At 35.4% G+C, this 67,024-nt stretch overlaps 9 pseudogenes; all 9 read left to right on the top strand.

Moving 5' to 3' along the window:
• Positions 1-4,259: 4,259 nt before the first annotated feature.
• On the top strand, positions 4,260-4,396 carry LOC125819847 (U6atac minor spliceosomal RNA; annotated as a pseudogene).
• Positions 4,397-8,948: 4,552 nt separating this feature from the next.
• LOC125819823 (uncharacterized) lies at positions 8,949-29,902 on the top strand (annotated as a pseudogene).
• Positions 25,656-25,715, top strand: LOC125819861 (U6atac minor spliceosomal RNA; annotated as a pseudogene).
• On the top strand, positions 27,843-27,902 carry LOC125819859 (U6atac minor spliceosomal RNA; annotated as a pseudogene).
• Positions 29,903-30,028: 126 nt separating the features above from the next.
• LOC125819858 (U6atac minor spliceosomal RNA) lies at positions 30,029-30,088 on the top strand (annotated as a pseudogene).
• Positions 30,089-32,383: 2,295 nt separating this feature from the next.
• On the top strand, positions 32,384-57,541 carry LOC125819824 (uncharacterized; annotated as a pseudogene).
• Positions 49,475-49,535, top strand: LOC125819854 (U6atac minor spliceosomal RNA; annotated as a pseudogene).
• Positions 57,542-57,667: 126 nt separating the features above from the next.
• On the top strand, positions 57,668-57,728 carry LOC125819856 (U6atac minor spliceosomal RNA; annotated as a pseudogene).
• A 7,322-nt stretch (positions 57,729-65,050) lies between these two features.
• LOC125819825 (uncharacterized) lies at positions 65,051-66,153 on the top strand (annotated as a pseudogene).
• Positions 66,154-67,024: the final 871 nt, after the last annotated feature.

Consider the following 67,024-nt stretch of genomic DNA (forward strand, 5'->3'; position numbering starts at 1 on the left):
GATCATTCCTATATACTTTGTGTCATGTACCAGGACCAGGTTCTTCTTTATCAAGCTTTGTTGTTGTTGCAATTGGAGTGTTATTCGTCTTTGCTTCATTCATGTTGAACATCTTTAGTAGTGCCTTTATGTACTTCTACTAATGAGTTGAACTGACAGATGATGACTGTTTGATTTGAAGCCCCAAGAAGAAGTTGAGCTCTCCCATCATGCTCATTTAAAATTTGTTGCTCATCAGTTGTGCAATGTTAGCCCCATGTTTTGCATATTTTCCTCCAAAGATAATGTCATCTAGATACACCTTAAGTATGAGGATATTGGAGCACTGATTTCGAAGAACAGTGTATCGTCAATCTTGCCTCTTATATACCAGTGTGCAAGCAAGAAGCTTGATAGGTGATCGCACCATGCTTTTGGGGATTGTTTTAATCCATACAAGGCTTGTCCTATTTGTACACGTAGTCAGGATGGTCATAATTTTCAAATCTGGGGGGTTGTTCGACAAATTAAAGAAACTTTGACCACCTAAACAAGAACTTGATTCTTGTTGAATTTTCATAGACAAAAATGCAATACAACAAAATAGAGATTTTATCATGGAAAACCTCCTTACTCAAGGAAAAAAAACAATGATCTACCCTCGTAGCATTTCAAACAAAACTTCCCTAACATCAAATAACAACTCTATAATCAAAAAGACTAACTCTAGTAAATCACCTAAATATTTCACTGTAACTGTTTAACAATTAACTATAATAGTATACTATACTCTCCAAGAAGCCAAACTCATTTTTTTTTACAAATTCTCTTTCACTCTTAGTACAATTATCTCTAAAGAATAATTCTAGGATGAACAAATCCAAACTAAGCCTATAAAAAGCAAAACGTAACTGTAGTTCTTCTTTTTCTGTCGTATACTCTTTAGTGTTGCACTGCTCTCGTCACTAAATTCTCTCAATATATGAATTTCAAAACCTATTTTTCTGTTTGTCAAAGATCCCCTTATAAGGGCGGATTAAACCTTAATTAAATCCTACAAGGAAAGTAATTCTTCTCCTAATTTATTTTCCTTTCCGTATATTGACTCTTCTTCACTATTTTGCCTTTATTAGGAGTGTTTGTCTTCGACGCGTTATTTCTTCTTTCCCACTCTTTTATCTTAGTTCTGGTACAAGCTTGTGAACCAGGTTCAATTTGTCATTGTCAAAACTTTACTCGGAATATTATCATGTCATCATTAATTTATTTCTCCTCTGAGGACTAAATTTCTTGACTATATATCAACATATATATAGATTAGTTAGAGAACTCGATATCTTGACCATGGTTCTTTTTTAAAGCAATGTCGTAAAATATCAATTATATAGTTATTAGGCTAAATCAATAGAAATTATTTGCATAATGGAAATCAAGTACTATTAATTGCAACTCCTATAAAATAAGAATGGAATGTGGAGACGTGAATAGCATCTCATTTAACATAAAGTTGTCGTCATAATGATGCAAGTGACTTTTGTGACTTTTGGGAAATGTTGTGATTATTCTGAAGGATTGTGGCTTTTCCAAGGGGTTGTGACTTTTCAAATGAAGCACAATAAGCACATGTTTATGCAATTGTTTGTTGTTTATAAATATATGTGTTTGCTCTTATGTTTTAACAACATAATTTCTGAAATTCTTCTTATTCTTCACAAACAAATTCTGGTGTACTTTTTCCCATTGAGCGGTTAGCTGACGTTGTGATTTCAGGTTGCAATAGTAATACAATTTGAACGACATGAGCAACCAAGACAAATTTTCTGGCTCCTCTAAAAGTCTTCTTATTGGATACTTACCTCAGAAAAACTGAAAAATTGAGACAGAATGTGAAGAAATTGATAGGATTAGTAATCTACCTTATGCTCTTATTGTCCAAATTCCTTATTTCTTGTCCATAACAGACACGTTAAGAACATCTACTCTCTCTAAAGATTGGGAATACTTTTGGACTTCGATCAACAACGTTGTTTATAACACCGAGTAGTATGGTCATTTAGATGGCTCAACAGTGCACATTCATTTCCTTCACGGATAATGTATTACCTCTCCTTAGCCATGAAAATGTGCAGTCTAAGATTTGTGTTAATATATGATGATGTTCTATCATATTTTCCCGTAATTGACAAGTGTCTTTAATTTTCTGTAAATAAGAAAGTGGAGGATTTACGCCTGAATATATGTTATAGACTTGTTTATACGACTGGGCATGACCAATCTATAGCTTGCCAGAAGTTCTCTATAGAAGTTCATCGATCATAACACTTAAGTGCAAAAATTGCAGAATATGAGAAGATTCCGTACTAAATTAAACCTCTATGAAGAGTTTAACGCTGAAAATTTTGTTTATTTGGGATGAACACATTAAACGAATAATGTCAAATTCTCCTCAATTGGAATCACTGAATCTATATGGATTTTGTGGGTTTAATCGTTTGCACAAAATCCATAGATTAAAACTACAAAATCCATATAGATTCAAAGATTCCAATTAAGGACAATTTGACATTATTTGTTTAATGTGTTCATCGCTGATTAACAAACATTCCAGCGTTAAACTCTTCAGAGATGTCCAATTTAGTATGCATTCTTCTAATGTTCTGCAATTATTGCAGCTGAATTTTATAATCGATGAACTACTACAGAGAACTTTTGGCATGCTATAGGGTTGGTCATAATGCCAGTCAGATAAACAATTCTATAACATAAATTTAGGCGTAAATCCTCCACTGTCATATTCACAACAAATTCAATCCACTTATCAATTACAGGAAAATAACAAAAACTGTCATCACATCTAAACATAAAATTTAGACTAAACTTTTTAATGGTAGAGCAACTAAGGAGAGGCGGTGCATTATCCATTAAGGAAATGAATTTGTGAACTGTCAAGATTAATAATGTCTACAATTGATCCATCACGATCATCCTGACGGGGATCAGTATTCACTCGAAGGTGATACATGCTTCTTTGAAATTGTTGCTTCATATGTTGAACATTTAATTATTTCTGGAGGTTTTAATCATATGAAAACTAAGTTCAGTGACTTGTCATCTTTGAACCACGCAAATCTTGATCTCTAATGTGATGAATTAGATGAAATGAATGAAAACATCTTTGGCAAACGTTCGTTGTGGTAATGAGCTAATATTGTCATCCTGGTTTACAAAGTTTAGTTATGTGTCCCAAATGTCTCCAGTCTTTATATGTTGATCGTGAATTGAGCTCTTGTTTTCTACCTATCAACTTGATTGTACGATGAGGGTAATGATTTTTTCAATTAACCTGATTAATTACCTATTTATTCTCTTCCTTTTAATTCACTCATACAATTTTAATTTAGTACGTGAGGTCAAATATTAGTTGCTTTTATTGGTCTAAGATATAAGGTGTTACAAGAATGGGAAATCACTATTGGTTTAGTTTGTAAGCCTTGTAAATCAATGTACTTACTTTTATTCTGCCTCATTCTTCTATTCAGGTGATTTCCAATTTGATGTTGGAAGAGGAAGACATCTCCTTACTATTGCTGGAATGTAGATGGTTGACAAGAAGTTCTTGTATTTCAAAACATTCCTTCCCCTAGACAACCTCTTAAGGTTATATTTCTTGATATGCCAGTATGTTTTCAATTCACAATATCTTTATGTCAAATGTATATTGATCCCTTAATGCCTCAACGATTTCAATTTTATTACTATAGTTGTTAAGCTCACCACCTAACCCGATTTGTCCTTGTTCTTTATTTGTAGTACCATACTTTTTTTAGGGCGAAGATATTGATTTGCTGGAATACAAGTACCTCTCGTTTGAACAAAACATATTCAAAGTTTCCTTACAGAATTTGAAAAAATGTCAAGGTTATGTCATTTTGTAGTCGTACGCGTAGTTTTAATGTAATAAAGCTCCATCAATTCTTGAAGTTCTTACTTGAGCATGCAATAAATCCCGAGAAACTTGTTATAGTACTAGAGAATAAGGATTGCAATAGTTGTTCTACTAATACCACAAATCTAATAAAGCATTTATTAAGTTTTCCAACAAGTGCATTTTTTTTTTTACGGACCAATTAGACATAATGTTTTCTATTCCTTGTTTGTTTCTCTTATTTTTGTTGATATTTTTTTTTGTTTTAATGAGGATAACTTGATATGAAATTTAAATTATGTGCCAGCCATTAATTAGAACAAATAACAGTTGATCGTCCCTTAACCTTTGGTTTGTGTTCATAAAAAGGAGAGATAGTTAGCATCTCCCTCTACAAGGGTGGAATCAACCTTCTTGGGAGTGGACTAGCTGGCTGGGAAGCATAGATTAATTATCACTCTAGCTAGCTGGGCTAGAAGTTGACTGGATTACCAGATATTGTTGTTACTTGGGTTGGGAGCCTGACTTTTGTTTCTTGGGTTTGGATTTGTGATGCCTTTTTCTATTTTAGACTTAGTTACTCTTTATTCCTGTCGGGCTTACGGGGGTCTGTTTGAGTTTCATTTTAACATGTGCATGAGTGTACATTCTAGGCTTATAAGGGTCTTTTAGGTTTAGCCTAGATGTACTTAGATTAACTTTGAATATGCTCGTATGCTTTCTTTCATATTCATTTTGACTTCCGATGTGTTACTATAGGTTTGGTTCATTCTCGGGCGACTTGGGATTAGGTCTATTCAAGTTGGATAATTTTTATGATTCCTTGTGAGGGGATATAGATCCACGGTGGCTTAGTATTGATTGATCCCAAATCCGACATATTTTTGGAAGTAAACACCACTAGAGATACTATTTCTAGTTCGATGGCTTTGAAGTGGTCTGTCTAAATAGGCGACTTTGATATTTTGAGAACCTCTTTGGAGTCAACACGCCCCCATGTCTGTTTTGCTAATTGGGTTGGGAGTGGGCTAGTTGGTTAGGCGACCTAGATTGATTATCACTCTTGCTAGCTGGGCTTGAAGTTGATTGGATTAATTGATATTGTGGTCACTTGGGTTGGGAACCTTAATTTTGTTTCTTGGGTTTGGATTTGTGGTGCCTTTCTCTCTTCTAGATGTAGTTACTCTTTATACATGTCGGGCTTACAGGGTTGACCTCTACTGCCGGCAAGGAGAGCAACACTAACTCTGAAGAGAGAGAGGTATAGAGCCAATACCTGACCCTCTAGTAGCTTAAGTTACATTTCAATCAGTGGGGTCGGGGCATTCTTAGCCGTCATCTGGACCTTTTATGGCTCCGTACCTTCAGGCAACCATTGTACACTTTCTGATTGTGCTTGGGGCATGTAACAGACTAGAGTTGTAGCTGCACTAGCACCACAAGATCAGCCTACAACAGAGGCACCTCAGGTCCAGGTACCACCTAGAGGTGCCTAACCCGTGAATGTGGCTGAAGCCATGCCTTTAAAAAGAATATGCTTGGAGTGTTTCTCATACTCTAACCTGTAAGGTTTTTTGGGGTTGTGGTTAGGGATACCCACAAGTTTCTTACAAGTTGTCATTAGCGATATCATATTCTAGGTCTAGTTGAGTCGAGAGGAGCCGAATTCACAGCGTATCTGTTAGATAGGTGAGCTAGTAAGTGGTGACGTACCTTCATTTAGACCAGTTCAATTAGGTCTTCTCTTTTAACTTGGACCAAGTTTTCTGAGGTTTTTTTTAGCTTGGCACATCCCTCGCACATTCAATGACCGTTTCAAGATCAGTTCTATAGGTTAGAGCAATGCTCCCATGAGTGTGTCCGAGTATTCGGCAAGGTTCCACAAGTTGTTTGGCCATACTACTATGATTCTACCTACTAACAAGAAAAGAGTTTAATGCTTTGTCTGTGGGTTATGGCTTCAGCAGATTGAGACTTACTCTATAGTTTTTATGGGTCATTATTTCTCGATTTTGTTGATCATGACCACACTATTAAGTAGCTTAGTTATGAGTCCCAAGGCGGTATTGAAAAAAGGTCTGCAATGATGCCAATTTTTTGAAGTTGTTGCTTGATTCAGAGAAGTTGGGCATAACACGAGGCAACAACAACGTATTCTACTTCAACCATAGACAAGGTGACTGAATTATGTTTCCTAGTTCCTCATAATACAAAGCATGGCCCTATGAAATGAGCCATTTTAGATGTGCTTTTTCTTCCTACCATGTAGACTACGTAGTATGCAAATGCCAATCCAACCAAATCAAATGAATCATCTGTAGGACACCAGAGAATCAGGCTCAATGTTTGTTTGAGATATCACAAAATTCTTTTGATAGACTTCGGATGGGATTTCTTTAGACATGATTGGAAGCATGCACAGGGTCCAACACTAAATACAATGTTAGGTCTGTTAGCCAATACGTACAATAGAGATCTGATCATTCCTATATACTTTGTGTCATGTACCAGGACCAGGTTCATCTTTATGAAGCTTCGTTGTTGTTGCAATTGGAGTGTTATTGATCTTTGCTTCATTCATGTTGAACTTCTTTAGTAGCGTCTTTATGTAATTCTACTGGTGAGTTGAACTACCAGATGGGGACTATTTGATTTGAAGCCTCAAGAAGAAGTTGAGCTCTCCCATCATGCTCATTTAAAATTCATTGCTCATCAGTTGTGCAAAGTCTGCCTCATGTTTTGCATATTTTCCTCCAAAGATAATGCAATCTAGATACACCTGAACTATGAGCATATTGGAGCCCTGATTTCGAAGAACACTTTATTGTAAATCTTGCATCTTGAATACCCGTGTGCAAGAAAGAAGCTCGGTAGGTGATCGCACCATGCTCTTGGGGATTGTTTTAATCAATTCAAGGCTTGTCCTATTTGTACACATAGTCAGGATGGTCATAATTTTCAAATCCGGGGGGTTGTTTGACATATTAAAGAAACTTTGACCACAATAACAAGAACTGGGTTCTTGTTGAATTTTCAGAGACACAAATGCAATAAAATAAAATAGAGATTTTATCGTGGAAAACCTCCTTACGCAAGGGAAAAGAAACAACGATCTACCCTCGTAGTATTTTAAACCAAACTTCCCTAACTTCAAAGAGCAACTTTACATTACAACTCTGTAATAAAAAAGACTAACTTTAGTAAATCACCTAAATAGCTCATTTTAACTGTTCAATAATTAATTGTTTATAAATTTCAAATGCTCTTTTTCTCTTTGTCAAAGATCCTTTTATAAGGGAGAATTAAACCCTAATGGAATCGTACAATGAAAGTAATTCGTTTCCTAATTGTTTTTTCCTTTCCGTGCAAGGAGTCTTCTTCACTATTTTTCCTTAGTTAGGAGTATTTATGTTCGACGCGTTATTTCTTCTTTCCCGCTCTTTTATCCTAGTTTTGGTACAAGCTTGTGAACCTGATTCACTTTGTCATTGTCAAAACTTTCGTCATTAATTTATTTCTCCTTTGAGGACTCAATTTGTCGAGTAACTATCAACATATCTAGAGATTAGTTAGAGAACTAGATATCTTGACCACGATTCTGTTTTAATACATTGTTGTAAAATATCAATCATATAGTCATTAAGCTAAATCGATAGAAATTATTTGCATAATGGAAATCAAGTCCTATTAATTGCGACTCCTATAAAATATAATTGTAATGTGGAGACGTGAATAACATCTCATTTAACATAAAGTTGTTGTCATGATGATGCATGTAAGTTCGTTACGTCTCTCCTTATATTTTATCGATTCAAATATAATTAAAAGGAAAATAATAATTTTAAACGGATTAAAAGGGAAAATAGGTGTTAAAAATTGAACAAGGGACTATATCTTTTTCAAATGTGTAAAATTATTACGTCAATGATGATTTTAGCATGACATCAGAAAATTATTTAGGATAAATAATCAACTTAGAACAATTAATGACATAATTATCTTGATTGTCTAGATCTCATTAATTAATTAATTAATATATATTCTTTCTATGCTTTGACCAAAAATAGAAATCAATTAAATGGTCAACTCCATGGCCACTATATAAGTAGTGTGACATTAGCCCTTTCATGAAAATATAGATATATTCAACAACATCAAAGAAAAAAAAATCAAAATTTTGAAAGGCCAACCAAAGATTACATTGTTTATGTATCCTTTATCCTAATTTCATTTCTTACGTTTTGTGTTTGAAGTTTGATGAATAATTTTGTTTACTAAAATACAGGACTTGTAAACTGTAAGTTTAAAAGTCTTATTGCTCTTTTTTATGGTTTAAAATCGCTGTAAATTGTAATTATATAGTATTACATGGGATAATCATAGTAGAATTGACTACTAATTTTCACTTTTTTAGTGAGATCATTCAATTCCTCACCTTAACTGTAATCTCCTCAATTTTTCCCTTTCCCGAATCCTAATTTTTTTAAAAATAATACATTAATGAATATAATATATTATCACATTAAAAAAAGAGTGTCATGTGATATAACTTTGTTAGTTGGACATTAAAGAAAGAATAAACAAAAAAAAAAGAAACAAAAATTGTCTATAGCAATTATAGTTACAAGTAAACTTATTCTTGGTATTGATGTATGATAATTTCCACCGCCTCTTAGACCTTCCTTGTTTCTCAACAAAAGAGAAGTAGAATGACTTTTTGGGTTTTAAAAGGTCTGAAAGGCGAATGAAGAGTTGTGACTTTTCCGAAAGATGGTGACTTTTGTGAATTTTTGGAAAGGTTGTGATTAATCTGAAGGATTGTGGTTTTCCAAGGGGTTGTGACTTTTCCAATAAAGCCCAATAAGCACATGTTTATGCTATTGTTTTTTGTTTATAAATATATGTATTTTCTCTTAATTTTTAACAATAGAATTTCTGAAATTCTTCTTTTTCTTCACAAAGAAATTCTAGTGTACTTTTTTTCCGTTTAGTGGTTAGCTGACGTTGTGATTTTAGGTAGAAATACTAAAATAATTTGAACAACATGAGCAACCAAGACCAATTCTCTAGCACCTCTGAAAGTCTGCATATTGAAACCTTACCTCACAAAAAAACCAAAAATTGAGACAGAATGTGAAGAAATTGATAAGATTAGTTAGCTACCTTATGCTCTTATTGTCCAAATTCTTTCTTTATTGTCCATAACAGACACATTCAGAACATCTACTCTATCTAAAGATTGGCAATACTTCTGCACTTCCATCAACAACGTTGTTTATGTCACCAAGGAGTATGATCGTTTCGATCGCTAAGTAGTGCACAAATTCATTTCCTTCACGGATAATATACTACCTCTCCTTACCCATTAGAGTGTTCAGTCTAAACTTTGTGTTTAGATATGATGATGGTCTGTCATATTTTCCCATAATTATCAAGTGGCTTGAATTTTTCGTGAATAAGAAAGTGGAGGATTTACGCCTAAATATACGTTATAGAATTGTTTATCAGACTGCGCATGACCAACCCTATAGCTTGCCAGTATTTCTCTGTAGTAGTTCATCGATTATAAAACTTACGTGCAATATTTGCAAAATATGAGAAGATAGCATCCTAGATTAAATATCTCTGAAGAGTTTAAACCTGAAAAGTTTGTTTATCCGAGATGAACACATTAAACAAATAATGTAAAATTGTCCTCAATTGGAATCATTGAATCCATATGGATTTTGTGGTTTTAATCGTTTGCACAAAATCCATAGATTAGAATGACAAAATCCATATAGATTCAAAGGTTTCAATTAAGGACAATTAGGCATTATTTGTTTAATGTGTTCATCCAGGATTAACAAACTTTCCAGCGTTAAACTCTTCAGAGATGTCCATTTTAGTACGCATTCTTCTAATGTTCTGCAATTATTGCAGTTGAGTTTTATAATCGATGAACTACTACAAATAACTTCTGCCAAGCTATAGGGCTGGAAGTTTACTAGATTACTAGATATTGTGGTTACTTGTGTTGGTAGCCTGAATTTTGTTTCTTGGGTTTGGATTTGTGGTGCCTTTCTCTCTTATAGACTTAGTTACTCTTTATACTTGTCGGGCTTACATAATCTATTTTATTTTCATTTAAACATATGCATGAGTGTATGTTCTAGGCTTATAGGTGTCAGTTAGGTTTAGCTTAGGTGTACATAGATTTACTTACGGTATGCTCATATGGTTTCTTTCATATCCGCTTTAACCTCTGTCTGTTTCTAGATTCGATCTTTTCCTATTGTTTTTACCTTTCTTTCTCAGTCGACACGTGATGTCTACAAAGTACATAGATTTTATACTCATGCTAGAGTCTTGATTTGTTTCGTCATGCATGTGCGGTGATTATTCGTGGAAGATTCAGGGATTTGGAGATGAGTGTGAGCAGTTGGAGTCTTGTATTAGCTCATCTCGTTCCCTACTTATTTAGCTAGTCTTTTTCCTTTTTGAACAAGAATTGTTTCTGTCCACTTTTGCGATTTTTACTCTCATTTTTAGACAACTGTGTACTTCTGATTTCTAGGTTATGGGAGGGAACTTTTGTATATAGTTTTTTGTTTGCTCCCGCTTTTGTTTTGTTTGGTGGTTTAGTTTGATTTCTATTTAGTTGTACCCTTATACTTATTGCTTGCTATTCTAGGTTACACATTATTTTCCCTACTTGAGGGTTATAATACATGACCTCATGACTCGAGGGATCGGGTCATGAAAACTTAGTATCAGAGCCCTAGATTTTCATATCTCACTTGTACAGAGCTAATACAAATTAGAGATTTTTGGATCTGTGTGGAGACATTTGTATCCTATCTTTAAAAGGCTATAGGGTGTCTTTAGGAATTTATCCTCTTTTTTATCGCTTTCATGCAGACTGTGTGTAGTTGGTTTATTGAAATCTCACTTGTTTCATTCTTTTCAGAAAATGACTCATACATGCCATACAACATCTCGAGAAAGGGATCAATCTCTACCGGCCAGGAGTGCAACACTAGCCCTGAAGAGAGAGTGGTTTGGCGCCATCAGCTGATTCTCTAGTAGTTTAAGTTCTAGTTCAATCAGCGGGGTCAGGGCCATATCAGCCGTTACCTAGACCCTGTATCGCTCTGTACCTTCAGGCAACCATTGTAGAACATATTATTATGCTTGGGGCATGCAACATGATAGAGCTGCATCTGCACTAGCTCCATAGGATCAGCCTAAAATAGAGGCACCTCAGTCCAGGTACCACCTACAGGTGCCCAACCCGTGAATGTAGCTGAAGCCATACCTTTAAAAAAGAAGATGCTTGGAGTGTTCTCATACTCTAACCTCTATGTTTTTTTGGGGCTGTGGGTTAGGATACCCAAAAGCTTCTTACACTTTGCCATTAGCGACATCACATTCTAGGTCTTTTGGAGTAGAGAGGAGCCGAATCCACGACGTATTTATTAGATGGGTCAGCTAGTAAATCGTGGCGTACCTTCTTTTAAACTAGTTCAGTTAGGTCTTCTCTTTTTACTTTGACCAAGTTTTCTGATTTATTTTTTAGCTTGGCACATCCCTCGCAACTTCAATGATCGCCTCAAGATCAGTTCTACAGGTTAGAGAAGTGCTCCCAAGAGTGAGTTAGAGTGTGAGGCGAGTTTCCACAACTTGTTAGGCCACACTTCTATGATTCTACCTACTAAAAAGAAAATATGTTAATGCTCTGTCTGTGGGTTATGACTTCAGCGGATAGAGACTTAGTCGAGAGTTTCTATGGGTCATTTATTTCTTGATATTGTTGATAACGGCAACACTGTTGAGTAGATTAGTAATGAGCCCCAAGGTGACATGAAAAAATGTCAACTATGATGCCAAAATCTTGAAGTTGTTGATTAATTCAGAGAAGTTGGGCATAACACGAGGCAACAACAATGTATTCTGCTTCCGCCATAGACAAGGTGACTGAGTTATTTTTCCTAGTTACTCATAATACTAAGCATGGCCCCAAGAAGTGAGCTATTTTAGATGTGCTTTTTCTACCTACCAGGTAGACTACATAGTCTGCCAATGCAAATCCAACCACATCAAATGAATCATCTCTACTATACAAGAGAACTACACTCATTTTCGTTTGAGATATCACAAAATCCTTTGGAGAGCCTTCAGATGGGATTTCTTTGGACATGATTGGAAGCATGCACAGTCTAACACTAAATACAATGTTAGGTCCGTTATCTATTACGTACAATAGAGATCCGATCATTCCTATATACTTGATGTCATGTACCACGAACAGGTTCGTCTTTATCAAGCTTCGTTGTTGTTGAAATTGGAGTGTTATTAATCTTTTCTTCATTCATGATGAGTTGAACTGCCAGAGGAGGACTATTTGATTTGAGGTCCCAAGAAGAAGTTGAGCTCTCCCATCATGCTCATTTAAAATTTGTTGCCCATCAGTTGGTGCAAAGTCATCCCCATGTTTTGCATATTTTCCTCCAAAGATAATATCATCTAGATACACTTGACCTATGAGCACATTGGAGCCCTGATTTCGAAGAACAGTGTATAGTCAATCTGGCCTCTTAAATACCCGTGTGCAAGCAAAAAGCTTGATAGGTGATCGCACCATGCTCTTGGGGATTGTTTTAATCCATACAAGGTTTGACCTGTTTGTACACATAGTCAGGATGGTCCTTATTTTCAAATCTGAGGGGTTGTTTGACAAATTAAAGAAACTTTGACAACCTCAATAAGAACTGGGTTCTTGTTGAATTTTCAGAGACAAAAAATGGAATAAAATAAAATAAAGATTTTGTCGTGGAAAACCTCCTTACTCAAGGGAAAAAACAATGATATTCCCTCGTAGCATTTTAAACCAAAATTACCTAACTTCAAAGAGAAACTCTAGATCGCAACTCTATAATAAAAAAAAGAATAACTCTAGTAAATCACCTAAATAGCTCACTCTAATTGTTCAACAATTAACTATAATCGTATACTCTACTCTCCAAGAAGCCAAACTCACTTTTTGTTACAAAACCTCACAAATTCTCTTTCAATCTTAGTACAATTATCTCTAAAAAATAATTCTAAGGTGAACCAATCCAAACTAAGCCTATAGAAAGAAAAACCTAGTTGTAGTTCTTCTTTCTTCTATTGTATACTCTTTAGTGTTGCACTTCTTTCACCACTAAATTCTCTCAATTTATGAATTTCAAAATATGTTTTTTCTTTGTCAAAGATCCTTTTATAAGGAGGGATTCAACCCTATTTGAATCCTACAAGGAAAGTAATTCTTTTCCTAATTTTTTTTTCTTTCCGTATAAGGAGTCTTCTTTACTATTTTGCCTTAATAAGGAGTGTTTGCCTTCGACGCGCTATTTCTTCTTTAATATCCCACTCTTTTATATTAGTTCTGGAACAAACTTGTGAACATGGTTCACTGTGTCATTGTCAAAACATTACTCAGAATATTGTCATGTCATCATTAATTTATTTCTCCTCTGAGGACTCAATTGTAACACCCCAGAAAATTTTTGAGCTAATACTCGAACCGTTCTTCATACTAAGTGAGATTTTTGCTACAAATTTAAGTTTTTTTTTAGTATTAAGTTCATTAGATGTAACACCTTGAGTTCTAAGAAGGACTGAAGAGAGTTCATTTAAGTCATTCCTAAGTTTTTCTTAAGTTTTGGGTCTACTTCAAACGACCATAACTCCATGTACAGGATGATTTAGGTGAGCTACAAGAGAGAAAATTAAGGCCCTTCGAATACTCTTTCCAATGCCACTGAGTTTGCTCAATTCCGAGTTTTGAGTAAGAAGTTATGACTGATTTACTAGCGTCGCGCAAACCTGGCAGCAGCTCCGCGACGCGCAACCAATACGGACCTCACTGCCTGGTGAAAAATCATTCCGACTCCCAGCTCATCTTATTTATTTCTTTAGGGGTATTTTAGTCCTAAAAACCCTTAGGAGGTCATCTAAATTGCCCTAAACGTGTAGAAAATTAGTTTTCTTAAATCAAAACCCTCTCATTCACTACAAAGATTCTGCGCTCAAGAAATTCAAGAAAAGCTAAGGCTAGGGTTCTTTCTTTCCAGATTTTCCTTCAAGTTCTTCAAGAAGATGATTCATTCAGGTATGTAAACTTCCATAATGTTGGGTTTGTTCACCCACAGGGCAATCATGTTAATTTCAGCTTTAAATTCGTTCTAGAAAGTTGAAACCTTGTTGTTCTTGTTATGTATTCATGAAATTGCTTTCGTTCTTGAATTGGGCTGAGATTTAGGAGTTCTTGAGGTTATTGTGTCGATTTATAGAGTTGTTAGAGTTAGATTCTTGTGTTCTTGTGCTGGGTATTAAAATCAGAAAAAGAATCGAAGTTAGGCGAATTGGGCTAAGGAAACGAAGAAGAAATTTCGTCAGTCGAAATTTGCAACCCCCTCCGTGTCGTGCAGCCACTTCTCAAATTTGGGATTTTCTGCTTCACGTCGCGGAGATGACAGGGAGTTTTCTGCCTCATAAGCCATTTTCGAAACCAAAATTTAAATTCTTCTCCGCGTCGCGTACCCACCTTCAGGTATTGACTTTCAGTCTTTTCTCATGTTTAGCTATCTAAAATCATTCCTAAATATCCTGAGACATTTCCTATCACAAATCACAACCTTGAATTCATAAATCACATTCAAAGTAGAGTTGAGAGTCAAGTCTTGAGAGTTCTTTCAAACATTTTTCAGAAAATCCCTTTTTGTCTTTTTGAGGAGTCTTCTACAAATTCTAATAACTTGTTTCAAGACTCGAGCAAGTGAGTATCAGATTGAGAATAATGCATTCATGAGTCTACCTTGTCATCATGAGATCTTTCTCATCATGAACTATAACTCTTGAATTCATAATTCACACTCAAGAGAGAGTTAAGAGTAGAGTTCAAGAAAGCCTTTGAGTTCAATTGTGAATCCTTTGAGATAAACTATCGAATTGAACTAAGTTTTGAAGAACTAAGTCAGAGAATAAGAAGAGTCGTATACATTAGTTCCATATAGTAATGTTGACCATCAAGTCGACTTGTTTCATGCCTATAATTTTGCATGAACATCGTAAGTTGAGTATCCTTCAGAGAAGTGGTATCTTCAAGATCTAAGCCTTTAAGTGTTGAGTTTCTAATCTCTTTCGAGAAGTATCTTTGAGTCCTTGAGTTGAATATTTCATACTCATAATTCCGCATGAACATTATAAGTCGAACAGTCTTGATAAGAGAAGTATCTTTGAGTCATTGAGTTGAGTACTTCATGCCCATAATTCCGCATGAACATTGAGTTGAACATTCTTGAAATGAGTAGTATCATTGAATCCAAGTATTTGAGTTCTATCTCTGGTTATTGAAAACCTTGCATTTAGTCGTTCATATCTATAATTCGACATGAACCATATTTTAAGAAGACTTTTATAGATGTTTTAACTTTGTTTTAAGACTTATGTTTTGAGTTTAGTAAAGAGTAAAGTTGAAGTTCGTTTCTTCAAAAGTATATGGGGACTATGTATTTCCAAAAGAGTTTAAAATGTTTTCACACTTAAATAAGAACGGAAACTGAGATTTCCAAAGAGCCTTCACGCTAGTTTTCACAAAAGAGTAATCACTTTCTAAATAAAGCAAGAGAGGAAACTGAGATTTCCAAGATAGCCTTTGAGCTAAGATTTTGACCACTTATCTAAAATAATGAAGAAGTATGTTTTTAAAAGATAAAGAGCTAGTATATTTTGGGTGTAGTATTGAGCACTGCTATGGGGAGAGTTCAAACAACTCACAGCCCCCATAAACGATATAGCCACTATGGGTAGAAAAGGGTCATACTTTTTAGATGAACCTTTTTCACAATAGACAAGTGGATCCATTAGGCAGTTCAGGTCCTATACCTTTGGCCGAGTATAGGATGCGCTGGCAGCGTGAGATAGATCGTTGTATCATTACTATAGCTCTTATGTGATGGTTGTCGGTTACAGAAAGTCCCACATAAGTTATTGTATTCTTATATACACAGTTATTTGTATTTTTACATACATTTCAGAGTTATGTTGTATCCTTGCATACACACAGAGTTGACAGCATGTTTTAAACAGTTTGTTTCTTTATATTGCACTTGTTTTAAATTACTTCATATTGAAATGAGTTCAGTTATGTTGAGTTGAGCCAGGTAAGTTCTTCAGTTTCTTTCAGATTCTTTCAAGCTTATGTTATGCTTTAGAATTCTCCTTACATGTTTGTACATTCCACGTACTGAGCCATTTGGCCTGCATCTTCTCATGATGCAGACACAAGTATTCAGGATCATCAACAGGAGCTTCATTGATACATCCGAAAGTTCGACTAAGCTATGGTGAGCCTCCTTGCTTCCAGAGGATTTCATTTACTTTTCAGTTAAGTCAGGATGTCGTGGGTCTTATCCCGACTTCCATTTTTATCAGTTAGAGGCTTCATAGATAGTCAGTATAGTTGAGAAGTCCGTATTATTCATTTATTTTATTAAATGTTTTAAAGACTTAAAGTTCCTATTTTATGGCGATTTGAATATATTATTTTATTCAGAGTTTTTCAATTGATTTAAAGCTTTGTATTTCAGTTTCATGAATTTTATTCAGTTTTAAAGCTTTGTATTTCAGTTTCATGAATTTTATTCAATTTTAAAGCTTTGTATGCTTGAATCAGTTGTCCGGTTGTAGTCAGCCAGGATAAGGGTTCGCTTGAGGACCATCAATGGTTCTTGATTGCCGGCCACGTCCAAGGTGTAGGCTACGGTCGTGATAAACTTGGTATTAGAGCACAAAGTTTAAGTGTCCTAGGGTGTCTATGAAGCCGTGTCAGTAGGTTCTCGTTTATGGTTGTGAGGGCCCCACTTCTATAAATGAGGGACTACAGATATTTAAGAAAAGTTTCCCTTCTTTCATACACTTAATCGTGCAATTGAGCTATGTCGTAGAGATTTATTCTAACTTGTGTGTTCTCCTATTCCTTCGACTACCCATTATGCTAGAGGTGGTTAAAAACCAGAGTCAGTTCTTTTTCGATGAGTTGTTCTTAGCAAGAGTTTTGAGGAAGTCATGAGACTTGAGAGGGGCTTAAGAGAAGTCCAAGAGTAAGTTAAGTGTAAAGATTCAGAGTAATGCCCTCATATTCATATGAATCGTGCATTTGAGCTAAAAGCAAGTTGTACTCTTTTCCTTATGCCTTGTTTCAGTTGAGATCTTTTTTAAGAGGTATGTTTAAAGCTTGGGTAGTATTTCCACCCTAAAAGGTAGAATGAGGTATGAGATCATGAGCAGTAGTAGTGAAAGAGCCCAGAGTTAGAACAAAGTATGTAGAGGTTTAGTAAACTAAGTAAGGGAGATGGTGTTGTGACAAGCTATGGTACTATAGTCATGTACCTAGTAAGTTAGTAATGAGGAGTTTTCCCTTATGGGTAGACTAAGAAGTGATGAGTTGTGAAGATTCCATCATAGGAGGTAAAGTGTGTTGTAGCTAGAAAGGAGTTGGTGATGAAGTGTCATTGTTTAGGAAATGACTAAGTGTAAGTGGTGAATAGAAGAGCAGGAGTATTCATGAGGTGATAGATCTAAGCTAGGCTTATGATTTTGAGGGAGAGCCCATAATATTCAAAGTGTAATAGAACTAATTAGGCATTGATATATAGTGAATGAGTGAATAGTACTTATGTTGCGAAGTCAAAGGTGATAGTAATTGTAAGCATGAAGACTAAGAGGTGACGATTGACGATTTATCATAAGGTCCTAGTGGAAGAGTGCTTCTGAATTTGTATCTAGTAGTTGTAAGTTAGTATAGTAAGAGAGCAATCATATTAATATTCGGGTTTAGTCATAAACATTAAGCTTGAATTTGAGATGAGTATCATGATAAAAGGAATGGCAACATGAGGGTGATGATGTTAGTCTTAAGATTTAATCTAGAAGACTTGAAGAAATCGAGGTGATTAGCTGCAATAGATAAGATTGGTACAAGTGAGAGACCCTAATGATTAGATAAGGGCAGTGAAATGTGGCTAAGTTACAAGAGTAACAAGAGCATTAAGAGGTGTGCCGATACGGTACGTTACCGGATACGGTTTTAATTAAGTTATAATTTTCCATGTGTGCCTAGATAGCATAATTGAGTTGTCAATGTGGAATAAGTCCATAGCTTTCAAGTATTAGCCTTAGACCTAAGGGAGAAATAATAAGATGAGAAATCAATTCAAGTGTTGAGAATTTCTGAAGGAGATTGTTAGTAAGAGTCCATGGAGCTGTTAGAGTACTAAGCTTGAATGTGGTGGAAAGGAGTAATAGTTTTGGGATGAGATTCCTTATTGAGAGTTATAATCCAAACTTAAGGATTTAGGTTAAGCTTGAACATAGTAAGAGCATATTATTAGAATTAGACCTTAGTAAGAGTAACCCCATTCTATACCCAGTCCAGTCGTCATTCTAGGACGAATGATCCCAAGGGGGAGATATTGTAACACCCGAGAATTTTTTTGAGCTAAGACTCGAACCGTTCTTCGTAGTAAGTGAGATTTTTGCTAGAAATTTAAATTTCTTGAGTAATAAGGTCATTGGATATAACACCTTGAGTTCCAAGAAGGACTGAAGAGAGTTTATTCGAATCATTCCTAAGTTTTTCTTAAGTTTTGGGTCAACTTAAAACGACCATAACTCTATGTACAAGATGAGTTAGGTGAGCTACAAGATAGAAAATTAAGGCCCTTCAAGTACTCTTTCCAACGCCACTGAGTTTGCTCAATTCCGAGTTCTGAGTAAAAGGTTTGACTGATTTACTAGCGTCGTGAAAACCTGGCGGCAGCTCCGCAACGCGGAGCTAATATAGACCTCATTGCCTGGTGAAAAATCATTCCGACTCCCAGCTCATCTTATTTATTTCTTTAGGGGTATTTTAGTCCTAAAAACCCTTAGGAGGTCATCTCAATTGCTCTAAACGTGTAGAAAATCAGTTTTCTTAAATCAAAACCCTTTCATTCACTCCCAAGATTCTACGCTCAAGAAATTCAAGAAAAGCTAAGGCTAGGGTTCTTCTTTCCAAATATTTCTTCAAGTTCTTCAAGAAGATGATTCATTCAGGTATGTAAGCTTCCATAGTGTTGGGTTTGTTCACCCACACGCCAGTCATGTTAATTTCAGTGTTAAATTCGTTCTAGAAAGTTGAAGCTTTGATGTCTTGTTATGTATTCATGAAATTGCTTTCGTTCTTCAATTGGGTTGAGATTTAGGAGTTCTTGAGGTTATTATGTCGATTTATGGAGTTTTTAGAGTTAGATTCTTGTGCTGGTTATTTAAATCTAAAGAGAGATTGAGAAAAAGAATAGGAGTTAGGAGAATTGGGGATTGGAAATGAAGAAGAAATTTCTTCAGCCGAAATTTGGAACCCTCTCCGCGTAGCACAACCACTTCTCAAATTTGGGAATTTCTGTTTCAGGTCGCGTAGCTGACACGGAGTGTTCTGCCTCAAAAGCCACTTTTGAAACCAAAATTTAAATGCTTCTCCACGTCGCGGATTCACCTTCAAATATTGACTTTCAGTCTTTTCTCATGTTTAGCTATCTAAAATCATTCCTAAACATCATGAGACCTTTCCTATCACAAATCACAACCTTGAATTCAGAAATCACATTCAAGGTAGAGTTGACAGTCAAGTCTTGACAGTTCTTTCGAACATTTTTCAGAAAATCCCTTTTTGTCTTTTCGAGGAGTCTTCTACAAATTCTAATAACTTGTTTCAAGACTCGAGTAACTGAGTATGAGATTGAGAATAATGTATTCATAAGTCTACCTTGTCATCATGAGATATTTCTTATCATGAACTATAACTCTTGAATTCATAATTCACATTCAAGAAAGAGTTCAGAGTAGAGTTCAAGAAAGACTTTCAGTTCAATTGTGAATCCTTTGAGATCAACTATCAAAATCATCTAAGTTTTGAGGAAGTAAGTCAGACAATAAGAAGAGTTGTATACATGAGTTCCATATAGTAATGTGGACCATCGAGTCGAGTTGTTTCATGCCCATAATTTTGCATGAACATCGTAAGTTGAGTATCCTTCAGAGAAGTGGTATCTTCAAGTTCTAAAGCTTTAAGTGTTGAGTTCCTAATCCTTTTTGAGAAGTATATTTGTGTCCTTGAGTTTAATATTTCATGCTCATAATTCCGCATGAAAAATATAAGTCGAACAGTCTTGAGATTAGAAGTATCTTTGAGTCATTGAGTTAAGTAGTTCATCCTCATAATTCCGCATGAACTCTGAGTTGAGCATTCTTGAAATGAGTAGTATCATTGAAGTTCTTGAGTTCCAAGTATTTGAGTTCTATCTATGGTTATTGAAAACCTAGCATTGAGTCGTTCATATCCATAATTGGGCATGAACCATATTTTAAGAAATCTTTTACGAATGTTTTAACTTTGTTTTAAGATTTAAGTTTTGAGTTCAGTAAAAAGTAATGTTGAAGTTCTTTTCTTGAAAAGTATATGCGGACTATGTATTCCCAAAAAAGTTTAAAATGTTTTCACATTTAAATAAGAACAGAAACTGATATTTCCAAAGAGCCTTCAGACTAGTTTTCAGAAAAGGGTAATCGCTTTCTAAATGAAGCAAGAGAGGAAACTGAGATTTCCATGATAGACTTTGAGCTAAGTTTTTGAGCACTAATCTCAAATCAGAAAAGAAGTATTTGTTTAAAAGATAAAGAGCTAGTATATTTTCGGAGTAGTATTGAGCATCGATATGGGGGAGAGTTCAAACAACTCACAGCCCCCATAAACCATTTAGCCACCATGGGTAGAAAAGGGTAATACTTTTTCGATGAACCCTTTTCACAATAGACTAGTGGATCCATTAGGCAGTTCAGGTCCTATACCTTTGGCCGGGTATAGGATGCGCTGGCAGCGTGAGGTAGATCGTTGTATCATCACTATAGCTCTTATATGATGGTTGTCAGTTAGAGAAACTCCCACATAAGTTATTGTATTCTTATATACACAATTATTTGTATTTTTACATACATTTCAGAGTTATGTTGTATCCTTGCATACACACGAAGTTGACATCATGTTTTAAACAGTTTGTTCTATTATATTGTACTTGTTTTAAATTGCTTTATATTGAAATGAGTTTAGTTATGTTGAGTTGAGTCGAGCCAGGTAAGTTCTTCAGTTTCTTCCAGATTCTTTCAAGATTATGTTATGCTTCAGAAATTCCCCTACATGCTCATACATTCCCAGTACTGAGCATTTGGCCTGCATCTTCTCTTGATGCAGACACAGGTATTTAGGATCATCAATAAGAGCTTCGTTGATACATCCGGAGGTTCGAGTTAGCTATGGTGAGCCTCCTTGCTTCCGAAGGATTTCATTTACTTTTCAGTTTAGTTAGGATGTCGTGGGTCTTATCCAACTTCTATCTTTATCAGTTAGAGGTTTCATAGGTAGTCAATATAGTTGAGAACTCTGGATTATTCATTTATTTTATTAAATTTTTTAAAGACTTGAAGTGCCTATTTTATGGCGTGTTGAATGTATTATTTTATTCTAAGTTTTTTATTTAAGTTAAAGCTTTGTATTTTTGTTTCATGAATTTTATTCAGTTTTAAGCTTTGTATGCTTGAATCAGTTTTCCGGTTGTAGTCAGCCAGAATGAGGGTTCGCTTGGGGACCAACAATGGTTCTTGAGTGCCAGCCACGTCCATGGTGTAGGCTCGGGTTGTGACATCAATTTCCCTAGTATCTATCAACATATATCGAGATTAGTTAGAGAATTCGATATCTTGTCCATGCTTCTTATTTAATGCAATGTTGTAAAATATTAATTATACAGTCATTAAGCTAAATACATAGAAATTATTTGCAAAATGGAAATCAAGTCCTATTAATTGCTACTCCTATAAAATAAAAATGCAATGTGGAGACGTGAATAACCTCTCATTTAACATAAACTGGTCGTCATGATGATGCAAGTGAGTTTGTCATGTCTCTCCTTATATTTTATCGATTCAAATATAATTAAAAGGAAAATAATAATTTTAAACGGAATAAAAGGGAAAATATGTGTGAAAAATTGAAACAAGGGACTATATCTTTTTCAAATGTGTAAGAAGTAAATTATTATGTCAATGATTAATTTAGCATGACATCAAAAAACTATTTAGGATAAATAATCAACTAAGAACGATTAATGACATAATTATCTTGATTGCCTAGATCAGTTATAATTAATTAATTAATATATATTCTTTTTATGCTCTGACCAAAAATAGAAAAAAATTAAATGGTCAAGTCCATGGCCACTATATAAGTAGTGTGACATTAGTCCTTTCATGTAAATATTCATACATTCAACAACTTAAAACAAAAAAATCAAGATTTTGAAAGGCCAACCAAAGACTACATTGTGTTTGTATCCTTTATCTTAATTTCATTTCTTAAGTTTTGTGTTCGAAGTTTGATGAATAATTTTCTTTACTAAAATATAGGACTTGTAAACTGTAAGTTTAAAAGTCTTATTGCTCTTTTTTATGGTTTAAAATCACTGCAAATTGTAATATTATAGTATTACATGGGATAATCATAGTACCATTGACTACTGAATTCTTCCTTTTTTTGGTGAGATCATTCAATTCCTCACCTTAATTTTAATCTCCTCCTTAATTTTTCCCTTTCTCGAACCCTAATTTTTAAAACAATAATATATTAACTAATATCATATATTTTAACATTAAAAAAGAGTGTCATGTGATATAACGTTTTTAGTTGGACATTAAAGAAAGGATAAACAAAAAAAAAGAAACATAAATTCTCTATAGCAATTATAGTTACAAGTAAACTTATTCTCGGTATTGATGTATGATAATCTCCACCCTTTCTTAGCCCTGTGTTACTTCTCAACAAAACAGAAGTAGAATGACTTTTTGGGTTTTAAAATGTCTGAAAGGAAAATGAAGAGTTGTGACTTTTCCAAAAGATGGTGACTTTTGCGAAAGGTCGTGCTTATTTTGAAGGATTGTGGCTTTTCCAAGTGGTTCCAATAAATCACAATAAGTACATGTTTACGCTATTGTTTGTTTTTTATAAATATGTGTGTTTGCTCTTACTTTATAAGAATAGTATTTCTGAAATTCTTTTTATTCTTCACAAATATATTCTAGTGTACTTTTTTGTCGTTTAGTGGTTAGCTGACGTTATTTTTTAGGTAGCAATAGTAATACAATGTGAACAACATGAGAAACCAAGACCAATTCTCTGGCACCTCTGAAAATCTATTTATTGAAAACTTACCTCAGAAAAAACCCGAAAATTGAGACAGAATGTGAAGAAATTGATAGGATTAGTAAGCTACCTTATGCTCATTGTCCAAATTTTTTCTTAATTGTCAATAAAAGACACGTTCAAAACATCTACTCTCTCTAAATATTGACAATAAATTTGGATTTCTATGAACAACGTTGTTTATGACACCGAAGAGTATGGTCGTTTAGATATCTCAGCATTGCACTAATTCATTTCTTTCACGTAAAATGTACTACCTTGTTTTAGCCATTAAAATGTTCAGTCTAAACTTAGTATTCAGATTAGATGATGGTCTGTCATATTTTCCCGTAATTGACAAGTGGCTTGAATTTTCTGTTAATAAGAAAGTAGAGGATTTACCCCTGAATATACATTATAGAATTGTTTATCTCGCTGGGCATGACCAACCCTATAGCTTGTCAGAAGTTCTTTGTAGTAGTTCAACCACTTAAATGCAATAATTGCAGAATATGAGAAGATTGTGTACTAAATTAAACAACTCTGAAGAGTTTAACACTGAAAAGTTTGTTTATCCGGGATAAACATAGTAAACAAATAATGTTAAATTGTCCTCAATTGGAATCATTGAATCCATATGGATTTTTTGGTTGTAATCATTTGCACAAAATCCATATAGATTCAAAGATTCCAGTTAAGGACAATTTGATATTATTTGTTTAATGTGTTTATCCCGGATTAACAAAATTTCCAGGGTTAAACTCTTCAGATATGTCCAATTTAGTATGCATTCTTCTAATGTTCTGCAATTAATGCAGTTGAGTTTTCTAATCGATGAACTACTACGAAGAACTCCTTGCAAGTTATAGGGTTGGTCATGATGCCCAGTCGGATAAGCAGTTCTATAACATATTTTCAGGCGTAAATCCTCCACTTTCCTATTCACAACAAATTCAATCCACTTGTCAATTAAAGGAAAATAAGAAACACCATCATCACATCTGAACATAAAGTATAGACTATGTTTTTAATGGTAGATTAGCTAAGGAGAGACAGTACATTATCTGTTAAGGAAATGAATTTGTGCACTGTCAAGATTAATAATGACTGCATTTGATCCATCACGATCATCCTGACGTGGATCCGTATTAACTCGAAGGTGATACATGTTGCTTTGAAATTGTTGCTGCATATGTTGAACATTTAACAATATATAGGGTTTTAATCATATGAAAATTAAGCTCAAGGACTTGTCATCTTTGAACCACGCAAAACTTGATCTATACTATGATGAATTAGATGAAATGAATAAACAAATAGAGAAAGATCTTTTGGCAAACGTTCGTTGTTCTACTGAGATAATATTGTCATCCTAGTTTACCAAGGTCAATTATCAGTCCCAAATGTCTCCAGTCTTTCTATGTTGATTGTGAATTGAGCTCCTATTTTCTACCTATCAACTTGATTGTACGATTGGGGTCATGATTTTTTCAATTAACTTGATTAATTATCTATTTATTTACTTCCTTTTAATTAACACATATAGCTTTAATTTACCATGTCAAGTTAAATATTAGTTCCTTTTATTGGTCTAAGCTATAAGGTGTTACAAGAATGGGAAATCACTATTGGTTTAGTTTGTATGCCCTGTAAATCAATGTAGTTACCTTTATTCTGCCTCATTCTTCTATTCAGGTGATTTCTAGTTTGATGTTGGAAAAGGAAGACATCTCCTTAATGTTTTTGGAATGCAGATGGTTGACAATAAGTTTTTGTATTCCAAAACATTCCTTCCCCTAGACAACCTCTTAAGGTCGACTTATAATTTGGAAAACCTAATAATATTTCCTGATATGCCAGTCTGTTTTCAGTTCGCAATATCTTTAAGTCAAATGTATATTGATCACTTATAGCCTCAACGACTTCAATTTCATTATTGTAGTTGTTAATCTTACCACCTAACTTGATTTGTCCTTGTTCTGTATTTTTAGTACCATGCTTTTTTTAAGGCGAAGACATTGATTTGCTGGAAGACAAGTACCTCTCGTTTGAACAAAACATATTCAAAGTTTCCTTACAGAATTTGAAGAAAGACAAGTTTATGCCATTTTGTAAGTGTACGCGTAGTTTTCACGCAATAAAGCTCCAACAATTCTTGAAATTCTTACTTGAGCATGCAATAAATCCCGGTAAACTTATTATAGTTCCAGAGGATAAAACTACAACAGTTGTTCTACTAATACCTTAAATTTAATGAAACATTTGTTAGGTTTTCCAACAACTGAAATTATTTCCTTCAGACCAATTAATCTTAATCTTTTCTATTTCTAGTTTGTTTCTCTGATTTTTGTTGAAATTTTTTTTGTTTTAATCAGGATAACTTGTTATAAAAATTAAATTATGTGCAAGCAATTAATTAGAACAAAAAACAGTTGATTGTCCCTTAACCTATGGTTTGTGTTCGCAAAAAGGAGAGCTAGTTTTCATCTGCCTCTACAAGGATGGAATCAACTTTCTTGGGAGTGGACTAGCTGGCTGGGTGGCCTAGATTGATTATCACTCTTGCTAGTTGGGTCGGAATTTCACTGGATTACTAGATATTGTGGTTACTTGGGTTGGGAGCCTCAGTTTTGTTTCTTTGGTTTGGATTTGTGGTGCCTTTCTCTCTATAGACTTAGTTACTCTTTATACTTGTCGATCTTACTGGGGTCTTTTTGAGTTTCATTTTAACATGTGCATGAGTGTACATTCTAGGCTTAAATGGTTCCATTTAGGTTTAGCCTATATGTACTTAGATGAAATTTCAATATCATTGTATGCTTTCTTTCATATACGATTTGGCTTTTGATGTGTTACCATAGGCTTTGTTCTTTCTTGGGCGGCATGGGATTACGGTTATTCAAGCTGGATATTTCTTGTGATACCTTGTATGGAGACGTTGTTTCACAGTGGCTTAGTATTGATTGATTTTATATTCGACATCCTATTGGGAGTCAACACCACTGGGGGACACTCTTTCTAGTTGGATGGCTTTGAATTGGTCTATCTAGATAGGAAACTTTAATATTTTGAGACCCTTTTTAGAGTCAACATGCCCCTATGTCAATCTTGCTAGTCGGGCTGGGAGTGGACTAGCTGGCTGGGCGACCTAGATTGATTATCACTCTTGCTACCTGGGTTGGAAGTTGACCGGATTACTAGATATTGTGGTTACTTGGGATGGGAACCTGAATTTTGTTTCTTGGGTTTCGATTTGTCATGCCTTTCTAACTTGTAAACTTAATTACTCTTTATACTTGTCGGGCTTACAGGGTCTATTTGATTTTCATTTAAACATGTGCATGAGTCTATGTTCTAGCCTTATAATGACCAGTTAGGTTAAGCTTAGGTGTACTTAGATTTACTTTCGGTATGCTCATATGCTTTTTTTCATATCCTCTTTGACCTCTGTTTGTTTCTAGATTCGATCTTTTCATGTTGTTTTTTCCTTTCTTGCTTAGTCGACACGTGATTTGTACAAGGTACCCAGTTTTTATATTCATACTACAATTTTAATCTGTTTCGTCATGTAGGTGCGGTGATTGTTTTTGTAATTAGAAGAATTAGGGATTTGGAGATGAGTGTGAGCACTTGGAGTCTTGCATGAGCTTATCTCATTTTTTACTTACTTAGCTAGTCTTTTTCCTTTTGGATCAAGCTTTGTTTTTGTTCAATTTTGCGATTTTTACTCTTATTTTTAGACAATTGTGTATTTCTCATTTTTAGGTTACGGGAGGTACCTTTTGTATATAGTTTTTTGTTTGCTCCTGCTTTTGTTTTGTTTGGTGGTTTAGTTTGATTTCTATTTAGTTGTACCCATATACTTATTGCTTGCTATTCTAGGCAACACATTAGTTTCCCTACTTGAGGGTTATAGTATATGCCCTCATGACTCGAGAAATCGGGTTATGAAAAGTTGGTATCAGAGCCCTAGATTTGCCTGTCTCACTTGTACAACGCTAATATTGATTAGAGATTTCTTGATCGGTGTGGAGACATTTGGATCCTATGTTTTTAATTCACAATATCTTTATGTCAAATGTATATTGATCACTTATAGCCTCAACGACTTCAATTTCATTATTGTAGTTGTTAATCTTACAACCTAACTTGATTTGTCCTTGTTCTATATTTTTAGTACCATGCTTTTTATAAGGCGAAAACATTGATTTGCTGGAAGACAAGTACCTCTCGTTTGAACAAAACATATTCAAAGTTTCCTTACAGAATTTGAAGAAAGTCAAGTTTATGCCATTTTGTAATTGTACGTGTAGTTTACACCCAATAAAGCTCCAACAATTCTTGAAGTTCTTACTTGAGCATGCAATAAATCCCGATAAACTTGTTATAGTTCCATAGCATAAGAACTACAAAAGTTGTTCTACTAATACCTAAATTTAATGAAGCATTTGTTAACTTTTCCAACAACTGAAATTATTTCCTTCAGACCAATTAATCTTAATCTTTTCTATTCCTAGTTTGTTTCTCTGATTTTTGTTGACAATTTTTTTTGTTTTAATTAAGATAACTTGTTATAAAAACTAAATTATATGCAAGCAATTAATTAGAACAAAAAATAGCTGATTGTCCCTTAACCTATGGTTTGTGTTCGTAAAAAGGAGAGCTAGTTTTCATCTGCCTCTACAAGGATGGAATCAAGTTTCTTGGGAGTGGACTAGTTGGCTGGGTGGCCTAGATTGATTATCACTCTTGCTAGTTGAGTCGGAAGTTGACTGGATTACTAGATATTGTTGTTACTTGGGTTGGGAGCCTCAGTTTTGTTTCTTGGGTTTGGATTTGTGGTGTCTTTCTCTCTATAGACTTAGTTAATCTTTATACTTGTCGGTCTTATTGGGGTCTTTTTGAGTTTCATTTTAATATGTGCATGAGTGTACATTCTAGGATTAAATGGTTCCATTTAGATTTAGCATATATGTAATTATATTAAATTTCAATATCATCGTACGCTTTCTTTCATATTCGATTTGGCTTCTGATGTGTTACCATAGGCTTTGTTCTTTCTTGGGCGGCTTCGGATTACGGTTATTCAAGCTGGATATTTCTTCTGATACCTTGTGTGGGGACGTTGATTCACGGTGGCTTAGTACTGATTGATCTTATATTGGACATCCTATTGGGAGTCAACACCACTGGGGACACTCTTTCTAGTTGGATGTCTTTGAAATGGTCTATCTAGATAGGAAACTTTGATATTTTGAGACCCTTTTTAGAGTCGACATGCCCCTATGTCAATCTTGCTAGTCGAGCTGGGAGTGGACTAGCTGGTTGGGCGACCTAGATTGATTATCACTCTTGCTACCTAGGTTGGAAGTTGACCGGATTACTAGATATTGTGGTTACTTGGGATGGGAACCTGAATTTTGTTTCTTGGGTTTGGATTTGTCGTGCCTTTCTAACTTGTAAACTTAGTTACTCTTTATACTTGTCGGGCATACATGGTCTATTTGATTTTCATTTAAACATGTGCATGAGTCTATGTTTTAGGCTTATAAAGACCAGTTAGGTTAAGCTTAGGTGTACTTAGATTTACTTTCGGTATGCTCGTATGCTTTCTTTCATATCCGCTTTGACCTCTGTTTGTTTCTAGATTCGATCTTTTCATATTGTTTTTTCCTTTCTTGCTTAGTCGACACGTGATTTGTACAAAGTACCCAGTTTTTATACTCATGCTACAATTTTAATTTGTTTCGTCATGTAGGTACGGTGATTGTTTTTGCAATTAAAAGAATTAGGGATTTGGAGATGAGTGTGAGCACTTGAAGTCTTGCGTTAGCTTATCTCATTTTATACTTACTTAGCTATTCTTTTTCCTTTTGGAACAAGCATTGTTTTTGTCCACTTTTGGGATTTTAACTCTTATTTTTAGGCAATTGTGTATTTCTCATTTCTAGGTTACGGGAGGTACCTTTTGTATATAGTTTTTTGTTTGCTCCTGCTTTTGTTTTGTTTGGTGGTTTAGTTTGATTTCTATTTAGTTGTACCCATATAGTTATTGCTTGCTATTCTAGGCAACACATTAGTTTCCCTACTTGAAGGTTATAGTATATGCCCTCATGACTCGAGAAATCGGGTCATGTAAAGTTGGTATCAGAGCCCTAGATTTGCCTGTATCACTTGTACAACGCTAATATTGATTAGAGATTTCTTGATTGGTGTGGAGACATTTAAATCCTATGTTTTCAATTCACAATATCTTTATGTCAAATGTATATTGATCACTTATAGCCTCAACGATTTCAATTTCATTATTGTAGTTGTTAATCTTACCACCTAACTTGATTTGTCCTTGTTCTGTATTTTTAGTACCATGCTTTTTTTAACCTGAAGACATTGATTTGCTGGAAGACAAGTACCTCTCGTTTGAACAAAACATATTCAAAGTTTCCTTACAGAATTTGAAGAAAGTCAAGTTTATGCCATTTTGTAGTTGTACGCGTAGTTTTCACGCAATAAAGCTCCAACAATTCTTGAAGGTCTTACTTGAGCATGCAATAAATCCCGATAAACTTGTTATAGTTCCAGAGCATAACAACTACAAAAGTTGTTCTACTAATACCTTAAATTTAATGAAGCATTTGTTAGGTTTTCCAACAACTGAAATTATTTCCTTCAGACCAATTAATCTTAATCTTTTATATTCCTAGTTTTTTTCTCTGATTTTTGTTGACACTTTTTTTGTTTTAATCAGGATAACTTGTTATAAAAACTAAATTATATGCAAGCAATTTATTAGAACATAAAACAGTTGATTGTCCCTTAACCTATGGTTTGTGTTCGTAAAAAGGAGAGCTAGTTTTCATCTGCCTCTACAAGGATGGAATCAACTTTCTTGGGAGTGGACTAGCTGGCTGGGTGGCCTAGATTAATTATCACTCTTGCTAGTTGGGTCGGAAGTTGACTGGATTACTAGATATTGTGGTTACTTAGGTTGGGAGCCTCAGTTTTGTTTCTTGGGTTTGGATTTGTGGTGCCTTTCTCTCTATAGACTTAGTTACTCTTTATACCTGTCGGTCTTACTGGGGTCTTTTCGAGTTTCATTTTAACATGTGCATGAGTGTACATTCTAGGCTTAAATGGTTCCATTTAGGTTTAGCCTATATGTACTTAGACTAAATTTCAATATGAACGTATGCTTTCTTTCATATCCGATTTGGCTTCTGATGTGTTACCATAGACTTTGTTCTTTCTAGGGCGGCTTGGGATTACGGTTATTCAAGCTGGATATTTCTTGTGATTCCTTGTATGGGGACGTTGATTTACGGTGGCTTAGTATTGATTGATCTTATATTCGACATTCTATTGGGAGTCAACACCACTGGGGACACTCTTTCTAGTTTGATGGCTTTCAAGTGGTCTGTCTAGATGGGAAACTTTGATATTTTAAGACCCTTTTTAGAGTCGACATGCCCCTATGTCAATCTTGCTAGTTGGGCTGGGAGTGGACTAGCTGGCTGGGAGACCTAGATTTATTATCACTTTTACTACCTGGGTTTGAAGTTGACCGGATTACTAGATATTATGGTTACTTGGGATGGGAACCTGAATTTTGTTCCTTGGGTTTGGATTTGTCGTGCCTTTCTAAGTTGTAAACTTAGTTACTTTTTATACTTGTCGGGCTTACAGGGTCTATTTGATTTTCATTTAAACATGTGCATGAGTCTATGTTCTAGGCTTATAAAGACCAGTTAGGTTAAGCTTAGGTGTACTTAGATTTACTTTCGGTATGCTCGTATGCTTTCTTTCATATCCGCTTTGATCTCTGTTTGTTTCTAGATTCGATCTTTTCATATTGTTTTTTCCTTTCTTGCTTAGTCGACACGTGATTTGTACAAAGTACCCAGTTTTTATACTCATGCTACAATTTTAATCTGTTTCGTCATGTAGGTGCGGTGATATTTTTGCAATTAGAAGAATTAGGGATTTGGAGATGAGTGTGAGCACTTGGAGTCTTGGATGAGCTTATCGCATTTTATAATTACTTAGCTAGTCTTTTTCCTTTCTGAACAAGCTTTGTTTTTGTCCACTTTTGCCATTTTTACTCTTATTTTTAGACAATTGTGTATTTCTCATTTCTAGGTTACGGGAGGTACCTTTTGTATATAGTTTTTTCTTTGCCCCTGCTTTTGTTTTGTTTGGTGGTTTAGTTTGATTTCTATTTAGTTGTACCCATATACTTATTGCTTGCTATTCTAGGCAACAAATTAGTTTCCCTACTTTAGGGTTATAGTATATGCCCTCATGACTCGAGAAATCGGGTCATGAAAAGTTGGTATCAGAGCCCTAGATTTGCCTGTCTCACTTGTACAACGCTAATATTGATTAGAGATTTCTTGATCGGTGTGGAGACATTTGGATCCTATGTTTTCAATTCACAATATCCTTATGTCAAATGTATATTGATCACTTATAGCCTCAACGACATCTATTTCGTTATTGTAGTTGCTAATCATACAACCTAACTTGATTTGTCCTTGTTCTGTATTTTTAGTACCATGCTTTTTTTAAGGCGAAAACATTGATTTGCTGGAAGACAAGTACCTCTCGTTTGAACAAAACATATTCAAAGTTTCCTTACAGAATTTGAAGAAAGTCACATTTATGCCAATTTGTAGTTGTACGCGTAGTTTTCACGCAATAAAGCTCCAACAATTCTTGAAGTTCTTACTTGAGCATGCAAGAAATCCCAATAAACTTGTTATAATTCCAGAGAATAAGAACTACAACAGTTGTTCTACTAATACCTTAAATTTAATGAAGCATTTGTTAGCTTTTCCAACAACTGAAATTAATATTGATTAGAGATTTCTTGATCGGTGTGGAGACATTTGGATCCTATCTTTAGAAGTCTATAGGTAGTCTTTAGGAATTTATCCTCTTTTGTATTGCTTTCATGCAGCGTGTGTGTAGTTGGTTTCTTGAAATCTCACTTGTTTCATTCTTTTTAAAGGATGGCTCATACACGCCGTACGACAACTCGAGGAAGGAGTCGACCTCTACTACCGACTAGGAGTGTGCACTAGCCCTGAAGAGAGAGAGGTCTTGAGATATCAGCTGACCCTCTAGTAGTTTAAGTTTCGATTCAATCAACGGGGTCGGGGACTTCTCAGTCGTCCCGTGGACCCTCTATGGCTCTGCACCTTCACGCAACCATTGTACAACTTCTGAATGTTCTTGGGGTATGTAGTAGACTAGAGCTACAGTTGCACTAGCTCCAGAGGATCAACCTACATTTGGGCATCCCAGGTACCACCTAGAGGTGCCCAACCTGTGAATGCCGCCGAAACCATACCTTTAAAGAAGAAGATACTTGGAGTGTTTCTCATACTATAACCTCTAAGGTTTTTTGGGGCTGTGGGTGGGGATACTCACAAGTTTCTTACAACTTTCCATTAGCGACATCATATTCTAGGTCTAGTGGAGTCGAGAGCAGCCGAATTCATGGTGTATATGTTAAATGTGTCAGCTAGCAAGTCGTGGCATACCTACATTTAGACTAGTTCAGTTAGGTCTCCTCTTTACAGTTGGACCAAGCTTTCTGAGGTTTTTTTTAGCTTAGCTCATCCCTCACAACTTCATATGAGCTAAGTATATCTTCAGAGTAGTATTGAGCACCGATATGGATATGCGATTTCATATTAACTCAAGTCTCCATAAACTATGTAGCCATCATAGGTAGTAAAGAATCATACTTTTTAGATGACTCCTTAAGTTGCTTTTTAGCATAGACTAGTGGATCCACTTAGTTAAGGCGTCTTATATGATGCCAAAGTATAGGACATTTCTGGCAGCGTGGGCAAGACGTTGTATCATCACTTTGGCTCAGAGTGGTGGTTGTCGGTTAGGGAAAATCCCACAATAGTATTTGTATTTTTATATGCATCAGATATATTTGTATTTTTATATACAAACAGAGCTCATATTGTATATTTGCATACATACAAAGTTATTATTGTATTTCTAAATACACAGTGTAGAAAACAATGTTTTAAAGCCTTTCTTTATACTGTATTTATTTACACTACGTTATATTGAACTGAGTTCAATTAAGTTGAGCCAGGTAAGTTATTCAGTTCCTTTCAAGCTTATATCCTGTTTAGCATTCCAACTCGCATATTTGTACATTCAATGTACTGATGCCAGTTGGCCTGCATTATTTTATGATGCAGACGCAGACAACCAAGATCAACATCCAGCACATCGTTGATCCATTTGAGCACTCAGAGTCTGTGGTGAGCCTCATTTCTTACCGGAGGTTCCCTTTTATTGATTTCAGTATTTAAGTTCATTAGGATGTCGTGGGTCTTGTCCCGACATCCATCTCAGTTGTTTAGAGGCTTCATAGATAGACAATCAGTTAGTTCTTTTGTCATTATCTTGTTATTGGTTTATCTTTAGATTTGAGTTGCCAATTTGGCTAAGTTAAATGTTTATTTCTAAAACATTGTGAGTTTAGTTTGAGACATTTGAGTTATCTTGCATTTGAGTTCTTTTCTTAATGTTTAAAGTCTTCCGCTGAGTAAGTAAACTAGGCCAAGGGTTCTCTTGAGGGCAGCAATGGTTCGTGAATGTCGGCCATGTCCGGGGTGTAGGCTCGGGGAGTGACAAACTTGGTATCAGAGCATAGAGTTCAAGAGTCTAGGTAGTCTATGAAGCTGTGTCTGTAGAGTTCTAGTTATCGGTGTGAAGCGAGCCACATCTATAATTAGGAGGCTGTAACACTTAAGAAAATTTCTCACTTCTTTCACACTCATTTCGTGCGTTAGAGTTTGATCTCTAAAAACTTTCTTCTAATTCGTGCCTGCACGTGTTTACAGATAATCATGCCTCCACGAAGATCTGTCAGAAGTCATCCTGTTAGGTGTAATGTTGAGGAGCAAGAGTTACCAAATGCACCTGAAGTGCAACCTCAGGGGGAACTCACTAACACTGAGTTCAGAGAGGCAATAAGTATTCTAAGTCAAGATGTGGCTAACTAGGTTGGGCAACAAAGAGAAGCTAGATAGGAAGTGACTAATACTTCGAGGATCCAAGACTTCTTTAGGATGAATCCTTCAAGTTTCACAGGTTCAAGCACTACTGAGGATCCAAAGAACTTTATTAAGGAACTGAAAAAGATATTTGATGTTATGTGCGTTGCCGATACTGAGCGTGTTGAACTAGCTGCATATCAACTGAAGAATATTTCTAGGACTTGGTTTGACCTGTGGAAGGATGGTAGAGTTGAGGATGTACCACCTGCGAGTTGGGATTTTTTTAAGAAGGCCTTCTTAGGGCGTTTCTTTTCTCGAGAACTGAAAGAGGCTAAGGTACAAGAATTTCTTACCCTTAAGCAAGAGTCACTAAGTGCTCATGAGTATAGGTTGAAGTTCACCCTACTATCCCATTATGCTCCGAAGATGGTTGCAGATATGTGGAGTAAAATGAGTTTGTTTGTTGCTCGGTTGTCGTGTTTATCAAGCAAAAAAGGCAGGGCAGCGATGCTAATTGGGGATTTGGATATATCGAGGTTAATAGTATATGTGTAGTAGGTCGAGGAAGAGAACGGGAGGGATAGAGAGGATTTCAGAAATAAGAAAGCTAAGACAGGAAATGAGTCCGAGCAGCAGAAAAGTAATGTGAACCGTTCGTCCTTTTAGCAAAAGCAAAAGGGACCTGCTCCATCATCTTCTAGTGCACCTGCACCCAGAAACAAAGGTGAGTTTAATAGTTAGAATTCCCAGCATTTCAGGGGTAGCCTACCCAATCTTAGGGTAGTATGGCACAAAAAGGTAATTGGGATCCTACATGTGATAAGTGTGGTAGAACACACCAAGGTAAGTGTCGTGATGGCCAGTCAGGTTGCTTCAAGTGTGGACAAGAGTATCATTTCATGAAAGAGTGTCCCAAGAACCAGCAAGGTAATGGGAATCAGGGCAATAGAGCCTAATCTTCATCAGTTGCTCCACCAGACAGGGCTGTACCTAGTGGAGCTACTTTCGGTACTGGCGGAGGAACAAAACGTCTTTATGCGATAACTAGTGGCCAAGAGCAAGAGAACTCTCTAGATATTGTCACTAGTATGATTAAAGTCTTTACTCTTGATGTTTATGCTTTGCTAGACCCAGGAGCAAGCTTATCTTTTGTAACTCCTTATGTTGCAAATAGTTTTGATGTTCTTCCTAAGAAACTCTGTAAACCCTTTTGTGTTTCTACACCTGTTGGGGAGTCTATTCTAGCTGAAAGAGTTTATCGTGATTGTGTCATTTCAATTAATCATAAAGACACCATGGCTGATTTAATTGAGTTAGACATGGAAGATTTCGACGTCATTCTAGGTATGGACTGTCTTCATGCCTGTTATGTCTCCATTGATTGTAGAACTCAAGTTGTTAAGTTCCAAATTCCTAATGAGCATGTCTTAGAGTGGAAAAACAGTTCAGCAGTGCCTAAGGGTCGTTTCATTTCATACCTTAAGGCAAGAAAGTTAGTTTCCAAGGGGTGTGTCTATCACTTAGTCCGATTTAATGACTCTAGTATTGAGATACGTCATTTTCAGTAGAAAGAAAGTATCCAGAAGTCTTTCAAGATGATCTACCCGGAGTCCCTCCTGAGAGAGAGATAGACTTCGGTATAGATGTTCTTCCAAATACACATCCTATATCTATTCCACCATATAGAAAGGCACCAACAGAGTTGAAAGAGCTTAAAGAACAATTAAAAGATCTCCTAGATAAGGGCTTTATTCGACCAAGTGTCTCACCTTGGGACACTCCGGTCTTATTTGTGAGAAAGAAAGATAGTTCCCTTTGGATGTGTATAGATTACCGTCAGTTGAAGAAGGTTACCATCAAGAATAAGTATCCTCTTCAAACAATTGATGATCTTTTGATCAGCTTCACGGTGCTACTTGTTTCTCTAAGATAGACATCAGATCAGGCTATCATCAGTTCAGAGTAACGGAATGTGATATTCCAAAGACAACTTTCAAAACTCGTTATGGTCATTATGAGTTTTTGGTCATGTTCTTTGGTTTTACCAATGCGCTTGCGACATTCATGGACCTTATGAATAGAGTATTCAAACCTTATTTAGATATATTTGTTATCGTGTTCATTGATGACATACTAATCTATTGAAGGAATGAAGAAGATCATGTTAGTCATTTCATAATAGTTTTCCAAACTCTAAAGGATAGAGAGTTGTATGCCAAGTTCCCTAAGTGTAAGTTTTAGCTTGAATCTATGGAATTCTCAGGCCACATTGTGTCTGGAGAGAGAACTAAAGTTGATACTCAGAAAATTGAGGTAGTGCAGAATTGGCCTAGACCCGCATCTCCAACTGATATTAGAAGTTTCTTGGGTTTGGCTGACTATTATAGAAGGTTCATATAGGGGTTCTCATCTATTTCATCCCCTTTGACCAAGTTAACTCAGTAGACAGTGAAGTTTCAATCGTCTGAAGCTTGTGAGAAAAGCTTTTAGGAATTAAAAAAGAGGTTGACTACTGCACCAGTTTTGACCTTACTAGAACGTACTCAAGGTTTTGTGGTGTATTGTGATGCATCTAGAGTTGGTTTGGGTTGCATATTAATGTAGAATGGCAAGGTTAAAGCATATACCTCTAGACAGTTGAAATTTCATGAAAAGAATTACCCAATCCATTACTTAGAGTTGGTTGTCGTGGTATTTGCTAGGAAGATATGGCATCATTATTTGTATGGTGTTCATGTTGATGTATTCACTGATCAGAAGAGTCTTCAATATGTGTTTAGTTAGAAAGAGCTTAATCTGAGATAACAAAGGTGGTCAGAGTTACTCAAGGATTATGACATAAGTTTTCTTTATCACCTAGTTAAGGCTAATATTGTTGATGATGCCTTGATGTAGATTATATATGGGTAGTACCGCCCATTTTGAGTAAGATAACAAAAAGTTAGCAAAAGCGGTGCATAGACTTGAACGACTAGGAGTTCGAATAATGGAATCCACTAAAGGAGGAATAGTGGCTGAATCATCATTAGTGTCAAAAGTGAAAGAAAAGTAAGACCGCGATCCTATATTGCTTGAATTAAAGGCAAGTGTTCATAAGAAAAAAGAGATGGCTTTTGAACAAGGTGGAGATAGTGTATTGAGGTATCAAGGTAGATTGTGTGATTGATTTCTAGGGTATTTGGGATGATCACCTACCTCTCATTGAGTTTGCCTACAACAATAGTTACCGTGCTAGCATCCAAATGGCTCCATATGAAGCTCTTTATGGGAGAAGATTCAGATCTCCCATTGGATGGTTTGAAGTTGGTGAAGTTGGGTTATTAAGACCACACTTAGTCAATCAAGCTATGGAGAAGGTGAGAGTTATTCAAGAGAGATTGAAAACAACCTAGAAACTTCAGAAATCCTACACTAATGTTAGGATAAGAGACGTAGAGTTTGAAGTAGATGATTAGGTATACTTGAAAGTTTCACCCATGAAGGGTGTTATGAGATTTGGTAAGAAGGGGAAACTTATCCCCAAGTATATTAATCCTTACCGAATATCAAAAAGGGTTGGAAATGTAGCTTATGAGTTAGAGCTACCACAAGAGTTAGCAGCGGTTTATCTGATATTTCACATTTCCATGTTGAAGAAGTGCATGGGAGATCGTTCACTTATCATACCAACTGAAGATATTGGTATCAAGGGCAGCTTGTCTTATGAGAAGATTCATGTTCAGATTCTAGATCGCCATGTTCGAATGTTAAGAACAAAGGAAGTAGCATCAGTAAAAGTCCTTTTGAGGAACCAATTTATTGAGGAAGCTACTTGGGAAGCTGAGGAGGATATGAACAAGAGATACCCAAATCTCTTCAAATCCAGAGAAGTTCCAGACCAAGGTACTAATTCTATTCTTAATACCCTTTTAATATATAAGTTGGCATGTTGTAATTGCATTGCTTGTTGGGTTTTTGAGCTGAATCTTATATGTTACACCCTTAGCCTAGTAAGAGTAATATCATTCGAGGATGAATGTTCCCAAGGGGGAGATATTGTAACACCACGCTAATTGAAAGAACTAGAAAGAAGTTAAAAATTGGAAATAGTCATTTTTGGAAGGAATATAAAATTCTGGAAATTTGGTATGTATGTTAAGTGGTGTTTTTGGTCAACTTTAAATGCACATAACTCCTAGATCAGGATTAGTTAGGTTTGTTTCCAGATATTTTAGAAAATATCTTGGAATAATCTTTCCAACGCCGCGGAGTTTTCGCTCTTCCGAGTTCGTATTAGTGAGATATGCCCATTTGAAGTTGAGTTGTTCGAATAAAGAAACTCTAATCCAGATTTTTGAAGGGTAGGTTAGTCATTTCCCTACCCAATTATTAAATCCAATTTTAGTAAATTATTTGTCGTATAAACTGAGTTAGTTCAGTTTATGCAATTAAAAAATAAGCTAGGGCTTTGAGCGAAGAAAAAAGAGGAGAAAGGATAAATGAAACTCAATTCGTCAAGTTCTTGTGATTTTGGTTGTGGAATTCGCCAAGGATTCGATCCTACAAGGGATGTGAAACATTCATAGCATTGGGTTTGTTCACCCACGGGTCAAATATGTTTAATTCAGAGAAATTCGTTCTAGAAAAGTTGAAATTTTGATGTTCTTGGTATGTATATCTCGAATTTGTTTTCGTTCTTGAATTGGGTTGAATTGAGAAGTTTTTGAGATCTTTATGTTGAGTTTTAGGATGGTTTTGAGTTAGGTTCTTGGGTACATATACTAGGTATCTGAATCTAAAAAGAATTTGAGAAAAATAGTCGAGTTTAGGTGAATTGGGGCTGGAAAACGAAGAAGGAAAATGTCTAGCAGGTTTTGCCACGCAAGTCCACGTCGTGGACTTGCTCCCCCAATGAACAAAACTCAGCTCCGTGTCACGGTTAGGACGGGGAATCCTCTGTTTCAAAATTAAATTTCACGATCAAATATTTAAATGCAACTCCACGTCGCAGACTTGTTTCCAGATAGTGATTTCTTGATCTTTTCTCATGTTTAGCTATCTAAAAACAATCCTAAACATCATGAGATTGTTCATATCACAAATCACAATCCTTGAATCCATAATTCAATTCAAGCAAAGTTAAGAGTCAAGTTAAGAGAAGTTTATAAAGTTTTCAAAAGTCTTTTACAAACATTTTTACTTTGTTGAGTTCATTTCACAAAAAGCTATAAGGGAACTAAGTATTCCCAAGAGTTTAAAATGTTTTCACATTTGAGTAAGAAAGGGAACACAAATTCCAAGAGAGCTTTTAAGCTATGTTTTGAGTAATTGTCTCAAACAAAAGAAAGAAGTTTGTTTTAAAAATATATGAGCTAAGTATATTTTGGGAGTAGTATTGAGCACTGATATGGGGATGTGAGTTCATATTAACTCAAGTCTCCATAAACCATGTAGCCATCATGGGTAGTAAACGATCATACTTTTTAGATGACTCCTTAAGTTGGTTTTTAGCATAGACTAGTGGATCTACTTAGTTAAGGCATCCTATATGACGAAAGTATAGGATAGTTCTGGCAGCGTGGGAAATACATTGTTTCATCACTTAGGCTCAGAGTGGTGGTTGTCGGTTAGAGAAACTCCCACAGCAGTATTTTGTATTTTTATATACATCAGATATATTTGTATTTTCATATACAAACAAAGTTCATATTGTATATTTGCATACATTCAGAGTTATTATTGTATTTCTAAATACATAGAGTTGAAAACCATGTTTTAAAGCCTTTCTTTATACTGCATTTATTTAAACTACTTTATATTGAAATGAGTTCGGTTAAGTTGAGTTGAGTTGAGCCAGGTAAGTTATTCAGTTTTTTAAGCTTATGTCATGTTTAGCATTCCAACTCACATACTCATACATTCATTGTACTGATACCAGTTGGCGTGCATCATTTTATGATACAGATGCAGTTAACTAGGATTATCATCCAGCGCATCATTGATCCAGTTGAGCACTCAGAGTCTGTGGTGAGCCTCATGTCTTTCCGGAGGATCCCTTTTATTTCTTTTAGTATTTTAGTTCAGTTAAGTTGAGACTAGGTTTGTTTCTTCAGTTTCTTTCAAGCTTATGTCTTGTTTTAGAATTTCCCTCACATACTCATACATTCAATGTAATGATGCCATTTGGCTTGCATCTTCTTATGATGCAGACACATGTAACCAGGATCAACATCCAGCTCATCGTTGATTCTAGTTGAGATCCAGAGTTGTTGGTGAGCCTCCTTGCTTTCGGAGGATCCCTCTTTTTATTACATTATCATTTTAGTTCATTAGGATGTCGTGGGTCTTGTCCCGACATCCATCTCAGTTACTTAGAGGCTTCATAGATAGACAATCAGTTAGTTCTTTTGTCATTATCTATTTATTGGCTTATGTTCAGATTTGAATTGCCACTTTGGCTAAGTTAAATGTTTATTTCTTAAACATTATGATTTTAGTTTGATACATTTGAGTTATCTTGCATTTGACTTCTTTTCTTAATGCTTAAAGTCTTCCGCTGAATAAGTAAGTCAGGCCAACAGTTCGCTTGGGGACAGCAATGGTTCTCGAGTGTGACATGTTTCTTCTTCATTTTCTTACCTACAAATTTGCCTAAATTCGATTCTCTTTCTGAAATTCTCTTTAGATTCAAATACCCATCATATGTACACAAGAATTGAATCAAACAGAACTCTAAAATCTACCGTAAACTCTCAAAAACTTCTCAATCTCATCCCAAATTTAGGAACAAAATCAATTCAAGAATATAACTCAAGAACATAAGAGTCTCAATCTTTTAGGAAGAAAATCATACTAAACTAAACATGTTTGTTGCGTGGGTTAATGAACCCAATGCTATGTGAACTCACATACCTTGTAGGGATCAACCCTTGGCGAAATCGTCAAGCAAAACTTCAAGAACTTGGTGATTCCTTGCTTCTTCTCCTCTTTCTCCTCTTCTTTTCTCTTCTCTCAAAACCCTAACTTGTTTTTCAAAAGCGTAAACTGAATCCAATCATTTTAGACTCAAACTTAATTATCAAAAATGAAATTAATTAATTTGGGTAAGGAAAAGACCAAACTACTCTTTAAAAATCTGATTTTGACTTTCCTTAACTAAACAGCCCAACTTCAAATGGACATATCTCCCTCAGAAGAACTTGAAATCGTGCAAAATTGACGGAGTTGGGAAGATAATTCAATGGTATTTCCTACAGTATCTTGTAGAACACCTAACTTATCCTGAGCTAGGAGTTATGGTCGTTTGAAATTGACCTAAAACTCAAACTTAACATAATTTAACCAATTTTTCCAGATTTTCATTCTTTCCAAAAATGACTCTTTCTAATTCTAGTTTTTTGTAGTTACGGGGTGTTACAATATCTCCCTCTTGGGAACATTCGTCCTCGAATGATCTTACTCTTACTAGTCTATGGGCGTAACATCAAGCATGAACTTCAAACACCCAACAAGCACAATGCAATTACAAAATGCCAACTTATAAAAATAATGCAAAGAAAAGGATTAGTCCCTTAATTTGGAACTTCTCCGAATTCGAAGAGTTGTGTGTATCTCTTCTTCATATCCTCCTCAACTTCTCAAGTAGTTTCCTCAACAAACTGATTTCTCCAAAGAACTTTGACGGATGCTACCTCTTTTGTTCTCAACTTGAGAACTTGGCGCTCTAGCATCTAGCAGGAATCTCCTCATAAGATAAGCTATCCTTGATTCCAATATCTTCAGTTGGTATGATCAATAAAGGATTGCCCATACATTTTTTAAACATGGAGACGTGGAACACCAGATGGACTGGTGCTAACTCTTGTGGTATCTCCAACTCATAAGCTTCATTGTCAATCCTCTTGGATATTTTGTAAGGACCAATACACCGGTGACTAAGCTTCCTTTTCTTACCAAATCTCATAACACCCTTCATGGGTGAAACTTTCAAGTAGACCTAATCATCTACTTCGAACACTAACTCCTTTATCCTAATATCAGTGTAGGATTTTCGACGATTTTGCGCTATTTTCAACCTTTCTTGGATAACTCTCACTTTCTACATAGCTTGATGAACTAAGTATGATCCTATCAACCCAACTTTACCAACTTCAAGCCATCCAATAGGAAATTTGCATCTTCTCCCATAAAGATCCTCATATGGAGCCATTTGGATGCTAGCATGGTAACTATTGTTGTAGGTAAACTTAGTAAGAGGTAGGTAATCATCTGAATTACCCTTGAAATCAATCACACAATCTACCTTAACACCTCAATACACCATCTCCCCCTTGTTCAAAAGCCATTACTTTTTGCTTATGAACATTTGCCTTCAATTCATGCAAAATACGGTCTTGGTCTTATTTCTCTTTAACTTCAGACACTAAAGATGATTCAACCCCATTCATTACCACTACTCCTCCTTCTGTGGAATCCATTAGACGGACTCCTAATCGCGCCAGCTTATGCACTTTGAGCGGGAGACAAGGGGCGAACCCGCAGGTTCCCGATGCCCTACCTGAAGCCCCATCGCAGGGTCCCCATTTTCCTCTACCCATCTTTTGCTAACTCTCTCTTCTATTCCTCAACATGGGCGGTACTACCTATACATAACCTACTCAAGGCATCAGCAACAACATTAGCCTTACTTAGGTGATATAGAATACGCATGTCAAAATCTTTGAGTAATTCTAACCACCTACTATGTTTGAGGTTAACCTATTTCTGACTAAACACATACTGAAGACTCCTATGATCGGTGAACACATCCACATGAACACCATAAAGATAATGACGCCATGTTTTCAAAGAAAATACTACGACACCCAACTCTAGATCATTGGTTGGATAATTCTTCTTGTGAACTTTCAACTATCTAGAGGCATAAGCTATAACTTTGCCATTCTGTATGACATACAACCCAATCCATCTCTGGATGTATTACAATATACAACAACGTTTTGTGTCCCTTCTAGTAAGGTCAATACTGGGTAGTAGCCAACCTCTTTTTCAACTCATGAAAGCTTTTCTCAAATGCTTCGGACCATTGAAACTTAAATTTTTTCTGAGTTAACTTGGTCAAAGGGGACGAAATAGATGAGAACCCATCTGCGGACCTTGTATAATATCCAGGCTACCCCAAGAAACTCATAATATCAGTTGGAGATGTGGGACTAGGCCAATTCTACAATGTCTCTATTTTTCTGAGTATCAACTCTAATTCCAGCACCAGAAGCCATGCGGCCTAAGAACGCCACAGACTCATGCCAACACTCACACTTAGAGAACTTGGCATACAACTCCTTATCCTTTAGTGTTTGGAGAACTATTCTGAGATGGCTAGCTTATGAGTTGGAGCTACCCCTAGAGTTAGTTGCGGTTCATCCGGTGTTTCACATCTCCATATTGAAGGAGTGCATGTGCAATCCAATTTATTGATCATACCAACTGAAAGAATTGGGATCAAGGATAATTTATCTTATAAGGAGATTCCTGTTCAGATTCTAGATTGCTAAGTTCGCAAGTTGAGAACAAAAGAGGTAGCATTAGTCAAAGTCGTTCGGAGGAACCAATTTGTTGAGGAAGCTACTTGGGAAGCTGAGGAGGATATGAAAAAGAGATATCCACATCTCTTTGAGTCCAGAGAAAATGCTGACCAAGGTACTAATTCTCTTCTTAGTACTCTTTAACTTATGAGTAAGCATGTTGTTTGTTTGCATTTGTTTGTTGGGTGTTTGAACTTGATGTTACACCCTTAGCCTAGTAAGTGTAATCTCATTCGAGGACACATGTTCCAAAGGGGGAGATATTGTAACATCTGGCAAATTGAAATAACTAGGAAGAAGCCAATAATTGGAAATACTCATTTTTGGAAACAATGAATTCTGGAAATTTTGTAAAGTTAGAATAAGTTGAGTTTTGGTCAACTTCAAACAGCCATATCTCCTATATCATGATGAGTTAGGTTTATGTCTAGATATGGTTAGAAATATCTTGGAAATATCTTTCCAACGCCGCCAATTTTGTGCGATCCGAGTTGGTATGAGTAGGTTATGCTCTCTAGAAATTGGGATGTTGGATTAAGAAAATTCTAATCCGTATTTTGGAAGGGTAATTTAGTCTTTTCCTTACCTAACTTATCTGTTTAATTGGGGTAAATTCAGATTTTAGTAGGTTTTAGAAAGGTGAATTTTATGCTAGGGCTTGGAGAAGAGGAGAAAAGACTAGAATGTTCAAGATTAGTCGATTTCGTCAAGGATAGCTTGTAGATTTCATCGGGGGTGATCCTTAAAAGATATGTGAGATCACATAGCGTTGTGCTAATAAACCCACACACCAACATGATTAAATTCAACGAATTTAAGTCTTTGAAAGTTTAGAAATTGAGTTCTTGATGAACATTGTTGAAAATTTCGTTCGAATTTCTTGTGGGTTGTGTTGTTGGAGGTTCTTGATATTTGATTCATGTTTCCGGGTGTAATTTTGGTTTGAATCTATCATATATTGAAGTTATAAATGAGTATAAGTGTTTGGGAAAGGAAACATTGAAGTTTAGAGGGTTTAGAGATGAAAAACAGAGAAGAAAAGTCGGCAAACACTTGGGGATAGGGGTGGGGCATCGCGCCAGCCAGCGCACCCCAAAAGAGTCTCTGAATGTTCACCCTTGGGGGGCCGCACTAACCACCACGCCCCAGACCGGTATCTGAATATTGAGGGTTGGCGCCCCGCTCCTCTCAGAGTGCCAGGGACGCCAGTTCTCCCCATTTGCTCCCCACCTTTTTGTACTTGTTCCTTAGCAATGTACCTTTGTTCTCTAGTAGATTCCAACACTCTAAGGTACATCCAAACATCATGAAATCATCCATAAACATGAGATCATGAACCTTGAATCCATAATCCAATTGAAGGAAAGTTAAGATCAAAGTCAATAGAACTTAAGAGTCAATAGAATTTAAGAAGCAAGTCAAAGAAAAGTTTATAAAGTTTTCAAAAGTCTTTAAAAAACGTTTTAACCTTGTTTTAAGACTCAAGTTTCGAGTTAAGTAAATAGTAAAGAGTTGAGTTCATTTCTCAAAAAGTTATAAGGGAACTAAGTATTCCCAAGAGTTTTAAATGTTTTCACATTTGAATAAGAAAGGGAAACATTGATATCCAAGAAAGCTTTTAAGCTAAAGTTTTGAGTAATTATCTCAAACAAAAGAAAGAAATTTTGATTTTAAATCATATGAGCTAAGTATATTTTGGGAGTAGTATTGAGCACTTATATGGGGATGCGAGTTCATCTTAACTCAAGTCTCCATAAACCATCTAGCCATTATAGGTAGTAAATGATCATACTTTTTAGATGACTCATTAAGATTCTTTTAGCATAGACTAGTGGATCCACTAAGTTAAGCGTTCTATATGAAGGCAAAGTATAGGACAGTTCTGGCAGCGTGGGCAAGACGTTGTATGACCACTTAGGGTTATAGTAGTGGTTGTCGGTTAGAGAATCTCCCACAGAAACTATATTGCTTTATTATATGAGTAAAGTTGAGTTTGTTATTGCATTTTCTTTGACAAACTAAGTTGCTTTTATTGTTTTATAAAGCTTTTGATATATTGCATGTGTCTTATTGATTTATTGTTAGTTGAGTTATTCATGAGTTGAGAAGAGCTAAGGTAAGTGTTTCTTCCAGAATCTTTTCAAGCCAATGTATTATTTAGCTTCCCAACTCGCATACTCATACAATCAATGTACTGATGCCAGTTGGCTTGCATCTTATTATGATGCAGACGCAGATAACCAGGATCAGCATCCAGTTTCTCGTTGATCTAGTTTGAGCACTCAGAGTCTTGTGGTGAGCCTTCTTGCTTCCGGAGGGTCCCTTTTATTGCTTTTAGTTTTATTATTAGCTGATTAGGATGTCGTGGGCCTGTCCCGACATCCATCTTAGTTGTATAGAGGCTTTATAGACATATAAACAGTAAGTTAGTTAAATTCATTTGTCACTACTTTATTATTGGCTTATGTTTAGAAACATGTGGTTGCCATTGTGGCAAAGTTTGAATGTTTATTTAAAAGACATTCTAAGTTATTTCACAAGTCCCATTTTAGACTTTTTCTTGTGTTTAAGTTTTCCGCTGAGTAAGCAGGCCAAGGGTTCACTTAGGGCCAGCAATGGTTCTCCTGTGCCATCCACGTACAGGGTGTAGGCTCGGGGCATGACAATAGATGTTTTGCCTTCCTTGCTTGATAGGCGAGACAACCCAACAACGAATCAACTCCTTCTGCTTCTTATGGCAGCAAGAGAACCCATTGTCTGGCTTGGACCCGCACTCGAGAACCATTGTTGGCCCCAAGAGAACCCATTATCTGGCTTACTTATTCAGTGGAAGACTTGAAGCATTAAGAAAATAATCCAAATGCTAAATAACTCAACTGTCTCAAACTTAACTCATAATGTTTTAAAAATAAACATTAAACTTAGCCAAAGTGGCAACTCAAATCTGAGCATAAGCCAATAACAAGATAATGCCAAATGAACTAACTAACTGTCTATCTATGAAGCCTCTAAACAACTGAGATGGATGTCGGGACAAGACCCACGACATCCTAATGAACTAAAATGATAAAGTAATAAAAAGAGGGATCCTCCGGAAGCTAGGAGGCTCACCAACAACTTTGGAGCTCAATTAGAATCAACGATGAGTTGGATGTTGATCATTGTTACATGTGTCTGCATCATACGAAGATGTAGGCCAAATGGCATCAGTACATTGAATGTATGAGTATGTGAGGGAATTTCTAAAACAAGACATAAGCTTGAAAGGAACTGAAGAAACAAACATGGTCTCAACTGAACTGAACTGAACTAATTTCAATATAAAGCAATATAAATAAATGCAGTATAAAGAAAAGCTTTAAAATAAGGTTTTCAACTCTGTGTATTTAGAAATACAATAATAACTCTGTATGTATGGAAACATACAATTAGAACTCTGTTTGTCTATGAAAATACAAATATCTCTAATGTATATAAAAATACAAAATACTTATGTGGGAGTTTCTCTAACCGACAACCATCACTTAAGAGCTATCGTGATGATAAATCATTTTGAATCACGCTGCCAGGGCTATCCTATACCTTCCCATGAGTATAAAACCTAAACTACTAAATGGACCCACTAGTGTATGCTAAAAAGCACTAAGGAATCATCTAAAAACTATGACCCGTTTTTACGAATGGTGGGTACATGGTTTATGGGGGCTGTGAGTTGTCTGAACTCTCCCCCATATTAGTGCTCAATACTACTCCCAAAATATGATACTAGCTCTTATGTTTTAAAAACATACTTCTTTCTATGATTTGAGATAATTGCTTAGCTCAAAGGCTATCTTGAAAATCAAAGTTTCCCCTGTACCTTATTCATGAAAGTGCTTACTCTTTAACTGAAAACTAGCTCAAAGGCTCTTTGGAAATCTTAGTTTCCGTTCTTATTTAAATGTGAAAACATTTACTCTTTACTGAAAAGTAGCTCAATGGCTCTTTGGAAATTAAAGTTTCCTTTTCGTGTTTAAATGTGAAAACATTTTAAACTCTTTGGGAATACATAGTCCCCATATACTTTTGAAGAAATGAACTTCAATATTTACTCTTTACTCTTTACTCAACTTGAACTCAAGTCTTAAAACAAAGTTAAAACGTTTGTAAAAGTCTTTTGAAAAACTCCATGTACTTATCTTGACTTGACTCTTAACTTCTCTTGACTTGACTCTTAATATCTCTTGACTTGACTCTTAATATCTCTTGACTTGACTCTTAACTTTCCTTGAATTGAATTATGGATTCAAGGATTGTGATTTGTGATAGGACAGATCTCATGATGTTTAGTAGTGTTTATAGATAGTTAAACATGAGAAAAGATCAAGAAATCAATGTCTGGAAGCACGTTCACGACGCGGAGATGCATTTAATTATTTAGTCGAGAAATAACTTTTGAGGCAGAAAATCCCGCGACCGCTCCATGATGCGAGGAAGATATTTCCAAAACTCACGGACCTGGTACCCAGATTTGCCCGACTTGTTCCTTCTTCATTTTCTGACCCCAATTCACTTAAACTCGGTTCTTTTTCTAAATTCTCTTTAGATTCAGATACCCATCATATGTACACAAGAATCTAATAAAACACAACTCTAAAATCGACCTTAAAATCACAAGAACTCCTCAATCTCATCCCAAGTTCAAGAACCAAAGCAATTCAAGAATATAACTCAAGAACATCAAAGTCTCAATCTTTTAGGAAGAAAATCATACTAAAATAAACATGTTTGGCGCGTGGGTGAAAGAACCCAATGCTATGTGAACTCATATACCTCGTAGGGATCAACCCTTGGCAAAATCCTAAAACAAAACGACAAGAACTTGGCACAATTCCTTGCTTCTTCTCCTCTTTCTCTTGTTCTTTTCTCTTCTCTCAAAATCCTAACTTGTTTTTCAAAAGCGTAAACTGAATCCAATCATTTTAGACCCCAACTCTATTATCAAAAACGAAATATATTAATTGGGGTAAGGAAAAGACCAAACTACCCTTTCAAAATCCGGTTTTGACTTTCCTTAACTAGACAACCCAGCTTCAAATGGACATATCTCCGTCATAAGAACTCCAAATCGCGCAAACTTGGAGGCGTTGGAAGGATATTCAAAGATATTTCCTAAAGTATCTTGTAGAACATCTAACCCATCCTGAGCTAGGAGATATGGTCGTTTGAAGTTGGCCCAAAACTCAAACTTAACATAATTTAACCCATTTTCCAGATTTTCATTCTTTCCAACAATGACTCTTTCTAATTTTAGTTCTTTCTAGTTATGGGGTGTTACATCAAGATTATGCCATTTTATAGTCGTACGCGTAGTTTTGACGCAATAAAGCTCCATCAATTCTTGAAGTTCTTACTTGAGCATGCACTAAATCCCGATAAATTTGTTATAGTACTAGAGCATAAGGCCTGCAACTGTTGCTCTACTAATACCTCAAATCTAATGACGTATTTGTTAGTTTTCCAACAAGTGCAATTATTTCCTTTGGACCAATTAGGTATAATATTTTCTATTCCTAGTTTGTTTCTTTTATTTTTGTTGACATTTTTTTTTGTTTTAATGAGGATACCTTGTTATGAAAATTAAATTTTGTGTCAGCCATCAATGAAAACAAAAAACATTTGATCATCCATTTACCTATGGTTTGTGCTCGTAAAAAGGAGAGCTAGTTTGCATCTCCATATACAAGGATGAAATAAAATTTTCTTGGGAGTGGACTAGCTGGCTGGGCACCCTAGATTGATTATGACTCTTGCTAGTTGGGCTGGAAGTTGACTGGATTACTAGATATTGTGGTTACTTGGTTTGGGAGCCTGACTTCTCTGTCTTGGGTTTGGATTTGTAGTGCCTTTATCTCTTGCAGACATAGTTACTCTTTATACCTGTCGGGCTTACGGGGGTCTGTTTGAGTTTCATTTTAACATCTTCATGACTGTACATTCCAGGCTTATAGGGGTCCAGTTAGGTTAAGCTTAGATGTACTTAGATTAACTTTCAATATGCTCGTATGCTTTCTTTCATATCCATTTTCGCCTCCGATGTGTTACCATAGCTACTGTTCTTTCTCAAGCGACTTGGGATTAGGGTTATTCAGGATGGATACTCTTGTGATTCCTTGTGAGGGGACGTTGATTCACGGTGGTTTAGTATTGATTGATCTTATAATCTATATCCTTTTGGGAGTCAACACCACTCGGGACACTCTTACTAGTTGGATGGCCTTTAAGTGGTTCTTCTAGATGGGCGGCTTTGATATTTTGAGACCCCTTTTTAGAATCGACACGCACCCATATCAGTTTTGCTAGTTGGACTGGGAGTAGACTAGCTGGCTGGGAGACCAAGATTGATTATCACTCTAGCTAGTTGGGCTAGAAGTTGACTGGAGTACTAGATAATGTGGTTACTTGGGTTGGGGGCCTGAATTTTGTTTCCTGGGTTTGGATTTGCGGTGCCCTTCTCTCTTGTAGACTTAGTGACTCTTTATACATGTCGGGCTTGAAAGGTCTATTTGATTTTCATTTAAACATGTGTATGAGTGTATGTTCTATGCTTATAGGGGTCAGATAGGTTTATCTTAGGTGTACTTAGATTTACTTTCAGTATGCTCATAAGCTTTCTTTCATATCCGTTTTGACCTCTATCTCTTTCCAGATTCTATTTATTCATACTGTTTTTACCGTTCTTGCTCAGTCGACACGTGATGTCTACAAAGTACCTAGTTTGTATACTCATGCTTCAATCTTAATCTATTTCATCATGCATGTGCGGTGATTGTTTTGTGAAATTAGAAGAATTAGGGATTTGGAGATGAGTGTGAGCACTTAGAGTCTTGCATCAACTTATCTAATAATGTACTTATTTAGCTAGTCTTTTTCCGTTTTGAACAACCTTTGTTTTTTGTCCACTTTTGCGATTTTTACTCTTATTTTTATACAAATTTGTACTTCTGATTTCTAGGTTATAGGAGGGACCTTTTATATATTGTTTTTTGTTTGTTCCCGCTTTTGTTTTGTTTGGTGGTTTAGTTTGATTTCTACTTTATTGTACCCTTATACTTATTGCTTTCTATTCTAGGTTACACATTAATTTCCCTACTTGAGGGTTATAGTATATGCTCTTATGACCTGAAGAATCGGGTCATGAAAAGTTCGTATCAGAGCCATAAATTTGACAGTCTAACTTGTACAGAGCTAATACAGATTAGATATTTCTAGATTGGTGTTGAGACATCTATATCCTAACTTTAGAAGGCCATAGGTTGTCTTTACAAATTTATCCTCTTTTGTATCGCTTTCATGCAGTGTGTATGTAGTTGGTTTCTTGAAATCTCACTTGTTTCATTCTTTTTTCAGAGGATGGCTCATACATGCCATACGACAGCTCGATGAAGGGGTTGACCTCTACGGCCGACCAGTAGTGCAACACTAACCATAAAGAGAGAGAGGTTTGGAGCCATCATCTGAGCCAATAATAGTTTCAGTTCCAGTTCAATCAGCAGGGTCAGGGCAATCTCAGCCATCACTTGGACCCTTTATGGCTCCGTACGTTTAGGCAACCATTGTACAACTTCTGATTGTGATTGGGGCATGCAGCAGGCTAGAGTTGTAGCTGTACTAGCACCACAGGATCAGCCTACAACAGAGATATCTCATGTCTAGGTACCACCTAGAGGTGTCGAACCCGTGAATGTGGTTGAAGCCATACCTTTAAAGAGGAAGATGCTTGGAGTGTTTCTCATACTCTAACCTCGAAGGTTTTTTAGGGTTGTGGGTGAGGACACCGACAAGTTTCTTACAACTTGCCTTTAGCGACATCATATTCTAGGTCTACTGGAGTCCAGAGAAACCGAATTCATAGCGCATTTGTTAGATATGTCAGCTAGTAAGTCCTGGCGTACCTTTATTTAGACTTGTTTAGTTAGGTCTCCTCTTTTCACTTGGACCATGTTTTCTGAGGGTTTTTTTAGCTTGGCTCATCCCTCGCAACTTAAATGATCGCCTCAAGATCAGTTCTACAGGTTTGAGCAGTGCTCCCATGAGTGTGTCAGAGTATGAGGCGAGGTTCCATAAGTTGTTCGACCACACTACTATGATTCTACCTACTAACAAGAAAATAGTTTAATGCTTTGTCTGTGAGTTATGGCTTCAGCGGATGGAGACTTAGTCTATAGTTTCTATGGGTCATTTATTCTCGATGTTGTTGATCACGGCCACACTATGGAGTATCTTCGTCATGAGCCCCAAGGCGGTAATTAAATAAGGTCTACAATGATGCAAAAATCTTGAAGTTGATGCTTGATTCAGAGAAGTTGGGCATAACACGAGGGAACAACAACGTATTGTACTTCAGCCATAGACAAGGTGACTGAGTTATGTTACCTAGCTGCTCATAATACTAAGCATGGCCCTAAGAAGTCAGCCATTTTAGATGTGCTTTTTCTACCTACTAAGTAGACTACGTAGTCTGCAAATGCAAATCCGACAAGATCAAATGAATAATTTGTAGGATACTAGAGAACCAAGGTCAACGTTCATTTAAGATATCACAAAATCCTTTTGATAGCCTTGAGATGGGATTTCTTTGGAAATGATTGGAAGCATGCACAAATTCCAATATTAAATACAATGTTAGGTATTTTAGCCATTAAGTACAATAGAGATCCAGTCATTCCTATATACTTTGTGTCATGTACCAGGACTAGGTTCATCTTTATCAAGCTTCGTTGTTGTTGAAATTGGAGTGTTATTCTTGTTTGCTTCATTCATGTTGACCTTCTTTAGTAGAGCTTTTTTGTACTTCTACTGATGAGTTGAACTTCTAGATGAGGACTATTTGATTTCAAGACCCAAGAAGAAGTTAGGCTCTCCCATCATGCTCATTTAAAATTTGTTGCTCATCAGTTGTGCAAAGTCAGCCCCATGTTTTAAATATTTTACTCCAAAGATATTGTCATCTAAATACACCCGAACTATGAGCATATTGGTGCTCTGATTTCGAAGAACAATGTATTGTCAATCTTGCCTCTTGAATACATGTGTGCAAGCAAGAAGCTTGCTAGGTTATTACACCATGCTCTTGGGGGTTGTTTTAATCCATACAAGGCTTGTCCTGTTTGTACATGTTTGTACACGTTTTCAGGATGGTCATAATTTTCAATTCCAGGTTTTTCTTGAATAATTAAAGAAACTTTGACCACCTAAAAAGAACTAAGTTCCTTTTGAATTTTTAGAGACAAAAATGCAATAAAATAAAATAGAGATTTTATCGTGGAAAACCTCCTTACTCAAGGGAAAAAAACAACGATCTACCCTCGTAGCATTTTAAACCAAACGTCCCTAACTTCAAAGAGCAACTTTAGATTACAACTCACTCTAATTGTTCAACAATTAACTATAATCCTATACTCTACTCTCCAAGATGCCAAACTCACTTTTTGTTACAAAAGCTTACAAATTCTCTTTCACTCTTAGTACAATTATCTCTAAACAATAATTCTAAGATGTACCAATCCAAACTAAGCCTGTTGAAAGAAAAACCTTCTTGTAGTTCTTTTTTCTTCTGTCGTATACACTTTAGCATTGCATTGCTCTCGCCACTAAATTCTCTCAATTTATGAATTCCAATAGTTGTTTTTCTCTTTGTCAAAGATCCTTTTATAAGGGAGGATTCAACCCTAATTGAATCCTACAAGGAAAGTAATTCTTTTCCTAAAAAATTTCCTTTCCGTATAAGGAGTCTTCTTCACTATTTTTCCTTATTTAGAAGTGTTTGTCTTCGACGCATTATTTCTTCTTTCCTGCTCTTTTATCTTAGCTCTAGTACAAGCTTGTGAACCTGGTTAACTTTGTCATTGTCAAAACTTTACTCAGAATATTTACAGGTCATCATTAATTTATTTCTCCTCTGAGGACTCAACTTCTTGAGTATCTATCAATATATATAGAGATTAGTTAGAGAACTCGATATCTTGACCATGGTTCATTTTTAATGCAATGTTGTAATTAAGCTAAATCAATAGAAATTATTTGCATAATGGAAATCAAGTCCTACTAATTGCTACTCCTATAAAATAAAAATGTAATGTGGAGACGTGAATAACATCTCATTTAACATAAAGTTGTTGTCATGATGATGCATATGAGTTTGTTACGTCTCTCCTTATCTTTTATGGATTCAAATATAATTAAAAATTATAAAAATGAAAATAATAATTTTAAACAGATTAAATGGGAAAATAGGTGTGAACTATTTAGCATAAATAATCAACTAAGAAACATTAATGAAATAATTATCTTGAATGTCTAGATCTCATTAATTAATTAATTTATATATATGATTTATATGATTTGACCAAAAATAGAAAAAAAATGGTCAACTCCATGGCCACTATATAAGTAGTGTGACATTAGCCCTATCATGAAATTATACATACATTCAACAAAATCTAAACAAAAAAAATCAAGATTTTGAAAGGGAAACCAAAGACTAAATTGTGTATTTATCCTTTATCCTAATTTCATTTCTTAAATTTTGTGTTTGAATCTTGATGAATAATTTTATTAACTAAAATACATGACTTGTAAACTTTAAGTTTATATGTTTTATTGCTCTTTTTTATGGTTTAAAAACACTGCAAATTGTAATTATATAGTATTACATGGGATAATCTTAGTAGCATTGACTACTAAATTTTCACTTTTTTTGGTGAGATCATTCAATTCCTCACCTTAATTGTAATCTCCTCGTTAATTTTTCCCTTTCCCGACCCCTAATTTTTAAAAGAATAATATATTAATTAATATCATATATTATCACATTAAAAAAGAGTGTCATGTGATATAACTTTGTTTGTTGGACATTAAAGAAAGAATAAACAAACAAAAAAAAGAAACAAAAATTGTCTATAGCAATTGTAGTTACAAGTAATCTTATTCTTGGTATTGATGTATGATAATTTCCACCCCTTCTTAGCCCTGTGTTGTTTCTCTACAAAAGAGAAGTAGCATGAATTTTTGGGTCTTAAAACTTTTGAACGGAAAATAAAGAGTTGTGACTTTTCTGAAATATGGTGACTTTTGTGACTTTTGGGAAAGATTGTGATTATTCTGAAGGATTGTGGCTTTACCAAGGGGTTGTGACTTTTCCAAAAAAGCACAATAAGCACATGTTTACTCTATTCTTTGTTGTTTATAAATATATTTGTTTGTTCTTAATTTTTAACAAAAGAATTTCTGAAATTCTTCTTATTCTTCATAAACAAATTCTAGTGTACTTTTTTTGCCATTGAGTGGTCAGCTGACGTTGTGATTTCAGGTAGCAATAGTAATACAAATTTGAACAACATGAGCAACCAAGACCAATTCTCTAGCACCTTTGAAAGTCTGCTTATTGAAAACTTACTTCAGAAAAAAAAACTACAAATTGAAACAAAATGTGAAGAAATTGATAAGATTAGTAAGCTACCCTATGCTCTTATTATCCAAATTCTTTCTTTATAATCCATAACAGACACGTTCAGAACATCTACTCTCTCTAAAGATTGGCAATACTTCGGGACTTCTATCAATAACATTGGTTATGACATCGAGGAGTATGGTCGTTTAGATCGCTCAGCGGTGCACAGATTTATTTCCTTCACGGATAATGTACTACCTCTCCTTAGCCATTAAAACGTTCAGTCTAAACTTTGTGTTCAGATATGATGATGGTCTGTTATATTTTCCCTTAATTGACAAGTGGCTTAAATTTGTTTGTGAATAAGAAAATGAAGGATTTACTCATGAATATACATTATAGAAATGTTTATCCGACAGGGCATGACCAACCCTATAGCTTGCCAGAAATTCTCTGTAGTAGTTCATCGATTATAAAAATTAAGTGCAGTAATTGCAGAATATAAAAGATTGTGTACTAAATTAAATATCTCTAAAGAGTTTAACGCTAAAAAGTTTGTTAATTCGGGATAAATACATTAAACAAATAATGTCAAATTGTCCTCAATTGGAATCATTGAATCCATATGGAGTTTTTGGTTTTAATCATGCGCATAAAATCCATATAGATCAAAGATTCCAATTAAGGACAATTTTACATTATTTGTTTAATGTGTTCATCCCGAATTAAAAAACTTTTTAGCGTTAAACTCTTCAGAGATGTCCAATTTAGTACGCATTTTTCTAATGTTCTGCAATTATTGCAGTTGAGTTTTATAATCGATGAACTACTACAGAGAACTTCTGGCATTCTATAGGGTTGGTCATGATGCCCAGTCGGATAAGCAGTTCTATAACATATATTCAGGGGTAAATCCTCCACTTTCTTATTCACAACAAATACAATCCACTTGTCAAATACGGGAAAATAAGAAACACCATCATCACATCTGAACATAAAGTTTGGACTAAACTTTTTAATGGTAGAGCAGCTAAGGAGAGGTCGTACATTATCCGTGAAGGAAATGAATTTGTGCAATGTCAATATTAATAATGACTGCAGTTGGTCCGTCACGATCATCCTGACGGGTATTAGTATTCACTCGAAGGTGATACATGCTGCTTTGAAATTGTTGCTCCATATGTTGAACACTTAACGATTTCTGGGGTTTTACTCATATGATAATTAAGTTCAGGGACTTGTCATCTTTGAATTACACAACTCTCGATTTCTAATTTGATGAATTAGATGAAGTGAATGAAAACATAGAGAAAGATCTTTTGGCATGCGTTCCTTGTGCTAATGAGCTAATAATGTCATCCTGGTTTACCAAGGTTAGTTATCAGTCCCAAATATATCCAGTCTTTTTATATTGATTGTGAATTGAGCTCCTGTTTTCTACCTATCAACTTAATTGTATGGTGGGGGTCATGATTTTTTCAATTAACCTAATTAATTATCTATTGATTCACTTCTTTTTAATTAACTCATATAGTTTTAATTTAGTACGTGAGGTTAAATATTAGTTCATTTTATTGGTCTAGGCTATAAGGTGTTACAAGAATGGGAAATCACTACAGGTTTAGTTTGTAAGGCTTGTAAATCAATGTACTTACCTTTATTCTGCCTCATTCTTCTATTCAAGTGATTTCCAGTTTGTTTTTGGAAGAGGAAGATATCTCCTTACCGTTGCTGGAATGCAGATTCTTGACAATATGTTCTTGTATTTCAAAACATTCCTTCCCCTAGACAACCTCTTAAGGTCGACTCGTAATTTGGAAGACCTAATGATATTTCCCGATATGCTAGTATGCTTTCAATTCACAATATCTTTATGTCAAATGTATATTGATCCCTTACCGTCTCAACGACTTCAATTTCATTACTATAGTTGTTAAGCTTACCACCCAACCCGATTTGTCCGTGTTTTGTATTGTAGTACCATGCTTTTTTTAGGGCGAAGACATTGATTTGTTGGAAGACAAGTACCTCTCGTTTGAACAAAACATATTCAAAGTTTCTTTACAAAATTTGAAGAATGTCAATGTTATTCCATTTTACAGTCGTACGCGTAGTTTTGACACAATAAAGTTCGATCAATTATTGAAGTTCTTACTTGAGCATACAATAAATCCCAAGAAACTTGTTTTAATACCAGAGCATAAGGATAGTAACAGTTGTTCTGCTAATACCTCAAATCTAATGAAGCATTTGTTAGCTTTTCCAACAAGTGCAATTATTTCCTTCGGACCAGTTAGTCATAATGTTTTCTATTCCTAGTTTTTTTCTCTTGTTTTTGTTGAATTTTTTTTTGTTTTAATGAGGATAACTTGTAATGAAAATTAAATTATGTTCCAGCCATTAATTAGAACAAATAATAGTTGATCGTCCCTTAACCAATGGTTTGTGCTCGTTAAATGGAGAGCTAGTTTGCATCTCCCTCTACAAGGATCGAATCAACCTTTTTGGGAGTGGACTAGCTGGCTGGGTGGCCTAGATTGATTATCACTCTCGCTAGATGGGCTCGAATTTGATTGGATTATTAGATATTGTGGTTACTTGGGTTGGGAGCCAAACTTTTGTTTCTTGGGTTTGGATTTGTGGTGCATTTCTCTCTGGTAGAATTAATTACTCTTTATACCTGTCGGGCTTACGGGGTCTATTTGAGTGTCGTTTTAACATGTGCATGAGTTTACATTATAGCCTTGTAGGGTTCCAGTTAGGTTAAGCCTAGATGTACTTAGATTAACTTTTAATATAGTCGTATGCTTTCTTTCATATATGTTTTGACCTTTGATGTGTTACTATAGGTTCTGTTCTTTCTCGGGCGACTTGGGATTAGGATTATTCAAGTAGGATATTTCATGTGATCTTAGTGAGGGGACGTTAATCCACAATGGCTTAGTATTGATTGATCTCATATTGACATCTTTTTTGGAGTCAACACCACTCGAGACACTCTTTCTACTTGGATGGTTTTGAAGTGGTCTGCTTAGATTGGAGGCTTTCATATTTTGAGACCCTTCGTATAGCGATACTCCCCCAAGTCAGTCTTGCTAGTTAGGCTGGGAGTGGACTAGTTGGCTGGGCGGCCTAGATTGATTATCACTCTTGCTAGCGGGGCTGTAAGTTGACTGGATTACTAGATATTGTGGTTACTTGGGTTGGGAGCCTGAATTTTTTTTCTTGGGTTTGGATTTGTGGTGCCATTCTCTCTTGTAGACTAGTTACTTTTTATACCTATCGGGCTTACATGGTCTTTTTTATTTTCATTTAAACATGTGGATGAGTGTATGTTCTAGGCTTATAGGTGTCAATTAGGTTTAGTTTAGGTGTACATAGATTTAGTTTCAGTATGCTCGTATGCTTTCTTTCATATCCGTTTTGACCTCTTTCTGTTTCTTGATTCTATCTTTTTAGACTGTTTTTACCTTTGTTGCTCAGTCGACACGTGATGTATACAAAGTACCCAGTTTTAATACTCATGTTACAATCTTAATATGTTTCGTCTTGCAGGAGCGGTGATTGTTTGTGCAGTGAGAAGAATTAGGGATTTGGAGATGAGTGTGAGCACTTAGAGTCTTGTATCAACTTATCTCATTTTGTACTTATTTAGCCATTATCTTTCCTTTTTGAACAAGCTTTGTTTTTGTCCACTTTTGCGATTTTTACTCTAATTTGTAGACAACTCTGTACTTCAGATTTATAGGTTATGGGAAGGACCTTTTGTATATTGTTTTTTGTTTGCTCCCTCTTTTGTTTTGTTTGGATGTTTAGTTTGATTTCTATTTAGTTGTACCCTTACACTTATTGCTTGCTATTCTAGGTTACACATTAGTTTCCCTACTTGAGGGTTATAGTATATGCCCTCATGACTCGAGGGATCGGATCATGAAAAGTTGGTATCAGAGCCCTAGATTTTTCTGTCTCACTTGTACAGAGCTAATACATATTAGAGATTTTTGTATCGTTGTGGAGACATTTGTATCCTATCTTTAGAAGGCTATAGTGTGTCTTCAAGAATTTATCTTCTTTTGTATCGCTTTCATGCAGTGTGTATGTAGTTGGTTTCTTGAAATCTCACTTGTTTCATTCTTTTCAGAGGATGGCTCATACACGCCATGTGACAGCTCGAGGAATGAGTCGACCTCTACTGCCGGACAGGAGTGCAGAACTAGCCCTAAAGAGAGAGAGGTCTTGAGCCATCAACTGACCCTCTAGTAGTTTAACTTCTAGTAAAATCAGAGGGGTCAGGGCCATCTCAGTGTCACCTGGACCCTCTAGGACTTCGTACCTTCAGTCAGCCATTGTACAACTTTTGATTGCTCTTGGGGCATGCAACAGGCTAAAGCTGCAGCACAACTAGCACCATAGGATTAGCCTACAATAGAGGCACCTCAGGCCCAGGTACCACCTAGAGGTGCCCAACCCGTGAATGTGGCTGAAGTCATACCTTTAAAGAAGAAGATTCATGAAGTGTTTCTCATAGTCTAACCTCTAAGGTTTTTTTGGGCTGTTAGTGGGGATACCCACAAGTTTCTTACAACGTGCCATTAGCAACATCATATTCTAGGTCTAATGGAGTCGAGAGGAGTCAAATTCACGGCGTATATGTTACATGGGTCAGCTAGTAAGTCGTGGCGTACCTTCATTTATATCAGTTTTGTTAGGTCTCCTCTTTTCACATGGACCAAGTATTTTGAGTTTTTTTTAGCATGGCTAATCCCTCACAACTTCAATGAGCACATCGAGATCAGTTCTACAAGTTAGTGCAATGCTCCCATGAGGGTGTCAAAGTATGAGGCGAGGTTCAACAAGTTATTCGGCCACACTACTGTGATTCTACCTACTAACAAGAAAATAGTTTAATGCTTTGTCAGTGGGTTATGGCTTCAGTGGATAGAGACTTAGTCTATAGTTTCTATGGGTCATTTATTTCTGGATGTTGTTGATCACAGCCACACTATTGAGTAGCTTAGTCATGAACCCCAAGGTGGCAATGAAGTAAGGTCTACAATGATGCCAAAATCTTGAAGTTGTTGCTTGATTCAAAGAAGTTGGGCATAACACGAGGCAACAACAACATATTGTACTTCAGCCATAGACAAGGTGACTGAGTTATGTTACCTAGCTGCTCATAATACTAAGCATGGCCCTAAGAAGTCAGCCATTTAAGATGTGCTTTTTCTACCTACTAAGTAGACTACGTAGTCTGCAAATGCAAATCCGACAAGATCAAATGAATAATTTGTAGGATACTAGAGAACCAAGGTCAACGTTCATTTAAGATATCACAAAATCCTTTTGATAGCCTTGAGATGGGATTTCTTTGGACATGATTGGAAGCATGCACATAGTCCAACACTAAATACAATGTTAGGTCTGTTAGCCATTACGTACAATAGAGATCCGATCATTTGTATATATTTTGTGTCATGTACCAGGACCAGGTTCATCTTTATCAAACTTCGTTGTTATTGAAATTGGAGTGTTATTCGTCTTTGCTTCATTCATGTTGAACTTCTTTAGTAGTGCCTTATATGTACTTCTACTGATGAGTTGAACAGCCAGATGAGGACTGTTTGATTTGAATACCCAAGAAGAAATTGAGCTCTCCCATCATGCTCATTTAAAATTTGTTGCTATTCAGTTGTGCAAAGACAGCCCCACGTTTTGCATATTTTCCTCCAAAGATAATGTCATCTAGATACACCTGAACTATGAGAATATTGGAGCCCTGATTTCAAAGAACAATATATTGTCAATCTTGACTCTTGAATATCCGTGTGCAAGCAAGAAGTTTCATAGGTGATCGCACCTTGCTCTTGGAGATTGTTTTAATCCATACAGAACTTGTCATGTTTGTACACATAGTTAGAATGGTCAGAAATTTCAAATCCGGGGGGCTGTTTGACAAATTAAAGAAACTTTGACCACCTAAATAAGAACAGGGTTCTTATTGAATTTTCAGAGACAAAAATGCAATACAATAAAATAGAGATTTTATCGTGGAAAACCTCCTTACTCAAGGGAAAAAACAAGGATCTACCCTTGTAGCATTTTAAACCAAATATCCCTAACTTCAAAGAGCAACTTTAGATTACAACTCTATAATAAAAAAGACTTAACTGTAGTAAATCACTTAAATAGCTCACTCTAATTGTTCAACAATTAACTATAATCATATACTCTACTCTCCAAGAAGCCAAACTCACTTTTTGTTACAAAACATCACAAATTCTCTTTCACTCTTAGTACAATTATCTCTAAAAAGTAATTCTAAGATGAACTAATCCAAACTAAGCCTATAGAAAGAAAACCTAGTTGTAGTTCTTCTTTCTTCTGTCGTATACTCTTTAGCCTCTTGCCACTAATTTCTCTCAATTTATTAAGTTCGAAAGCTGTTTTTCTCTTTGTCAAAGATCCTTTTATAAGGACGGATTCAACCCTAATTGAATCCTACAAGGAAAGTAATTCTTTTCTTAATTTTTTTCCCTTTCCGTATAAGGAGTCTTCTTCACTATTTTGCCTTAATTAGGAGTGTTTGTCTTCGACGCGTTATTTCTTCTTTCCCACTCTTTTCTCTTTGTTCTGGTTCAAGCTTGTCAACCTAGTTCACTTTGTCATTGTCAAAACTTTACTCAGAATATTGTCATGTCATCATTGATTTATTTCTCCTCTGAGGACTCAATTTCTCGAGTAACTATCAACATATATAGAGATTAGTTAGAGAACTTGATATTATGACCATGGTTCTTTTTAATGCAATGTTGCAAAATATCAATTATATAGTCAAAAAGGTAAATCAATAGAAATTATTTGCATAAGGGAAATCAAGTCCTATTAATTGCTACTCCTATAAAATAAAAATGCAATGTGGAGACGTGAATAACATCTAAGTTAACATAAAGTTGTCGTCATGATGATGCATGTGAGTTTTTCACGTCTCTCCTTATATTTTATGGATTCAAATATAGTTAAAAATTAAAAAAAGGAAAAAAAAATTAAAACGGATTTAAAGGGAAAATAGGTGTGAAGAATTGAAAGAAGGGAATATATCTTTTTCAAATGTATAGGAAGTAAATTATTATGTCAATGATGATTTTAGCATGCCATCAGAAACCTATTTAGAATAAATAATCAACTAAGAACCATTAATGAAATAATTATCTTGATTGTCTAGAAGTCATTAATTAATTAATTTATATATATTCTTTCTATGTTCTATCCAAAAATAGAAAAAAATTAAATGGTCAACTCCATGGCCACTATATAAGTCGTTTGACATTCCCCCTTTCATAAAAATATACATACATTCAACAACATCAAAACAAAAAAATCAAGATTTTGAAAAGGCAACCAATGTCTATATTGTGTATGTATCCTTTATCGTAATTTCATTTCTTAAGTTTTGTATTTGAAGTTTGATGAATAATTTTGTTCACTAAAATACAGGACTTGTAAACTTTAAGTTTAAATGTCTTATTGCTCTTTTTTATGGTTTAAAATCGCTGCAAATTGTAATTATATAGTATTACATGGGATAATCTTAGTAGCATTGACTACTAAATTTTCACTTTTTTTGGTGAGATCATTCAATTCCTCACCTTAATTGTAATCTCCTCCTTAATTTTTTCCTTTCCCGAACCCTAATTTTCAAAAGAGTAATATATTAATGAATATCATATATTATCACATTAAAAAATAGTGTCATGTGATATAACTTTATTAGTTCAACATTAAAGAAAGAATAAACAAAAAAAAGAAACAGAAATTGCCTATAGCAATTATAGTTACATGTAAACATATTCTCGGTATTGATGTATGATAATTTCCACCCCTTCTTAGTCCTGTGTTGTTTCTCAACAAAAGAGAAGTAGCATGACTTTTTGGGTTTTAAAAGGTCTGAAAGGAAAATGAAGAGTTGTGACTTTTCCGAAAGATGGTGACTTTTGGGAAAGGTTGTGATTATTCTGAAGGATTGTGACTTTTCCAACGGGTTGTGACTTTTCCAGTAAAGCCCAATAAGCAAATGTTTACGCTATTGTTTGTTGTTTATAAATATATGTGTTTGCTCTTATTTTTTAAAACATAATTTCTGAAATTCTCTTTATTCTTCACAAACAAATTCTAGTGTACTTTTTTGCTGTTGAGTGGTTAGCTGATGTTGTGATTTCAGGTAGCAATAGTAATACAATTTGAACAACATGAGGAACCAAGACCAATTCTCTGGCACCTCTGAAAGTCTGCTTATTGAAAACTTACCTCAGAAAAAAACTAAAAATTGAGAGAGAATGTGAACAAATTGATAGGATTAGTAAGCTACCTTATGCTCTTATTGTCCAAATTCTTTATTTATTGTCCATAACAGACACGTTTCAGAACATCTTCTCTCTCTAAAGATTCGCAGTACTTCTGGACTACTATCAACAACATTGTTTATGACACCGAGGAGTATGGACGTTTAGATAGCTCAACAGTGCACAGATAATGTAGTACCTCTCATTAGCACAATGAACGCTTGCCAAAAGATCTTTCTATATGTTTCATTCATTTCATCTAATTCATCACAGTAGAGATCAAGATTTCCATGGTTCAAAAATGACAAGTCCCTCGACTTAATTTTCATATTATTAAAACCCCAGAAATCGTTAAATGTTCAACATATGGAGCAACTATTTCAAAGCAGCATGTATCACCTTTGATTGAATACCAATCCACCCCAGGATGATCATGATAGATCAATTGCAGTCATTATTAATCTTGACACTGCACAAATTAATTTCCTTCACAGATAATGTACTACCTCTCCTTAGCCATTAAAATGTTCAGTCTAAAATTTGTGTTCAGAATTGATGATGGCCTGTCATATTTTCCTGTAATTGACAATTGGCTTGAATTTTCTGTGAATAGTAAAGTGGAGCATTTACTCCTGAATATACGTTATAGAATTGTTTATCCAACTAGGCATGACAAATCCTATAGCTTGCCAGAAGTTCTCTTTAGTAATTCATCGATTACAAAACTTAAGTGCAATAATTGCACAATATGAGAAGATTTGCGTACTAAATTAAACATCTCTGAAGAATTTAACGCTGAAAAGTTTGTTTATCCAGGATTAACACTATAAAGAAATAATGTCAAATTTTCCTCAATTGTAATCACTGAATCTATATGGATTTTGTGGTTTTAATCGTTTGCCCAAAATCCATAGATTAAAACCACAAAATCCATATAGATTCAAAGATTCCAATTAAGGACAATTAGACATTATTTGTTTAATGTGTTCATCTCGGATTAACAAACTTTCCTACGTTAAACTCTTCAAAGATGTCCAATTTAGTACGGATTCATCTAATGTTCTGCAATTATTGCAGTTGAGTTTTATAATCAATGAACTACTATAGAGAACTTCTCACAAGCTATAGGGTTGGTCATAATGCCCAATCGGATAAGCAGTTCTATAACATATATTCAGGGGTAAATCCTCCACTTTCTTATTCACAGCAAATTCAATCCACTTGTCAATTACGGGAAAATAAGAAACACCATCATTAAGTTTAAACCTAAAGTTTAGACTAAACTCTTTAATGGTAGAGCAGTTAAGGAGAGGCAGTACATTATCCGTTAAGGAAATGAATTTGTGCAGTGTCAAGATTAATAATGATTGCAATTGATCTATCATGATCATCCTAACGTGGATCGGTATTCTATCAAAGGTGATACATGTTGCTTTGAAATTATTGCTCTATATGTTGAACATTTAACGATTTCTTGGGTTTTAATAATATGAAAATTAAGTTGAGGGACTTGCCATCTTTGAACCACGCAAATCTTGATCTTTACTGTGATGAATTAGATGAAATGAATGAAAACATAGAGAAAGATCTTTTGGCAAGCGTTCATTGTGCTAATGAGCTAATATTGTCATCCTGGTTTACCAAGGTCAGTTTTCAGTCCCAAATGTCTCCAGTCTTTTTATGTTGATTGTGAATTGAGCCTGTGTTTTTTACCTATCAACTTGATTATACGATGGGGGTCATCATTTTTTCAATTAACCTGATTAATTATCTATTGATTCACTTCCTTTTAATTAACTCATATAGTTTTAATTTAGTATGTGAGATTAAACATTAGTTCCTTTTATTGGTCTAAGCTATAAGGTGTTACAAGAATGGGAAATCACAACAGGTTGAGTTTGTAAGCCCTGTAAATTAATGTACTTACGTTTTTTGTTCCTTATTCTTCTATTTAGGTGATTTCCAGTTTGATGTTGGAAGAGAAACACATCTCCTTACTGTTGCTGGAATGCAGATGGTTGACAATAAGTTCTTGTATTTCAAAACATTTCTTCCCCTAGACATGCTCTTAAGGTCGACTCGTAATTTGGAAAACCTAATGATATTTCTTGATATGCCAAAAAAAATTTCAATTCACAATATCTTTATGTCAAATGTATATTGATCCCTTACAGCCTCAATTACTTCAATTTCATTACTATTGTTCTTTATCTTACCACCTAACTCGATTTGTCCTTGTTATGTATTTGTAGTACCATGTTTTTTTAGGGCGAACACATTGATTTGCTGGAAGACAAACACCTTTCGTTTGAACAATACATATTCCAAGTTTCCTTACAGAATTTGAAGAATGTCAAGGTTATGCAATTTTGTAGTCGTACGTGTAGTTTTGAAGCAATAAAGCTCCATCAATTCTTGAAGTTCTTACTTGTGCGTGCAATAAATCCCAAGAAACTTGTTATAGTACCAGAGCATAAGGATTGCAACAGTTGTTCTACTAATACCTCAAATCTAATGAAGCATTTGTCAGCTTTCCCAACAAGTGCAATTATTTCCTTCAGACCAATAAGTCATAATGTTTTCTATTCCTAGTTTGTTGTTCTTATTTTTGTTGTCAATTTTTTTTAATGAGGATAACTTGTTATGAAAATTATATTATGTGCCAGCCATTAATTAGAACAAAAAATAGCTGATCGTCTATGGTTTGTGCTCGTAATAAAGAGAGCTAGTTTGCATCTCCATCTACATGAATGGAATCAACCTTCTTGGGACTGGACTAGCTGGCTGGGCGGCCTAGATTGAATATCACTATTGCTAGCTGGGCTGGAAGTTGACTGGATTACTAGATATTGTGGTTACTTGTGTTGGGAGCCTGACTTTGGTTTCTTAGGTCTGGATTTGTGGTTCCTTTCTCTCTTATAGACTTAGTTACTCTTTGTACCTGTTAGGTTTACGAGGGTCTGTTTGAGTTTGATTTTCACATGTGCATGAGTGTACATTCTAGGCCTATAGGGGTCGAGTTAGGTTTAGTCTAGATGTATTTAGATTTACTTTCAATATGCTTGTATGCTTTCTTTCATATTCGTTTTGACATTGCTGTGTTCCCATAGGTTTTGTTCTTTCTCAAGTGACTTGGGATTAGGGTTATTCAAGCTGGATACTTCTTGTAATTCTTTGTGAGGGGACGTTGATCCACGGTGGCTTAGTATTGATTGATCTCATATTCGACATCCTATTGGGAGTCAACACCGCTCGGGACACTCTTTCTAGTTGGATTGCTTTGAAGTGGTTTGTCTAGATGGGCGACTTTGATATTTTGAGACCCTTTTTGGAGTCAACACGCCCCTATGTCAGTCTTGCTAGTTGGGTTGGGAGTCGACCAGCTGGATGGGCGACCTAGATTGATTGTCACTCTTGCTAGCTAGGCTGGAAGTTGACTGGATTACTAGATATTGTGGTTACT

The sequence above is a fragment of the Solanum verrucosum genome, unplaced genomic scaffold (genome assembly GCF_900185275.1).
Source record: "Solanum verrucosum unplaced genomic scaffold, falcon-dt-bn FXZP01000239.1, whole genome shotgun sequence".
NCBI classification, from domain to species: Eukaryota; Viridiplantae; Streptophyta; class Magnoliopsida; order Solanales; family Solanaceae; genus Solanum; species Solanum verrucosum.